Source organism: Camellia sinensis, chromosome 4 (genome assembly GCF_055761805.1).
Source record: "Camellia sinensis isolate YWXY chromosome 4, ASM5576180v1, whole genome shotgun sequence".
In the NCBI taxonomy this organism is placed as follows: domain Eukaryota; kingdom Viridiplantae; phylum Streptophyta; class Magnoliopsida; order Ericales; family Theaceae; genus Camellia; species Camellia sinensis.
In genome coordinates this window covers 154,338,402-154,410,490 of record NC_138964.1, presented here as the reverse complement: position 1 = coordinate 154,410,490, position 72,089 = coordinate 154,338,402, and the positions used below count along the sequence as shown (strand labels likewise).

General features: G+C 36.7%; 4 protein-coding genes and 1 long non-coding RNA gene across 11 annotated transcripts; 3 read left to right on the top strand and 2 right to left on the bottom strand.

The window, feature by feature from the left end:
• Positions 1-17,716: 17,716 nt before the first annotated feature.
• On the top strand, positions 17,717-20,722 carry LOC114315105 (Pyridine nucleotide-disulfide oxidoreductase family protein). The gene is made up of 2 exons (XM_028261672.2): positions 17,717-19,007; positions 20,088-20,722. Exons 1-2 carry the CDS (start codon positions 18,010-18,012, stop codon positions 20,482-20,484), a joined length of 1,395 nt encoding a protein of 464 aa, XP_028117473.2. The 5' UTR covers positions 17,717-18,009; the 3' UTR covers positions 20,485-20,722.
• A 796-nt stretch (positions 20,723-21,518) lies between these two features.
• On the top strand, positions 21,519-25,736 carry LOC145789604 (uncharacterized). 3 transcript variants are annotated; one of them, XM_082866605.1, is made up of 8 exons: positions 21,519-21,984; positions 23,518-24,011; positions 24,094-24,181; positions 24,283-24,394; positions 24,662-24,789; positions 24,871-25,053; positions 25,134-25,360; positions 25,481-25,617. In XM_082866605.1, the coding sequence occupies exons 1-4, from the start codon at positions 21,934-21,936 to the stop codon at positions 24,370-24,372; spliced, it is 723 nt and encodes a 240-aa protein (XP_082722731.1). In that variant the 5' UTR covers positions 21,519-21,933; the 3' UTR covers positions 24,373-24,394; positions 24,662-24,789; positions 24,871-25,053; positions 25,134-25,360; positions 25,481-25,617. The 3 variants fall into 3 exon arrangements, with proteins under 3 accessions (XP_082722731.1, XP_082722729.1, XP_082722730.1); XM_082866603.1 differs by lacking the exons at positions 25,134-25,360; positions 25,481-25,617 and adding an exon at positions 25,644-25,736; XM_082866604.1 differs by having other exon boundaries at positions 25,134-25,615.
• Positions 25,737-27,377: 1,641 nt separating this feature from the next.
• LOC145789602 (uncharacterized) lies at positions 27,378-29,087 on the top strand. Its single transcript, XR_014327698.1, has 2 exons — positions 27,378-28,623; positions 28,709-29,087. It is a non-coding gene; the product is annotated as an uncharacterized LOC145789602 (long non-coding RNA).
• Positions 29,088-29,558: 471 nt separating this feature from the next.
• On the bottom strand, positions 29,559-36,395 carry LOC114309310 (uncharacterized). Of its 5 annotated transcripts, none has more exons than XM_082866598.1 (6): positions 36,256-36,395; positions 35,866-36,068; positions 32,188-32,370; positions 31,621-31,763; positions 30,881-31,251; positions 29,559-30,127 (listed from the first exon to the last, which is right to left on the bottom strand). In XM_082866598.1, the coding sequence occupies exons 3-6, from the start codon at positions 32,304-32,306 to the stop codon at positions 29,783-29,785; spliced, it is 978 nt and encodes a 325-aa protein (XP_082722724.1). In that variant the 5' UTR covers positions 32,307-32,370; positions 35,866-36,068; positions 36,256-36,395; the 3' UTR covers positions 29,559-29,782. The 5 variants fall into 5 exon arrangements, with proteins under 5 accessions (XP_082722724.1, XP_082722725.1, XP_082722727.1 ...); XM_082866599.1 differs by having other exon boundaries at positions 35,866-36,047; positions 36,256-36,393; XM_082866601.1 differs by lacking the exon at positions 36,256-36,395 and having other exon boundaries at positions 30,881-31,248; positions 35,866-36,047.
• Positions 36,161-39,714, bottom strand: LOC114315107 (DCL-like protein). The gene is made up of 2 exons (XM_082866597.1): positions 38,944-39,714; positions 36,161-36,694 (listed from the first exon to the last, which is right to left on the bottom strand). The coding sequence occupies exons 1-2, from the start codon at positions 39,562-39,564 to the stop codon at positions 36,320-36,322; spliced, it is 996 nt and encodes a 331-aa protein (XP_082722723.1). The 5' UTR covers positions 39,565-39,714; the 3' UTR covers positions 36,161-36,319.
• Between the last annotated feature and the right edge of the window lie 32,375 nt (positions 39,715-72,089).

Genomic DNA, 72,089 nt, shown 5'->3' with positions numbered 1-72,089 from the left:
TGCAACTGTGGAATATTGAAATTATGGATCTTGCTGCTTTTCTTTCCTTTCTTTTGCCTTTAAATTCTTTATCATTGTTGTAGAATCTTTTTTCACTGTAGACAGTGAAAATATCAGTAAAAGTTAAATTTCTCTGAAGTAACAGATGACATTTCAATATGTAAATTTATTTGATTCAATATTTTTCAGTTACCACAGACTTTTGTCTTTTGTTTTGGTTGTTGTTTGTGTGCCACTTGTTCTTGCTGGGTCGTTAGTTGTTGTTCCACTTCTATTCCAACTATACATGGTGAAAATCAAACAAGCACCAAAAATCAAATAAGCAAATAGATAGAGAAAATTAAACTGGCCAAACTAATGTGGTCAGAGAAAATTACCATTGACAGAGAAAATTGTAATAAATAAAAATTTCTCTGAGTTATGTTGACACAAGGACATAAGTTTTCAAACTAATGTGGTCAAAGAAATTTAACTTCTAGAGAAAATTACCATTGACAAAGAAAATTATAATAAATAGAAATTTATCTGAGTTATGTTGACATAAGGATATAATTTTTTGTTGCTCAAGATTTTCACTAACCATAGGGTTGAACTTGTGTTGGTGTTCGGTAAGGTTGTGTTGCTAATTGGATGAATAGTTCTTAAATTTATTCATGCAATCTAGCATTTTCAGTTTAAAGCTCTGAAATTGAATACTTCAACTGTTGAATTGTTTTTGTGTCATCTTGTTTTTGAACCTCCAACATCCTTAGTTTCATTTGATTTGTATTGTCTCTTTCTTGAAGTTCTGAGTTATTTGATGTCAAGGTTCTTATTGCAATGTCCTTTTCTGCAAGTAATTCATTCCAATTTTTCTCTTCTTCTATTTTGGATTTAGAAAGTGCCTTTAGTCTTTGATTCCTCATATTGTTGAGGCTGATGCATTGTTAAGCCACAAATGCTATCATGATGTTGGTCCATCGGCTCATTATGTTCTTCTTCATCTCTTTCCTCATTATTTTCTTCTTCCTCTTTAGATTCAGTGCCTTCATCTTTAAATTTAATGCCTTCATCTTCTTCTTAATTGTCTTCTTTTTTCTGTTCATTTTCTTCTTTGTCTTTTACTTTTACTTCTTCACTTTCTTCTCTAGCTTCCGCTTCTGCACTGCTTGCTTGATCTTCTTCTCCATTGCTTGCTTCTTGTTCTTCTGTGTTGCCTTCTCCTTCTCCATTCCCTCCTTCTAATGTCTCCTTGAATTTGCCAATTGCCTTTTTTGATTCTTTCTTCTTCTTTTTACTAAGACAAAACTCTTCTTATGGGTTTTTAACCAGCTCCTTGTTATCTATCTATAACATGAGGCTCTTTTATTAGAGAAATATTAAAAATTTACTGAGAGAAAAAATTCAAATAAGGCAGATAAAATTCATCTAAATCATACCGCTAGGAAATAAACTTCAGAGAAAATTGTATGGGTCAGAGAAAATTGCTGACAATGAGATAAGTTGATGAGTCAAAGAAAATTATGAAACAAGCAACATAATTTAGATATCAGAGAAAATCAATCAGGGCATATAAGTTGATGTTACTATAATTGTGCCAGAGAAATTTGGATTCTAGAGAAAATTCATTACAATGGTAGAAATAAATAGTGGTAATCAAAAAATAACATAAATTGAAATTTTAAAGAAAATTGATCTCAATCAGTCAAGGCACGTAAGTTATGGGCCAGATAAAATTCATCTAAATCATACTAATGAGATACAAATTTCAGAGAAAATTTTATAGGCTAGAGAAAATTACACACAAGGACAAATAATTTTATGGATCGGAGAAAATTATGAAACAAGCAATATAATTTAAATATCAGAGAAAATCAATCAAGGCAGACAAGTTAATGTCACTATAATTGTGGTCAGAGAAATTTAGATTCCAGAGAAAATTCATTACAATGGCAGAAATAAACAGTCTTAATCAAAGAAGCAACATAAATTAAAATTTCAAAGAAAATTGATCTCAATCCGTCAAGACACATATGTTATGGGACAGAGAAAATTACGCACAAAGAGAAATAAATTTATGGGCCAGAAAAAATTATGAAACAACCAACATAATTCAGATATTAGAGAAAATCAATCAGGGCATGTAAGTTAATGTGTTATAATTGTGGTCAGAGAAATTTGAATTCCAGAGAAAATTCATTACAAGGGCAGAAATAAACTAGTGGTAATCAAAGAAGAAACATAAATTGAAAGTTCAATGAAAATTAATCTCAATCAATCAAGGCACAAGAAGGGAAACAAACCAGTGGTCAGAAATTTTTTTGAATTTCACTGAGATTTCAGTGGCGATAGAAATCTAACTTGTCGAGGTGCAAGAGAGTGGACTGGTGTCATCTGTAGTTGTTTGGTCAAGCTTTGCAGGTTTCACTTGGCATATCTTGGGAAGTCAATTGTGTTTGGGAAGTCAGTTGTGTTACTGTCTTATGAGTCAATTACATTTGTATTTTCACATAGTCAATACTATGATAGAAATTGAAGTAATTAAACTTTGCTAAACACACAAATTTGTAAGTATCATAACTGCAAATTTGAATGAAAATTATACTTACCAGTAATGCAATGACACACTCCATAACTTTTTCTGGAGTTTTGTGCAATGCTTTGATAGAATCGATCAATGTTGATGTGATTGCTTCTGACCAATCATACTGTTTCATTGATTCAAAACGTTCCATGTACTTTATAAAAACCCACCCTATTGAATTCCCCTTTGTTGCAAAAAATAGGGTGAGACCCAAGCACAAGGTAACAATGATTGCTACATTTTTGAAGTTAGTCGGTTGCTTGTCTTTCATTGCTTTGACCAAGGCATTTTTAAAAACAAAACCAGTGGGCCTTGAGTCCTTTGGGAATCTTCTTCTTAGGAATGCAGCTTTTGGCTTTTTTGAGTATCTTAGTGACATGGCTCCTTTACCTCATTGCAAACCAAAAATCAAGGTCATGTCATTGGTTGTAAAGGTCAAGTTATTTTTACCAACTGTGAATGCTTTCGTTTTTTCATTGTAACGTTGGATTATTACAACTACATCGTCATCAGATTTCCTAGACTTCCTTGGATCCATCCTTCCAGTGGTTAGAGCTTGGATCAAATACCAGAATGGGGTCTTTTGAAGTTCTTCAAGTTGGTTCGAATTGAATTTAAGTGTTTGAAAAAAAGGAGACAACAGATGAGAGGTTGGATCGGTATTGAATGTTGTAATGAGCTCTCTTTCTTTGGAGTTTAACAGGCTTTTTCTTCCTTGAGCTTGAGTCTTTTGAAGTTAGGGTATTCATCTTGATGCTAGTTGCTTCATCACATTGGACTTGTGTGTTTTGGCGAGGAGTTTGTGGTGTTTTGCTGCTTTTTGATCTAAGATCATAAGAAAACTGAGAGAGTTTCTGTTTCTTGCTCAGTGTTTCTGGTGTTTTGCTGCTTTTACGTTTTTGCCATTTCTAGACAATAATAAAAACATAAAGATGTCAACATTAAATCCCAGAGAAAATTGAACATGTCAGAGAAAGTTACACATAAGGGAGAAAACTAAGGTGGCCAGGGAAAATTATAAATGTCAAAGAAAATTAGACATTGAAAATTAAATGTCAGAGTACTAATTGTTTTCTTGTGGAATACATCTAGCCACAGAAAATTTCTATTCTTAGAGAAAATCGACAAAGCAACATAAACATGCCAGAGAAATTTTTAATAATTGTTAAAATTACATATAGAAGTAAAATATAGTCAGAGAAAATTCAAAAGAGAAACATATATCGAGAAAGCACAAAAAATGAATATGATAGAGAAAAGTAAACATGGCAAGTTATAGAAAATTTTCATTTCACAATTAGCAAAATAAAATAAACAAAGCAACATAAACATGCCACAGAAAATTACACAACATTAAAACCAAGAATTGAACAAAATAAACATATTAGAGAGATTTACAAAAAAGAAACATAAATCTAGCAAGCCACATAATATTAAAATGTCAGATAAATTTACAAACACAACCAGAGAAAATTGAACATGGCAGACAAACACAAGGGAGAAAACTAATGTGGTCAGAAAAAATTATAAATTTTAGAGAAACTTAGATACTGACAAGGGAATACTAGGTGTTTTTGTGTGGAATACATGTGGCCATAGCTAATTTTCATTCCTAGAGAAAATAACCAAAGCAACATAAATATCACAGAGAAATTTTCAAAAATTGTTACAAATTGCATATAGATATAAAATATAACCAGAGAAAATTCCATAAAGAAATATAAACCTAGCAAGCATAGAAAATGAAAATGCCAGAGAAAATTACACATTCCAGAGAAAATTTTCATTCTAGAGAAAATTTCCAGTCCATAATATTAAAATGCTAGAGAAATTTACATACACAACCAGAGAAAATTAAACATGATAGAGACCCACAAGGGAGAAAAGTGATGTGGCTGAAGAAAATTATAAATGTCATAGAAACTTAGACATAGACAAGAGAGTAATATTACATATAGATGTAAAATATAACCAAAGAAAATTTAAAAAGAAGCATAAATTTAGCAAGCACAGAAAATAAAAATGTTTGAGAAAATTACATATTCTAGAGAAAAATAGTCATTCCAGAGAAATTTACAAACAAAATCATACAAACATGCTCAAGAATAAGATCAAAACATAGAGAAATAACTTTTTTGAAAATAAACATGCCAGAGAAAATTCAAAGAAGAAACATACATCAAGCAAATACCAGAGAAATTCAAATGCCAAAAACATTTACAGATGAAATCACACAAACATATTCAAGAATAAGTTCAAAACACAGAAAAATAACTTTTTTCAAATTCATGTAACTTTTTATTACGAAATTAAAACCCTAATTAATTGAAGGTTAATATAAAATGCAGTTAACTGTGTTTCTAGAGAAAAACTCGTTGGATTGTAGAAAAACTTACCAGAGTTAGGATGAAACGCTAATTACAAACTGATATGCCCTAAGATGAAGATGCAATGTGACGAAGATGAACTGAGATAACAATGAACAATGAAAACAGGATCGGAGAAATTTGTGAGGAAGGAATGGGAAAGATTTTTGCAAAAGATAATGAAACTCTAATGTCGATAGTGAAAATGATATTGAAATCCTAATTCTGTTGTTCTCTTGCTTATGAAAATAGTTGGATGTTTGGAATGGAACTCAGTCGTCGGAATCTAGTTTAGTTTCTGTGTTGATTTGTGAAGGGTATTTTGGTCTATGAAATAATTAAAAATGCGCGCAATATAGTTGAGAGACCTAATGCATCACCCCATTTTTTTGATGTCCTTTATCCTCTAAATTACTATTATTAGGGACCTTAAAAAAAATTCTCCTAAAAAAAATATTTAAAAAAAAACATTTTTTTCCTTTGTTTTTTCATTTCTCTATTTTGGTTTATTTTTGTGTTTTATCTTGTTTTTATTTTATTATTTATTAATATTTATCTATAGAAAGGTCTCCACTGAGAAAAATTATGAATTTATTATGGTGTTAATTTATGTTGTTTATAGTTTATGGCAAATTATGAATTGGGAACGTATATTTATTATAGAATTTTTATACATGATTTGACTTCTTATCTCTAATTAATTTTTAATCAAAACATGTATCATTGTCTTTAGGGAAATTTTATTTGCATAGCACCATTCATCTCAGTAGACACCATTTCTTAGTTCACACCCCACACCATTTTAATTTTTGACTATTTTCTAAATTTACACCATCTAATACCCAAAATACCCTAACCGTAACCCTAACCCTAACCCTAACCCTAACCCTACCCTCTCAACCCAGCCAGTGCTAGCTCTGGTCGCACCCTCTTTTGCCATCCTTAGCTCCGGCAACCCACTTCCTGCTATCGTCTGCCATTCACAGCCCGACCTCGCAGCTATCGTCTCTCTAGCCATTTCCTACATCAATCCTGTCCTCTTCCACTACATGCACAGCCCCTCGCTGCCATCATCGCAATCCAGATCTGAAAAGTCTAGATCTCTCCTCTCCATTGCAACATCAACGTTGCATCGACATCACCATTGTTGCATCACCTGGAAAACCCAGATCAATCGATCCCTCTCTTCCTCTCTTCCACTCTTCCACGTGTACTTATTTCTTCTTTTTCTCTCACTGTAAGAAAATGGTGGTTAGAAATGGATGCTGTAGAGGATGAAGGAAAGGAAATGAGGTTGCGATGGTAATTAAGAAGGGAGATGGGTCATTGAAGGATTGTTGCAGAGCGGGTGTGGCATCAAAAATAGAGGTGGCGTGGCGGGAGGAGGGCAGGGTGTCAAAGCTAGTAGGAGAGGGTAAGAAAGTGGCCACTAGCGTTAATAGGGTTAGAAGGAGATGGAAGTTGGCAGCATTGAGTTAAGAGAGAATGAAGAAGGGGTGTGGAGGCAATTTACTTGAGGGACAAAAATTTAATAAAAAAATGTTGGCTACATATTTTGTAAAAGCTAATCGCAGCTTGACACGTGGTACATGAAAGACAATTCAGGGAGTTAATATAAGTCTCCAGTCAAAAACAGACACGTGGCAGGTCATATTGGTTATAATGGGTCTACGTAGCACTAGAATAGCTAGAAGGCGCAAGATGACGTGGCCCAATGGTTACTCACAAATTCAAATTCAAATCTAAGAGAGAAGCCTAACTGCAAGAATGGCATAGTGGAACTAACTGTCAGAAAGAATGATCAGCAATCATAGGAGGACATTTCAACAGTTGGAAGCCCACTTCGACGGTTACCCTTGAAGAGTATAAATAGTAGGGAAGGCCCCAAATTGCAAGACAGAGACGGATATCCAGAAACCAGTCATTTACTTCATGTTTTCTTTCCAATTTTTATATTTCCAGTTCTTTACATTTTCAGCATTTCAATTCCTGTACTGCACTTCATTTCCTAAGAATAGTTCTCAAGTAGTCGTTGCTGTAAATCTTTTCAAAACTAAATCATTTCATTGTAAGTTCTTATTCACTCAATGAAATTCAGTTATTAAATTGTGCTGTACTTGTTATTTCTTATAAATTTTTCCTCAAACAAGCCACAAGTAAAAGTCCTCTTTATTGAGGTTGAAATAATTTCAATACAGTTGTCTAATAATTGGTTGACAATTAAAATTCCGTAAGGACTGATTGATCCTTATTGGCACACTTAAAATTACATAATTACCCTTTGAAAGCCAAAAAAGAAAAAATTGGAGAGATGGTGTAAATTGAGTGAGATAGTGGTGTGTAAATAAAATTACTTTTATCTCTTTAATTCTCTTTTTTTTCTTCTTTTTTTTTGTATAAATTTTCTTGTTCTGATTCAGTTTTCCAAACATGATATATAAATGGCATTATCATAAACATCGTTTTGTATTTGTTTAATTTGACAAAAACAATTTAAAATTCTTAAAACTATAAATAGATGAGGCGTTTAATACATTTCTATTGGCACTTTTACAATAATAATAATAATAATTGAAATTACTCTCAACGAATTTTTATATTTTGAAATTATTCCGTAATCATTTCACTATTAATGCTATCAAACATCTCATTTTCAATGTATGTGATTAAGATATTTAATTATCAACTGGTCTTTCATTCGATATGCAATTAGTTTTTTATGAATTTAATATTTAAAGGACTCTTGTCACATTTTAGTCCATGTTCATAAAAGCAAAAAGATGAATTTTTGTACTCCCTCTCTCTCGTCACTATGGGATTAATTTCTTGGGTTAATTATACTAATAGTCCTTATAGTTTGGGACTTATGTCACTTTAACCTCTGATTTTTTAATTGTAACACATTTGATCCTGAATTTTAAATTTTGTTTCAAATAAAAACAATTGAAAATATTATTAAATTTTTCAAGAGTAAAATCATCAATTTGATAAAATATAAACTAATTTGACAAAAATAAATGTCAAAAAAATATTTTTAATTTTTTTAAAATTATTTTTATCCACCAATGAGAAAATTATGTAAAATTAATAAAAATTACATGATTAATATTTTGAAATTAATTTTACATGATCATCATCCAAACACATAATAAAAATTAATTTGGTAAAAAAAAAAAATAAATGTCTAAAAGATTTATCAATTTTACATAATTTTATTTTTAGTAGGTAGAAATAATTTTTAAAAATTCAAAAATATTTGTTTGACATTTATTTTTGTCAAATTAGTTTATATTTTATCAAATTGACAATTTTACCCTTGAAAAATCTTATTATATATTTAATTGTCCTTATTTGGAACGAGATTCAAAATTCATGGTCAAATGTATCACAATTGAAAAATTAGGGACCAAAGTGACACAAGTCCCAAACTATACGGACTATTTGTGTAATTTGTCCTAATTTCTTCGAATTCTAAGAACTGTTTGTAACTATTTTATTTTCAGTTTTCAGTCTATATTTACAAAAATTTTAAAAACTGCCTTAAAAACTTGTTTACTAATTTTTTTTGATTTATTAATGGTTGTCTCAGTTTATAAATTTGTGGAAAAAAATGTAAACTCATTTAAACAAAAATTTAAAAATTTGACTAACAAAATTTTTTTTTCAAACAAATTTCTTTTCAAATAATTTTTTTTAATTAATTTTTTTCCATTAATTTTTTTTTCAATTATAATGTATATGATCCCATTGTCAAAAATAATAATAATAAATAAATATAAATATTTTAGGTCTGAACAAACATATTTTTTAGTTTATGTTTTTAAAAAAATTCAAATATTTTGTTCAAACCAAACACGTTTGTAGTTTATGTTTTTCTAAAAATAAACAAAAATTAATTTATAAAATTTTTATAAACATAAACCAAAAATATAAACGTTACCTAACACTACCTAATTAACTTCAAAAACATTGAATTGTTTATTTTTTTATGTTTTTCTATTTTTAATGAACTTTTTTATTATAATATTTTAAGTAAAATTTTTATTTTTTAAATATACCTAATCTAAATACTCTTAAAAATATATAATATTTTAAAAAAAAATCTTAAAAAAGTCACCAATTATGAAAAAAAAAATCAATATATTTTTATATTTTGTTGTATTCAATGAATTTTGAAAAAAAAAATTGTACAAATTTTTTACTTTTATAAGTATATTAAAATTTAGTGAATCTAAAAATAAATAAATAAATGATTAAAATCTTTAAAAATTTTATTATAAATATAAAAATATGAATTGAAAACGCAAAAAATTATTTTAAAAACTGAAAACCAAATAGGGTAGTGTCGTGAGAATGAGTTTTGAGATAACAACCCTAAGGTTTTATTTATAAAATTGATTTGGAGGGAGACTTGTGGAGTGAAAATAGATTGAAACATAAGTAATATTTTTTTTCATGAATTATATTAATGTTGTGTTTGGTTGGGGGATTTGGGGAGGATTTAGAAAGAGAAATGGAAAATGTGTGTGAAATTAGGTGAAATATAGGCATATTTTATTCACATTTCACCTATCTTTTCTATTTCCCTTTCCAAATCCCTCCTCAAATGTCCCAACCAAACACAGCATAAAGGTCTGTGTAGTTCGAAACTTATATCATTTTAATTCCTGATCTTTTAATTGTGATATATTTGATTTGAAATTTTAAATCTCGTTCCAAATAAGAACAATTGAAGATATTATTGTTCCATTTCAAGGGTAAAGTCATTAATTTAATCAAATATAAACCAACTTGACAAAAATAAATGTCAAAAATTATTTTTAAATTTTTAAAAATTATTTCTACTCACCACAGATAAAATTATATAAAAATGACAAATCTTTTACTTTTTTATTTTTTATCAAATTAATTTTTAGTATGTGTTTAGATAATGATCATATAATGGGTGGTTATTTTTATTAATATTTTTGAATGGTTATCATGTAATAGATGGTTATATTTGTTGTTAACAAATATATTTAGATGGTTGTCACAATTGATGGTTATTAGGTTTTTAATGTATAAGCGATATATTTAATATATGAAATGCTTTTAATTTTGAATTTTTTGATTTAATAGATTGGATTAATAATGACATCAAAGTTGTCGTCATGTTTGACTTTTAAAAAAATAAAAATTAATTTAACAAAAACAAATATAAAAAAATTATTTCTTCCCTTCCAAAAGGTACAATTATATAAAAATAATGTGTTTTTAATTTTTTTTACTAATTTAATTTTTAGTATCTTAACGAAATTTTTTTGAAAATATATTCTAAAAACCAAATTAAACAAAATTTTATAACAAAATAGTTTCAACATTATTTATTAAAAAAAAAGCCACCAATATATTTTAAATAATATATAAGTTAACTAACACAAAATAAATTATATGATAACTTTGCCTTTCAAATAGAGTAACAATGTTCTCAATTGTCTTTATTTAGAACGAGATTCAAAATTCAGGATCAAATATATCACAATTTAAATGTCAAGGACCAAAATAATACAAATCCCAAAATATAAGGACGGTTAATGTAATTCGCTCTATTTTTATTCTTTCATTTCACAAATTGCTATTCAATTTCAAGATTCAAATAAAGTCTAAAAAATAAAAATAACTTCATAATTAAATATGCTAAAACTTTTAAATTTTCATTTTAACTATTTACGGTGGATTCAAATTTTGTAAATTATATCAATTTTACTTAAAAAGATAAATAATATTTTTTTCAATAATATTTAAAATTGGAACACTTTTTCATAAATCCATTTTCACCTACTTATGTTTCATTTAGTCCACATTATTTTTTTATATTCCAACAAATTCTATGGGTGACATAGTTACCAAATATCCTTAATAATATTTACATTTACAATGCAAATGTTCCGTGATGTGAATGTTCATATTATTAATGTGAATATTCACACCATCAATATGAATGTTCATATTATCAATGTGAACATTCAAACGTCAATATGAATATTCACATTGTAAAATATGAGTGTTCACATCACCAAATTACTAACCGTTCAAAAATTATTTGTAAGAGTAGAAATGTTTATAAAATACCTTAAATATGAGAATTATGATTTGGTAGATTAAATATTTAAATAATAGGACTTATTGAAATATAAGAATATCTTATGAACTAATTGAGATATAAACTTTTGAAAAAAGATTTTCTAATAAACCTCCCTTTAAAATTCAATAAAATTCATTAATAATAAATAAGATCCTGTGCAAATCTTTCCTAGTATTTTTTATAAGAGAATATGGGAGATCAGTAGGCCTCTATTAAGAGTGTAAAATGGCCCGTGGGCGGCCTAAAATCTACCCACGACCCAGGGTGGGCCTAGGCCATCGTTTTGAAGCCTGTCCCGGCCTGTGGCCCGCTCAAGGCCTACTCAGTAGTCTGGCCCAAGGCCTAGTGTTATTTTTAATGAAAAATAATAAAAATTTGGTAGAAAAAATAAAAAAAATTGTTTAGACCTATAGCGACCCCGATCTTTTCCCATTTGATTATTGTATCCGGACTTAGGTTCCGTAGATTCGGTCATTGTATAATTGTTGTTGTCATCCTTTATTTTCTCATTTGGAGTTATAGGATGTGTTGGGCAGGTTTGTTTTAGGTTGGTTGGGTTCGGAAACCAAGTGTTGCTGTCCAATTTTTGGGTTGATCGCTCGAGCGAGGACTTGGTCGCTCAAGCGAGGGTCGTATTTTGTGTCTGGTGGCTCGAGCCAGCTTTTCTTCGCTCGAGCGAGCGATTGCGTCTAGTTTAGACCTGAGAACAGTGTTTCTTCGCTCGAGCGAGATTTTCTTCGCTCGAGCGAGCGAGGTGTATGTTTTCGAGTTCCTCGCTCGAGCGAGCATTCTGTCGCTCGAGCGTGCTTCTGGGTTGCAGACCTGAAGCATTGCATTCTTGGCTCGAGCGAGCTTTTCTTCGCTCGAGCGAGGCTTTATTGTGTTTGGTCGCTCGAGCGACCAAGTCTTCGCTCGAGCGAGCCTGTTCAGTTTAAATAGGCAGCAACGGGTTTTTTATCAGTTTTTCATCCTCTTTTTTATTCCAAAACCCTAGGTCCAATTTTTCTCTCCCTCTACTCACCTTCTCTCTTAGGTTTGATCTATTTAGAGTGTGTTTCTACCCCAGATCCTTTATTAAAAAGATAGAGTGAGTCGAGGGCTTCCATTTAATCTGAACGTTTGGTGGTTTGGAGCACATTGGAATTTGGGTCTTCATCTCCGTCTCCTCCATTCGGGTTATTTTCTTCGAGGTAGGGATTTCCTACTCCACCTTATAAATTTTGTTCTAAGTTTTGGTATTTTGATATGTTGGGGGTACTTTGGTAATTTTGGGAAAAATCCTAGTTGTATTAATAAATTAATTTGTATAATTAATTTAAGGGAATTGGGGAATTTGGTTAAATTCATGAAATTGAGGAATTCATTGATTAAATGGTGTAGTTGGATAATTTAAATCACTCGCCTATTGAATTGTTGATATATTTATTTCCAGCCTAGAAATAACTGTTTTGGGCTATCGGTGGAGGATAGTCGTGTTTGTTGTAGACATTGCATGTGGATTAGGGAAAATTGAAACTAATCAATTTGTTTAAGTCATAAATTTAGACTATTGAATTAATACAGAAAATACATGTATTGATTGAGCATTGCATATGCATATTGTTTGGGAGGAGATAGGGGATGTACTCCACGGTTTAGGGGATGGACCTCTAAACCGAATTTTTGTTTGGGAGGAGATAGGGGATGGACTCCATTAGCATCACTATTATGTGTGCTTATTATATTGAAGTGTTTTTTTTACATGTTATTGATACAGCACTAAAATGTGTATCAAACGGGAAGTATGAAGTGTTTTGATATGAGCCTGAGTCTCATCTGTGTTGTTGATATTGGAAGTAATGTGAATATGTTATATAGTTCACTGTTGTAAGTTTGGCCAGGTTCTGAGCCTTATTGATAATAATGAGAATTGAAACTTGTCATAGACGTTAGTGTTGGGACTGTATTAAGTTATAATTGATTATCTTGGTTAACCATCTATTGAATGCTATAGCTTTATTCAATGCTTATATTTGGTTTAGTATTTTTCTACTGGGCTGTGGCTCACCCTTTATGGGAACATCATTTTCAAGTTCAGGTGATAAGCTACCTCCAAGGACTTAGCTTGGTAGGATTTGGCTTTTGGATTTGAAGAAGACTATCTTTAGTTAATTGTTTCTATTTGTTAGTACATGTAAACATTCAAGCCTAGGGCTTACTTGTATTGAGTTAGAACTCATATTTTTGTGTCCAAGTGTTGGCTTGGAAAGATGTTAGCCCGTAGGGCATTTAATTTGATGTTACATGTAATGCTTTTATTTAGTAATACTCTGATGAATGAATTAATAAATTGTTTTCTTTAAATAATGCATGTCAATGATATATATATAATGGGTTTATTTTGAGGGCGTGACAAGACCCGCCCAAAGCCCGAGCCCAAGCAAAGCCCAACTCACTAGCCCTCCCAAAACCCCGAATACCCTTGGCCCTGGGCCTAGTTTTCTAGCCCGTGGGCCGGCTCGACCCAGCCTAATTTTTGGCAAGAACTCGCAGGACCCGACATGGGCCGAGCCAAGCTAAAATTACATCCCTAGCCTCCGTGAGTCTCATGTTCATTTTATAGAATTTTTCAAGTATATTTACATGAAAAAAGTTAGATTGATTTAATAATTATAATATTGAGGCACCATTTGGCAATGCAAAATTGGGGCTATTTTAGCCACTACGGGACAAAAGAGGCTAAAGTAGCCAAATGGAGACAAAAGCCACTGCAATTGATTGGCAACAACCCACTTCAAGGTAAATTTATCAAATTACCCCCACATACCACAAATAAAAACAAATTAATGTATGCAAATAAAAATAAAAATGACAAAAACATAAATTAAAAAAAAAAACCACAAAAAATACGCCTCATCCACAAAAAAAATTAAAAACAAAAATTAGCATTTGCCATGTAATTTAAATAATAAAAAAAAACACATGAAAACCCATTTTTGAAAAATAAAAACAAATTAATGTATATAAATAAAAAAAATGACAAAAACGTAAATAGAAGAAAAAGAACCACAAAAATATGCCTCATCCAAAAATTAGCATTTTCCACGTCATTTAAAAAAAACATAAAAAATCCTTTTCCAAAAACAAAAAACAAATTAAAACAAAAAAAAAAACCAAAATTATCATTTTTCAGGTCATTTGAAAAAAAAAAAAAAACAACATAATAAAGCCTTTTCCAACAAAAAAAAAAAACAACAACAACAACAACAAAAACACATTAAAATGAAACTGAAATAAACATTATCAACGTCATTTAAAATTAAAAAACAAGAAAAAACCTTTTCAAAAAAAAAAAATTAAACAAAATAAAAAGTCAATAAAATGAATCCGAAATTAACAGTTTCCACGTCATTTCAAAAAAAAATGAAAAAGCCTTTTCCAAAATAAAAAAAAAAACAAATTAATATATATATATATAAGAAGACAACAACATAACACCCAAATTTACATTTTCAACATCATGCTAAAAAAAACAAAACATAAAAAAGCTTTTTCCAAACCCCCCCCCCAAAAAAAAGAAAATTGAAAACAATAAAAAAAAATGACAAAAACGTAAATGAAAAAAAAAGAACCACAAAAATATGCCTCATCCAACCAAAATAAATAAATAAATAAATTTAAAAATAAAAATTAGCAGCTGCCACATAATTTTAAAATAAATAAAACACATAAAAAATCATTTTTAAAAATAAAAACAAATTAATGTATACAAATAAAAATAAAAATGAAAAAAATGTAAATTAAAAAAAAAAGACCATCAAAAATACGCCTCATCCAACCAAAATAAATAAATAAATAAATTTAAAAACAGAAGTTAGCAGTTGCCATGTAATTTTAAAATAAATAAAACATATGAAAAATTATTTTTGAAAAATAAAAACAAATTAATGTATACAAATAAAAATAAAAATGAGAAAAACGTAAATTAAAAAAAAAAAGAACATCAAAAATACGCCTCATCCAAAAAAATAAAAAAAATAAAAACAGAAATTAGCATTTGCCACGTAATTTAAAAATTAATAAAAACTCATGAAAAACTATTTTTGAAAAATAAAAACAAATTAATGTATATAAATAAAATAAAAATGACAAAAACATAAATTAAAAAAAAAAGAACCAGAAAAATACGCCTCATCCAAAAAAAAAATTAAAAACAAAAATTACCATTTGCCATGTAATTTACAAATAAATAAAACACATGAAAATCCATTTTTAAAAAATAAAAACAAATTATTGTATACCAATAAAAATAAATAAGACAAAAACATAAATTAAAGAAAAAGAACAAATTAATGTATACAAAAAGAAAAATGACAAAAATATAAATTAAAAAAAAACATAAAAATACGCCTAATTCCCCCCAAAAAAAAATCCGCACCAATGACACTGACGTGGAGGATGTATGGCAAGGAGTAAAAATATAAAAAATCACTTCATAGGCAGTTTGGTCATTCACCATGAAGACACCTCACCAAAAAGTTAAAAAGTCAAAAAAGTCAAAAAAATCTTTCCCAAATCAAGCTTTTTAGCCCAGACTAAAATAGCCAAAAAATCAAAAGCCAACACACTTTCCAAACGTAAGCTGAGTGAACACTAATAAATTTTAAATAGTAATTTTATAAATTATTTGGTCTTTTTTTTTTTTTTCTTGTAGACCCAAAGGTTCTATTTTAGTGTAAATTACATAAAAAAACAAAGTATAAACGCACATGTGTTATATGTTGAAAGACAAATATGAATTTTCTTATAATGTTAAAATTACTAAACATAACACTTCAAAAAAATTCTTTAATATATTTTTCTCAAACATAACACTCCAAAAATGTAAAACTCTAATATAACACACTCCGTTTGGGAAGTGGGTTGGCTTTTTAGCTTTTTGGCTTTTTTGGCTATTTTAGCCTGGGCTAAAAAGTTTGGTTTGGGAATGGCTTTTTGGCTTTTTTTTGTGAGAGAAAAGTGTAATGATTATGGGTTGGATGTGATGTTTTGTTTTTTGTGGTTAAAATAGCCTATTTTGTCTTTTATGGCTAAAATAGCCAAAAAAGCCCCAAACTCTTCTTGCCAAACGAACCCTAAAATATTTTTTAGTGTACTTTTCTCAAACATAATAATGTAACATTTCAAAAAAAATTCTTAGTGTATTTTTTCTAAACGTAATACTCCAATCAATATAACATACAAAAATTTCTTAGTGTATTTTTTTCTTTCCAAATGTAGCACTCTGATATAACACTAAAAAATCACACTAACATAAATGTAGATTTCCACATTCTATAACCAACACTTTAGCTACCAATTTCCCCAAAAAAATCTTTCACAACTTACGTTTTCATTTTCATCCAAAAAATGAATCAAAAAATTATAAAAATAAATCACAAAAGGATATTCACATAAACTCAAATGACATCAAATCAAATAAATACAAATTTTCAAAATAAAAACAACTAATTGCTTCATAAAAAAACTCTTAAGAGTATATGGATCAACATTCCTCTATGAGATTTATGAATAAATTTTCCTATATTTTCATTTTATCTCATTTATCTTCAAAAAAATTAAATAATATATATATATTTTAAATAAATCATTTTTTTTAAAGACAAATACAATAAAATAAAAATATTATAATTATCAAAGTAAACTAATTTTTTAATAAATAATATATCAAAAGATTGTATAAAATAAACTATTTGAATTACTGTACACCCCATTAGGGATGTGTAAAATACCGCTCAATCTGTTAAAACAGTACCGATCAACACCAATTCACATCATTCTATCCGTTAATTGTGAATTAAACTTTAAAATTTATAATTTGTCTTCAAAATTGCTCCACTTTGCTGTAGTTAATACATATATATTTTTTAACATTTAATGTAATACTAAAGTAAAAACAAATACTCACCAAAAAAAAAAAAAGTGAAAATGAGTTAGAGAGATTTAGGATGTAAAATGTGTTACACATTAATAGTTATATATATATATAAAATGGAAAATATTTGGTGACCACAAATTTTGTGGCTCAAATAGTTCGAAAATGCCAAAACGACGTCGTTTTGACATTTTTAGGGTTGTTTCGTACCCAAAACGACGTCGTTTTAACATTTTCGGGCCATTTGAGTCACAAAATTTGTGACCACCAATCATTGCTCATAAAAAATATTAGTATGTAAAATTAGTTTGTATTATATATATGAAAAATATTATACAAATTAGTATTATATATTTTTCAATCTACTAATTCGTCCCAAACTACCAAAATCACAATTTGATTATTTACCAATCTACCAATCTACTATTTAATTTATAATTTAACTTTTAAATTGTCTAAACCACACTCTACACACACCCACGTATTCCTCAAAACCTCAAGTTGACATTTAAATACTCAAAAAAGGGACTCACCATTAAAACACCCAATAAAATTCAACCACATACCAAAAAAAAAAAAAAATCAAATATCAATTAAAGTGCCATACAAAATCTTCAAAGAAAATTTCCTAAACAAAACAAACATCCTGCACCTCTTAAAATCAAACTTGACACACCCCTGTAGAACTTCTGAGGCCACCACGACGGTGGTGAATAACAAGAACGTGTCAATTCACCAAAAGTACCCCAGCGTGGCACAATTCTAGCCACTCTATAGCACATGCAAAATCAGAGCCATATAATATCACAGTAAATTACACTATCATACCATACATCATCATCCAGACGAAAATCCAAACCACATTATCCACATCAAATCACAACCGTCCATCTCACAAATCCAACGGTCCAAACCTCCAAAATATCCCAAATCATATCCACCAAAAATATTTACAATAAAACAAACAAAACAAAACAAAACAGTATCAATTCAACCACCACCGCCCCTCACTCCCCACTCGACCGTCCTCCAACCCCAAAAAATGGCCTCCCTAGCCCTCAAAACCTTCGTCGGACTCCGCTACTACACGGCGGACCACCACCGCCACCACCCCACCTCTCTCTCCAAACCCACCACGACCCACAAAAGACTCCACATCATTGCCGGAAAATCCAGCCCCAAAATCACCGGCCGGAACCTCCGCGTCGCCGTCGTGGGCGGCGGACCGGCCGGTGGCGCCGCTGCCGAAACCCTAGCAAAGGGCGGCATCGAGACCTACTTAATCGAACGAAAGCTCGATAATTGCAAACCGTGTGGCGGCGCCATACCGTTGTGTATGGTCGGAGAGTTCGACCTACCATTAGACATCATAGACCGCCGAGTCACCAAAATGAAGATGATCTCTCCGTCCAATGTGGCGGTCGACATAGGTCAAACCTTAAAGCCTCACGAGTACATCGGAATGGTCCGCCGCGAAATCCTCGACTCCTATCTCCGTGACCGCGCTGCCTCCTCCGGCGCCGCCGTGATCAACGGTCTCTTCCTCAAAATGGACAAACCCAAAACCTCCGACGAACCCTACGTCCTCCACTACACCGGCTACGACTCCAAAACCGGCGGCGCCGGCGAGCGGCGGAAGTTGGAAGTGGACGTTGTGATCGGCGCCGACGGAGCTAATTCCCGAGTGGCTAAGTCGATCGAAGCAGGGGATTATGAGTACGCGATTGCGTTTCAGGAGAGGATTAAGATTCCGGATGAGAAAATGCAGTATTATGAGAATCTCGCGGAGATGTATGTTGGAGATGATGTTTCGCCGGATTTCTATGGATGGGTTTTTCCGAAATGTGATCATGTTGCTGTTGGTACCGGAACGGTGACTCACAAGGGAGATATCAAGAAGTTTCAGACCGCCACGAGGCACCGTGCCCGGGATAAGATTCTCGGCGGCCGGATCATCCGGGTCGAGGCTCATCCTATACCGGAACACCCTCGTCCTCGCCGGATCGCAGACAGAGTCGCGCTCGTCGGCGACGCAGCTGGGTAAGTTTTTTGGTCTATCTTTTCTTTGAACTAAAAATTGGAACTGAATGTCAAATTGATTTCATGGATGAATGATAGCTAAAACTTTTGATTTTTGGGCAAATTAGATTAGTAATTCGTGCATTGTTATTTTGGTTCTTATAATTTCAGTTATTTTGATTTTTTGTCAATTTAATTCAACTAATAACACTTATCTAAAAGAAAATAACGCTGATTAGAAATTTTAAAGTAAAATGTTCACTGAATTGATTAGGGTTAAGTTACTTGAAAGTTAAAGTTATAATTTTGTTTTTAAGAACATAATATATACAGTTTTACGTGCAAAAATTATTAACAATTATTATAAATTAGATCAAATTGGCATAAAATCATAAATTTGAATCATAATCAAACCAGTTGAAATTACATAGACAAAAATGACATAAAAGTCTATTGAAATTATAGGGATTAAAATGATATTAGAGTCAAAATATAAAAACTATCGGTATAATTTATCTTATTTTTTATGAAATTTGATTTGATTTATTTTATCTAGATGGAAAAATTATCATTCATTGAGAAATAGAGTAAATATTTACAAAATGTGAAAATCTTTATGGGGGTGAGGTGTTGTAACATTTGCTGTGTTTCTTACATAAGAAAAAATTACACTCGTGTATTTGTAATTACTTTTGATCAACCATCTTGATGTGTTATTATCCATATTTAGATCCCTCTTGGACTTGTGGTTGAGTTCGGTCCAAAGGGCGCCCAACATTTTGTTAAGGGTGAGGTCCTTCCCACACAAATTGCCTGGACCAAGTCGGGAAATTTTGAATGAAATCTATATAATTTTTTTAAAAATAAATTAGGGTAAATTAGCCATCAGTGGGAACTTGAAATGTATGAAAAAAATTTAAATTTGATCATTAATGTGTAAATTTTTCCAATAAATTATTAGTGAAGGCATGTTTGGTTTATGGTTTTTTAACATCAGCTCTGTAGTAGCTCTTCATCATTGGAGTGGTGCCTCCAATGTTTGTTTGCTTTCTGTTTTATAGAACATATTGTATTAGCATATATGCATTGTTTTTCCAACAGGTACGTGACGAAATGCTCGGGCGAGGGGATCTATTTTGCTGCAAAGAGTGGGAGGATGTGCGCGGAGGCAATAGTGGAGGGGTCGGAGAATGGGAAGAGGATGGTGGAGGAGGGGGACCTGAGGAAGTACTTGGAGAAGTGGGACAAGATGTATTGGCCGACGTATAAGGTGTTGGATGTGTTGCAGAAGGTGTTTTACAGGTCGAATCCAGCTAGGGAGGCGTTTGTGGAAATGTGTGCCGACGAGTATGTACAAAAGATGACTTTTGATAGTTACTTGTATAAGAAGGTTGCGCCTGGGAATCCATTGGAGGACTTGAAGTTGGCTGTGAATACTATCGGGAGCTTGGTGAGAGCAAATGCTCTGAGGAGGGAGATGGAGAAGATGAGTGTATGAGAAAAAGGGACAAAATTGAAGTATTTTATATATGTAATCTCTGTAATTGTTTAGTGTTTGTTTTTTTTGGTTTTTGGGTTGTGTATGTTTAAATTTGATGAAGAGAGGCGGAAAATTTTATATGAGGTCTATCAAATTACTGATTGAATCTTGTAGCCTATTACAGTAATCAAACATGGCTTAGACTGCTAGACTTTTCAATATAATTGTGTCGCAATCAAATGATTTTATTTTTTTATCCCCTTCCTTTTTCTGTTCTTGCCAACCATCGCCCCTCTATCACCACTACCCTCTCTCTCAACTACCGTTGGCATCGTTATCTCCCCAACCCCAACCGCCTCTACTGCCACACGTTGTGTATGGACTGCAATATGAAAAGGGTTTTTTATTTGCTAATCGATTTGAATGCATTATGTGAGTCCCTTGGTAACTTAAAATGTGAAATTGCCGCACCTTGTTCACGGATTGCAATATGAAGAGGATTTTTTGTTTGCAAACTGATTTGAATCTATTATGTAAGTCCCATTGGTAAACTTAAAAAGGGAAATTATTACACTGGTAGTTTCATAAAATTATTACAAATTTAAGAAAAAATTTATAATTTTAATCATTAATATTTATAAATTTTATCACTGATTTATGATTAACTTCTAAAATAGTCAATGAATTGTTATTTTTCCAACTTAAAAAGGGCAATTAGTTAGTTCTTCCATGACAAACTTCACAAGCACCACTTTACATTACATATAGAAGTGAAGACTTGAACATTACATTAGTGAATAAGTTTGTCATGACCAAGACTTTTGTGGCATGTTTTTGTTTTAGGATTATTAATCCAATGGATAATTAATCCAACAAATTTGTAGGATTATTAGTAATGGAGTAAGGGTGGGATTGTGAATATCCACTACAGGAAAAATGGGATTTAGCGGCGTTTATTTAATGGCGTTTTTATAAACGTCACTTTTTCTAATATTTAGCGACGCTTTATAAACGTCGCATTTTGATTTAATTAAAACGGTACCGTTTATTAATAGAAGTCGTTTTTGAACGCCTTCAAATGTGTCTTACCATGTTATCCCACTCCCACTCTCTCCACAACTCTGAGAATCAGAACCTCTCTTTTTCTTCAAACCTTCATTATTGATCCCTCAAATGTCTCACTCGCTCTCTCTCTCTCTCTCTCTCTCTCTCTCTCTCTCTAAACCCTTCGGTCTCAGAGATTGCGATTCATCCTTCTTCAGCTCGGTGAGCAACACCGTCTGCAATCTCAGTTTCGTATCCTCTCTCTCTCTCTCTCTCTGTTTCAAGCTCTTCCTTCCGTCTATTCTTCTCCTAGGGTTTGGATCAACTCTCCTCTTGCCTGACTATGTTGTGAGATCTGAGTTCGAACAGTAAAGGAAGCCCTAGATTGTTGTGTTTTGGGGTTCTTCTTGTTCCTTGAAGGCAATGCCGCTACAGTTATTGAGACTAGGACATCTCTTTTTCCCCCTCAAGAAGGTAAGATTTGAAGTTTGAAGCACCAATGTCTTCATGTTACGAAATTTCTTATTCAATAACATATGTTTCAGATCTGAGATTTCTCATTCAAAAATATGTTTGAGATTTGAAATTTCTTATTCAAAAACATATGTTTCAGATCTGAGATTTATCATTCAAAAATATATGTTTAAGATTCGAAATTTCTCATTCAAAAATATTTGTTTGAGATTTGAATTTTTTCATTCGAAACAATATCCTGTAGATATGAGATTATCTTTCAAAAATACATGTTTCAGATCTAAGAGTTTTTATTATTCGTTTGAGATATGAAGACTCGCTGGGATTTTTTTTTGGGTATGGCCTTCTTCCTGCTTAGGCTTTTGATTGTTGATTTTTGAGGGAATCTGATTACTCGAGCTTTTGCGTATATGAATGACATCCTTGATGAGGTCTGCTGTTATGTTCTGCATTTTAGTTATTATTATTATTATTATTATTATTATTATTATTATTATTATTATTATTGTTATCAATTCATGCTATATTCTAAAGTTTTCCATTTATATTCTGTTTTACATTTGACGAATTGATTCAGCACTCTTTTGTATCACTGACTGAAGCTTTATTGTTGACAAATATTTCAATTTAGATTGAGAACTAACCCATAATAATGCTTTGTATCAGACAAATGTTGGGGTAAGAGGATAAAAAGAAGCTATAAGCATTCTCTACCCCTGCTCTTTGGGCTAACTGATGTTTCCATAAGCTTGAGATTAATACAACATCAATCACCACCCCGAGGGTGGTGACTTGGTGGCAAGGTGCCTACTCCCAAGTGGTTTGGTGGAGAGGAGGTCATGAGTTTAGTTTAAGTCTCACAGGCGTCAATTGGGGGCACGAGACTCATGCCCATTAATACTGTTGTATGCAGATGGTTGCTTAATAGTTACTGTCAAGATTTAGCTTTGCTATTCTTACTGATTCTTGAGACTTGTTTGGTTTTTTAGCTCCTCTCAAGCGCATAAGCAGTTGGTCTTTTGATGAGAAACTCTTCTTACAGTCACTTTTCAAGGTAGTATAACCATAGCCGAGTTGCTTCTTTCAAAACTCAAAATCTTATACCATTTATGCATGTTGTTTTTTGGATAATTTTGTTAATTTACTCTCCATTTGTTATGACAAAAAATGTTTTCTAGAAAATATTTTTCACATTTTTTGGTGTTTTGAACAACAGAAAATGAAAGTCAATGAAAAATAAATTTATTTGGACAGAATGTTTTCTAATTTTGAAAGGTGAAAGACCTTTTGTGGACTACAATCTTACCAACACCATCCTACTACCCCACTTCCACCATCCCACCACCACCACCAACATTAATACATCACTAGCACATTAGTTTCAAGATCGCAACCAAAACATAAAAAAACGCTTTCTACTTTAAAAAAAAATATTGAAAATATTTTCTGTTAAAACAAACGAAGCATTAGATGATTCCTGAATATGTAGCTTTTAGGTATCTCAGAGATTACTGACCAGAAAGATTCTTGCAGGTTTTGGTCTCAGTTTCCGAAACCAGTTCCATCATTCTCTACATCAGGGATGTCGAGAGGCTCCTCCAATCCCAAAGACTCTACAAATTGTTCGACAGAGTGCTAAAGAAACTATCAGGATCAGTTGTAATACTTGGCTCTCGGATGTTGGACCCAGATGAAGATTGTGAGGAAGTGGATGACAGAATAGCTCTTCTGTTTCCTTATAACATTGAGATCAAGCCACCCGAAGACGAGATTCATCTTGTAAGGTGGAAAGACCAACTGGAAGAGGACACAAAGCTTATCCAGTTTCAGGATAACAAAAATCACATTGCCGAAGTACTTGCTGCAAATGATCTTGAGTGTGATGATCTCGGTTCAATCTGCAATGCAGACGCAATGGTTCTCGGTAATTACATAGAAGAGATTGTGGTATCCGCGATATCTGATCATTTGATGAATAACAATGACCCAATGTACCGAAATGGGAAGCTTGTTATATCGTCTAAGAGGTAGACAACTCGTTCTTTTTTTCTTTTTCTCTTTTGTTTTAATCAAATTTCATGTAGTTATTCTTGCTTGTGATGTGAACAGTTTGTCCCATGGGTTGAGTATCTTCCAGGAGGGAAGAACGGGTAGGAAAGATTCCCTAAAACTAGAGACAAATGCTGAATCTTCCAAGGTTTGTTCTACATCTTAACAATCTGACGAGAGTAGTGGAATTGATTTTTATCATTTTTAATAGGGTTTAACTAACTGTGCTTCATTTGTCTATCGATTTAGGACTCCGAGGGGGGAGAGATAATTGGGTCAAAGCCTGATGCAAACAAAAGCGAGACAGAAATCGGTTCCTTCAGCAAAGAAAGATGGTGAGAATTCACCGCCATCAAAGCCGGTAAGCCCATCTCTGATAAATTTATTTGAAAAGGGAGATGGTGAGAAGTAACAAAAAAATGAACCGACAGATAAATGTTTGTTGCAGTTGGACACTAATGCTCTTCCGCACTATCTTCTGAAAGTTTTAAGTATATTATCAGTTGATAATTGATATAATCTCTCCTAATATTGCACTTTCTTGCACTTTCAAGGATTTGCTAAGTACATGAAGAAAGAATATAACTTCCTAACAACATGTGTGTCTATGCATCATGGTTTCCTATAGGAAGTTCCTCCCGACAACGAATTTGAGAAACGCATAAGGCCAGAGGTTATTCCTGCAAACGAGATTGGAAGATCTTGATAATTCTACTTGATCCAAATACTAGCTCTCACCAAGCTTGTAGTTCTCAGGTAAGCAAATAAATCTGAATACAACTAAATTCCATCTTTTGTCTATGAGATGATTTTATAGACATTGATATCCTTTTGCAGGATGATTTGCTTAAGATTCTTGGCGAGAAACATCGACTTTATGATTTTCTTAGCTCACTCTCTCTGAAATGTTCATATGTACTTTTCAACAAGGAGCATGTGAAAGAAATCCTTTTGGAGGCTGACTTGCGGAAATCGGCTGGAAATACACAACTTACTCTGGCTTGCATGAATATTCTAGTGGTAAAACATTCTGTTCCTCTAGATGCTATTTTGAAGTGGTTGATTGTGTTATATAGACATTATCTTTTGCTGGTTTGTAGGATTTGATCAATTTTGTTGAGCCTATCATGGTGATACACAAGAAATTTTATGAATCAATGCACATGCGCTCATGCCTACAGATACATGCATGAATGGGGTACATGTAATGATGTGTGGATAAGGGTTATTTTCTTGGCAGAATCTGACTGTAAGAAAACTGATTAGATGGCTGACTATGTCCATTTGCAAATTAAAACTAACTGATGCAAGTGTTTGCAGTATAATTGTGAGTCATGCTTCTACAGTGGTACTGGTACTTTGTCAGTTATCATCTCTTCATTCGATTATAATGCTCACTCTAAAAGCCGTGGTCACCTTATAATTCCATTTTTTATCTCAATTTTAGGTATTCTCTTTGGTTGGTATCATAGTTGTCCATCGGCTTTTTGTATCTTGAACATTTTCCATTCTCCAGTCAGAAAACTGCAGAACCGAAAAAAAAGAAAGAAGAAAGAAGAAAGAAACATGTTACAATTTGTTTTTTAATATTTGCTTATGATGAATTACAGATTCTTGCATGCTTCAGCCCTTTGCTGCTTAGTGGGATTGAAAAAGATTTGGTACATTTTCTTAAAGATGATAATGAAGTGATTAAAGAAGGTCATTTGTCCGAATATAATGTTTATGGTTATGTTTGTTTTGGTAGATTGGATTATTATATGAGATTTTTGCTTGAAATTAATAGTTATGAGATTATCAATATCCTAAAATTATATATTTTATTTCACGTTTGAAATGTCCTTGTATTGGGAGCAAGATTTGTAGAATTCAATCCTATCTCATGTTAAGTTAAAATTGCTAGACATGACCATGGTTTGTTTTAGGGTAATTGATCATGGGTACTTTTATTTTATTTCATTATATCTCATTTTTATTGAGGGTTAATGTGTGACATTAGGAATGAGGACATGTTTGGCATATTGAGGGTTAATGTGAATATTGGTGCAATAAGTTAGAGGGTTAATTGAGAATGTGGGTGTAATAAGTCAGACACACACAAGTCTACTGGAGAGTGAATTTGTTTCCTTTGCTAACTTCCCATCTTGCTTTACAGATGTTCAAAAGATCCATTTCAGAGACGGCATTAGAGCGAATGTCTGGTTTGTTTGGATCGTTTTCAATTCTTCAACCAAAGGAGGGAAAAAAAAGGTATAATAGAATAATACTTGCCCTTATTTTTGGTGATGATGAGCATTTTGTAGCATGCGTCCCACATTCTAATGACCACTTTTCACATGACAAGGATGTGAGCATGCAGTATTCATGTTCTTTCTATGCCATTCAGCAAAAAATGATCGGCATTTGTCGCAATTGAATAACACTATAAGCTCATTAGATTTATTCTTGGTACGTGGTATGCTTCGATACTATTTAGAATCGTTTTTTAATATGTGATTAAATTAAGATATTAGAGATGCTGTAATGTTTTCTTGTATTTGAAAGTAATTGATATTCCAAATCTATGACTTTATTCAAAGTAGTTTGTATGTCTGTTAGCAAACCATTTGACATAAGTTTAGTAGTTTTTTTAAAAAGTTATTTGTGCTTTCTTCCTGCCTTACAGGATATGTTCTGGTGACTTTAGATTCTAGGAGGGAGAAGTCTAGTTCTACCCAAAACTGCAATGTATTTTTAAGGAAAATTGATTTTCTTGTTTATTGTGTCAATGGTTTCATATAATGCATTGTTGACATCATTGAAGTGGGCTCTTCTTTAGTTACAGGCACATTGCGTAGGCAAAGCAGTGGGGAAGAAGTTGGATCAAGGTATGGCGTGTATGTAGAAAAAGATGCAAATGTGGTCATTACCTGTTTGGTTGTTTAATATTCCTTCTATTTTGTCTTCTGCTTTCATTTGCAGGGGAACAGAATGTTCTTCCAATCCTTCAAAGCTTCATTGAAATGCTTCTGCCCCAGCTAATATGAATAACCTTAATATGAATAACCTTGTTTCACAATCCTCTTCCGCAAATCCAGGTTCTTTTGGAGTATTTTATTTTCAAAGAGTATATGATTTATAGTAGTCCTATTTACTGTTATGCATGAATAAAACATTTTAGCTACTTATTGGTGTAATAGATCTAATTGAATATTTTTTTAAATATGTTGTAATTGCAATACCCCACATAATTCACATGGGTGGAGGAGAAAAGTAGCATTATTCTTATTCGGCCCTTCTACCTGATTCTAAAAACGTATCAGAGTCATGCCACATTGATCTACACATCTTTGTCTCCAAATTTGAATAAAATGTCAATATATTATTATATTTTTAAATATGATTGATGAAATCTAGGGGATGAAAATTTCAGACCTGTCTATGAGATTGAAGACACTCTTTTAGTGATACAATGGTAGTAGCAAGCTCTCTAAGAACATCTCCAATTTGTAGGTATTTGTCCCAGGGATAAGAGAGCCCAAATTTTCCATGCCATGGTTCCCATCTTGCAAAATTTGCCTGAAACATACATTCTGATCATCGTAAGCTACTAATTTTTCTGTCTTAGCTAATTAGAGAAGATTTAAATGGAAGACAAAAAAAAAAAAAAGTGGTTAATTTTATGGGATTCTTTCATGCATCTAGGTGATACAGTTCAACCAGTAATGTCCAATTCACTGGAATCGCTTGTGCAATAACTCAATGGCTCAGATTCTTTATTAACGAGTTGGAATTTTGCTCATGAGAATCTTTAATTATTTATTTTTTCAAACATTTAGCTCTTCATTCTAACTCTGTGGTATAATAGTTTAATGAAAATATACCAGAGACTCTTCGCTGGACTTTGAGTGTAACATTGATTTGCAACTGGCAAAACTGGTGTTGGAATGGTTTTCCTTCTCATTGACTAGTCTGAAGTACTCCTCCAAGTATCCTACATTGATGACACAAAAGTACTCTCTATTTCAGAGATATATAGTGTTTGATGACTTCCAAGTTGTAAAATGGAGAAATATTACAGATTTCTCAGAACTATTCAAACTCAAGTTAAGAAAAGAAAGAAAAAAAAGAAAAGAAAAGAGAGTTTACTGTAGTACTGATAAGCTTAATTTAATTCCTGTATTTTATGGTTTGGAATTCTTTAAGTGAATGCTGAAGCCAGATCTAATGGCTGATAGTTATTTGTTGCAATTATAAATTAAAACCTTATAAGAAATTTATTTTTGAATCACTCAGTTCTCTGTGTCTGAGATTGTTTTACTTTTACATGGATAATTTTAGTTTGGGCTGCATGTGAGCTTATTTATGATTTTCTCTCTGTTCCAATGAGTTCATAATAATTCTAGATTATGTTTAAATAAGTCCTCAATTTAGTTACCATACTTCGGCACCAATCATGATTGCTCCAACTGCAATGCATAAATTGGCTCATCCTGAAGGTCTAAATTCAGTTACAAGAGCTTTCGAGTGAAATTTTTGTGTAGTTCTGCTATCAGCTTTTGTCTGTACCAGGAGAGATCGCGACAACCCAAGCAGCAGCTTCACATCATGGTATTGATTCTTGAATCTGGAGCTCCTTTGTTTACTTTTTTTCCTTGAATAATGAGTTGTCCCTCATACCTGTACTGTGGTGGAGGTTGCTTCAAGCTGCAACGCTGTTCGCTTTTTTAAATTCAAACACGATCATTCCATACAGAAGGATTGTGCCTCAGTTGAAGAACTTTGAAGGTCTCTGCATTCCTTTGTGTTGACTGGGATTTGGAAATGTATCCTGCTCAAAATTGTCTTTGTTGTACATGAACCTATTATGATTAATTGAATACGAATCCCTATTCTGCAGTGTAATGATGTGTAATATGCTTGACTATTCCATTGCATCTGCATGTGCAAGCAAATGACTTAACCTATTTTTTCTTTTTATTTTTTGATTGTGTTTGTTGTTTGATTTTGGTTCAGACACAATCATGTAATGTTTATTTAGTCAATATATTGAAGTAGCTGTAAAATTTTATTCATATTATTGTTATTTTTCAGCTTTATTACAGGTATGTTTTTTAGTTAAATATAACAGATTCAGAACAATTTTTTTTTTAAAAAAAAGAGCTATAACGGCGTTTTTTCAAAACGCCACTACAGTGCCAACGGAAATTTTTTTTTAAATAAAAAAATCTATCACGGCGTTTTAAAAACGTCGCTAAATATTTGATGACGTCATTTTATCATTATTTATCGCATTTAGCGGCGTTTTTAAAAACGCCGCCTATACTAATTTTACGACGTTTTTAAAGCGTCATAAACTTATAGCGACGGCCGCGTCCTCGACGTTTGGTGATAAGCGTCACTAAAGGAATTAGCGGCGTTTTTCATACATATAGCGGCGTTTTAAAAACGCCGCTAAAAGTCATTTTTCCAGCAGTGATCACACTAATTTGATAGGATTATTAAAACCTCACTATTAGTCTTGTGGAATCAAACATAGCCTTGGGTTACTCTTAAAAAAAAATTATAAAATAAGTTCAAAAGTGTGTCATAATATGTTCAAATTGACATCCACACCCTCCAAATTTAAACCTTAATTTTCCCCTTTACAATAATGTGAATTGATCAAAATCCAACCTTCCATAATGTTTCTTCAACTATTATAGTAGACACAACCAAAGAAAGGCTGCAGATGGAAGAAATAACACTACAGAACATTGAGGTTCAGATTTTAGAGCAATATATTTGAACAAGAAAAGCAGTCAGACAAGAGAGACCTAATCTCCTCTTCTTCTTCTTCGTCTTCCCAAGTCCTATAGAAATCTACAGTTGTTGCATTTGTATTACTTGCGCGGATACTGCTAGAAGAAGAAGAAGAAGAAGAGTGAGGATCCACCGCCCCCATCAGCTTCCTCTTCTTGTAGCTAGCCTTAAAACAAGCTTGCCTTAGCCTCTTTGTTTTGTCTTCAAGTTGCATATCAGGGACCTCTTCCATCAACTTTCTTTCTTGCTCCAATAGATCAATAGCCTCCTTCAACCTTCCCTCAGCACCTTTTGTTTCTCCCTTATCCATTTCCTGCACAAGCACAACCCATTTATATGTGTGCTTTCTCTTTCACATATATATATAGTTATGTAGTATTATAATTTGAACATTGATGTGAACACAAAAGTTTTTTATTCTAAAATGACTATTATAGGATTTTCTCCCGTTCATTATCAAATTGGAGGGATCAGATGGGGGTTGCAAGCCCACATTGTATGCATCTCATGATCTGGAAAATTATCATGCAGAAGTGCAACAAGTAGATTATTTATGTAAAAACTAAGTTTAATTCACAATCTCGATAACTACATAATCGAAACATTTTTTTCTTCAAAAAATGAATGATAAGTATAATTTCAAGAATAGACTATCCAGTTTTTTTTTTTTACAACAAATGTTACTCAATCATGTGACACCAATATACAATAAATCTATTTTTTGCATAAATAATTTACTTGCCAAACTCCACAGGTCTAACCATTTGAATCACTAAAAATGAGCACAAAAGTGAGCCCACATTCCCTCGACAGACCCTCGAATGATAGGATGGAAGCCTCTTCCTTCTACAATATTTTTTTTTTTTTTTTTTAATCCAAATATTCATGTCTCCGCTAAATGTTGAGGATAATTAATGAAACTCAACGATTAACACATCTAACAACTTTTCTTTTTTTTTCTTTTTCTTTTTATAATCTTTGCACCATATCACTCTCTTTTTGCACTTGACATAGGGCTAAAGTTGCATATGCATACACTAAGACCAAGAGAAAGAAAGGAAGGTACCTGAACATTCTTGATTAGGGTTTGGAGGCTCATCAACTTTCTATGAGGCCACCGACGAATACCCAATTCCCTACACTTTTTCTTCAACAATGTCAACCCTATATTCATTTCCTTTGCAGCCTGTGTTATTGGCATATAGAAGTACTCAGATATTGTCTTTCTTGACAATGTCTTTGAACTGTTACTCTTCTCCTCTCTGCATCTTTTATTATTAACCCTCTTTTCTTTAACGTACTCCTCTTGAGTTTCCTCATTATTGTCACACAGTAGCAATGGTTGGTTCTGACTATGAGGCTCTATTTCAAACCCAACAGGACTTTTTTCTTGATTCAAAACTCCATACCCATTTCCATATCCAAACAAGAAATCTTCTGCAGCAAACAACAGTTTGATCAACTCTATACACAATTAAGAAAACTCAATAGATAGTGGAAAAGCTTTTCGACTTACTTTCAATTTTAGTAATCTTTTCTAAAACTATGTCAAAATAGGACACTACACATTTTAAATCATTTCAAAGACAAAAAATTAAAAATTAAAAAAAAAAATCACTAAATAAGAAAATAAGTCAAATTTTGTCCCCAAAAATATACTATAAGTTGCTATTTCTTTTGTATTACTGAATTTTTTTAATTTTTTAGGATCGTGTAATCTTAACAAATCTATTTTAATTCAAAATTAAAAAATACTAAAAATAAAACTTATAAATTGTGGCAAAAGAATTAAGTAAAAGTGATCACCTTGGATTGCACTTGGGCTAGGCACAAGATCCAATGTTGAACACAAAGGATGAGTTGGGTAAATCCCCATCAAAGGCAAAGCATCCACAACACTCTCTTGCATTGAAAGATGATCATACTGACAATCCAATGCAGAGTAACCACTTCAACAGAACAAGAACATAAAAAGGTGATGTCAAACTATAATTTAAAAATATATATTTTTAAAATTAAAGATATAAAAAAAATTATATATAGAAAACATTCATAGAATAATGTCACATAATTATGAGCATACCTTTTTGTAACGGAAAGAGTAATGATAACATATATATATACACAGAATGTTTTTGTGTTGTATTGTATTTTTTCATTTTAAATCAAAACATCAACTATATTTTAGTACCAAATCATACTGAATAAATTTTTTGGTATGAAAAATCTGTTTGTAAATTATTTTTCAAAAATAAAAAATGAAAAACTATGCTTCTTTATATATTTTCCTAATTATGTTACAAAAGAAGAATAAAGGTCAAGGAGAAATTCAAATAGAGATTAAACCCTAAAAGAGTTTCAGCGTAATTTTACCTGAAATCAAGTGGAGGAAGTACTTGGGTTGGAAAGGTGAAAGTGTCTTCATCTCCTTGTTTAGCCATAACTTCATATCTTGACCATTCATCCACCACCCACTGACTTCCCATCTCCATTTTCTTCAGAGAGAGAGAGAGAATCGTTCTAGTTTTTTGTAGTTCACTAATGACCGATTAGCCACTTTGCATGAAATGGAACAAATATAGAGATGATAAGGAAGAGAGGAGAGAGAGAGAGAGAGAGAGAGAGAGAGAGACGAGGCAATGTGTTATATGATTATGAGTATCTGTGAATGTGTAATTTGCAATTAATTACAACTATATTGAAGATTGTGAGCCGTCGGATTGATAATAACTGGCCAACTCATGCATCATATGAATTAACCATTGATCATTGTGTTTTTTTGTGCATGTGTGAATGTTAATAATACACATATAAATAAGATAGTAGAGATGTGGAAATTAATAAGGTAAATTATATTAACAGTTCTTATAATTTGAGACTCGTATCATTTTGATTCTTGACTTTTTAATTGTATATATTTGATCTTAAATTTTGAATTTTATTTCAAATAAAAACAATTGAAGACCATTACTCAATTTGAAAAGCAAAGTCGTCAATTAGGTAATAAACTAATTTGAAAAGAATAAATATCACAAAAAATATTTTTAAATTTTTAAAAACTATTTCTACTCACCAAAGATAAAATTATGTAAAATTGATAAATTTCTTACTCATTTATTTATTTTATCAAATTAATTTTTATTACGTGTTTGGATGATGATCATATATGAGTGGTTGTTAGGCTTTTAATGTGTAAGCGATATATTTAATCGATGAAATATTTTTAGTTTTAGAATTTTTGATTTAGTGGATTAGTTTAATAATGATATCAAAGTTATCGTCATATTTGATTTTTGAAAAAATATAACCAATTTAATGAAAATAAAAATAACTACCTATTACGTAATCATCATCCAAAAACACAATAAAAATTAATTTGGTAAAAAAATAAAAATAAATTAGTTTATATTTTATCAAATTGACGATTTTGCACTTGAAATTGAACAATGGTATCTTCAATTATCCTTATTTAGAACAAGTTTTGAAATTTAGAGTAAAATGTGTTACAATTGAAAAATTAAATATCAAAGTGACACAAATCTCAAACTATAGAGACCATTAATGTAATTTGCTCAAATTAATATAATTTTGTTGGCTTAATCATATTTTGTACCTTGTAATTTAGTTAAAGTTGCATTTTTTTAGCCTTGTAAAATTAAAATTTTTGCACTCTCTCGTTTTGTAAAGGTTATGTTTTGGCTCCTTATAAAAATAAGAGAAAATTACCCGTGGTATTTTTAAAATTTTATTACACAATCATGCAAAAATATTATAATTATAATTACTCATATTTATAAGTATATAATTTTTCTGTAATTATTTTTTAAAATTTTTATGAATTTGAAATTTCCCCTAAAATAAAATGTTGTACTCTGCAACATATAATTTTGTTTATATTGTAGTTTTTTTTTTTTTTTTTTCATCGGAAAAGTATATATTGCATTTTGATAGCCTTCCTTAATAAAAGCAAAATATTTTCAAAACTTGATAGAGAAAAATAAAAATACAAATGGGTTGCGATTACTTTATCACCTCAAATCCTAAATCTTTGTCATTTTCACTCTCTTAAAAGATATTTACATAGACCACTATAGACCATCTCCCCTGTCCAACAATAAAAAATCTCATTCATTCATCTATTTTTTCGTGCCCAACTCTTTATTTAGTTTTTGTGTTCTTCGGTGTATTATTCTCAATTGATCCTCTAATTAGACTCAAATCTTTACATGAAGTGCTTTACTTGATCACTTTCAATTTGTGGCACGGATATGCATAGTGTAACACGCCTATCGTCTACAACTAGAGAAAAATGCATAATATCATTCATTATTGAGAGATAAGTTTTGAAGGGGTAACAGTAAAAACTTATTGATTGTAATTCCTATTTATTATCATTGCCAAAATTTATTCTCTCCCCATTGCAGGGGAGTGGTGGTGAGCTCATGATGTGTATCATTGCTAGTTAAAGATTTAAATGGGGAGGTTACGATACTAGCTTCACAATAGTTCAATTATATAATTTATGAGTCATGGGCCGTTTGTTTGGAGAGTTAGAGGAGAGATTGAAATTGGTAGTGAGGTGGGATTCACTAATATTGTGTTTGTTTTGAGTGATAGGGAGGAGATTAATAGTGAACTCAGGCTTAGGATGGGCCTCCCCAAGGAGATTCGAATGGACCTCCAAGACTTGGTATTAGAAAAATAGTTTGGCGGACTAGAAATTTTTTATTTTATTTTATTTTTTACATATCGGGCATTTTTTTTTAACATTAATGTTTAATTTTTTGTATTTTTTGTTAAGTAAAAATTATTATTTTATTTATTTTTGGAAATTTTTTATTTTATTTTTATTTTTTCAAAATTTTTTACATGTCGGGCATTTTTTTAAAAACATTAATGTTTAATGTTTTTGTATTTTTTTATTTGTTTTATTATTTTATATTTAGTTTACATAAAAATAATTTAACAATACCTATACTAACAACTATTATCAAAACAAACACAATTTTACTTAATCCCTTCACTATTAATCTTCTCACTATCAATCTTCTCCATTCTACCTCTGAAAACAAACGGGGAGTAATGATTATCTTGCAATTTAATTTGGGAATTGGTGTGGCTGCTATGCGGGGGTGCATAGCAGCCACTGTTGTGCGGCCAATTGGGCCATTTTTGGGCCTATTTTGATAATTCGAACTGTTCACATTTTAAAATACATCAAGTAAAATATACCTGTAAAAAATCAAGTTAATCGGATATTGTTTATCCATTCATCCACTCACATTTGTATTCATTTTAATATTTTAAATTACAATTATTATTTATTTTTATAGATATAAATGTGAGTGGATGAATAGGTAAACGATATTCGATTAACTTGATTTTTTACAAGTATGTTTTGATTTTTTACAAGTATGTTTTACTTGATGTATTCTAAAATATGAACGATTCGAATTATCAAAATAAATTTCAAAAAAGGCCCAAATGACTGCACAGCAGTGGCTGCTGTGCACCCCGCACAGCAGCCACCCCAATTCCATTTATTTGTCATGATCAAGGTGAGGAGGTCACAAAATTACTTTCACATGATCATCAATATTTTAAAAGACTAGGATTTAATTATTGCAATAAAATCCTCTTTCCTTTTTTTTTTTTTGATAATTGCTTTCGAATTATCATTGACAACAAAAAAATAAAAATAAATAAATAATAAATAATATACATGTAAGAAGCTCACCAAAAAATTGGAGTCAATAAGATGAAATCTTTAACATTTAAATCATCAATATTTGGGTTAATTCTGTATAGTATGATTCTTTTGAAAAGCCATTTAGTACCAATGCATTAGTTTTGTGAGATGTCCCAAGCCATACATTCAATCGCTGCCCATGCCCAAATTTCCTCATGTGTCTCGTGCCACTTGAATTTTTCTTCTTTTTTTTTTTTTTTTTTTTTTTGATCTATTATTAATTGTGCAGGAAGATGAACAGCATCTAAACTATTAACTTACAACCAAACAAAAAATTTGATAACGTGATGAGCATCCGATACCTGGACTGGACATCCAATTTGGATGTGATTGAACTGGAAGCTCATCCCAAAAAGAAGCATCATGCATACTCACTGTGCATTGATCGCCGGACACACTCAACTACACTACTTTCACGGCTTATGGCACAGCCATCTTTTTACCATCAGAGTGATCTCATTTTCTTGTTTCAGCCTGCTTAAACCTGCACATGAATTAGGACCAACTGTCCCAGGCAGGAAAATCTTAGACTGCTTTCAAGCCCTAATTGTAAACATATCACAAAAATTCCTGTTGCAAACAATAAATCGCTAAATCTTTTTGACACATGGCATCTTCCAAAATTCTATTGAAATTCAAAATTTTGATACCATAGCAGTTTGGCTAAATATTAACTAAAACAAAAACACCACCTGGTAATGTTTCATCATCTACTACATATCCAACCTCTCCATCACAGGTAGAACAGATCACACCTCAGTTTTTCAACTTACCTCCTCTTCCACGGCCGCGTCCATAGCCACGGCCACGCCCGCCTCCTCTTCCGCCACCGCCACCGCCACCGCCACCGCCACCGCCACCACCTCTTTTTCCGTGGCCTCCACCACCACCTCCCAATGCCTTGTTGACATCAGATTTTGCTAGCATGTTTTCTGGCAAGGGAAGTATACGGTCCACACACTTTCTGAAGCTGAAATCATCAACTGATTCATCGTTTCTTATGATGAAGAAGCATCGACTTTTAAACTGGGGATGGAACCGGACTTGGAAGGCAGAGATTCCATTGCCAATCTTTTTCTCTGGTTCTGGATGACCCTTCTTAAGCAATTCCAACAACACCATCTGCTCAAACTGCAATACACAAACAAGGAAACACTAGTTTGAGTAGCATGAAACTCCAAAGTAAAACTAAAACATGCAATCAAGTCCAATTCAAAAACACATGCTATCTAATAAAAATTATTTTGTATGGTATACTTCATATTATCGATCCATTTGTTTGGATGGAAAACATTTTTTACGGAAAACTTTTTCCAACAAATGTTTTTCTGGAGAAAACATTTTTCTATGTTTGGTGGTGGTGGGGGTGGAACGAAGGCGAAGGTGGATGTGGTGGCATGGTGGTGGAGTGGCGGCGGTGGTGATAGCGACTATGATGGTGGCACTAGCAGTGGCCGTGGTGATGGTGCCATGGTGGTGGAGGTGTGAGAGTGGTGGCGATAATGTGGTGACTTTGGTAAAACTTTTAGTCCATAAAATGTTTTTCGACTTTTAAAAGTAGAAAACATTTTATGCCCATATAAGCTTGTTTTCTGTTGACCATGGAAAATATTTTCGGCTGACTTTCATTTGCTATTGTACCAAACACCAGAAAATAAGGAACACATTTTCCAGAAAATGTTTTCTATCCAAACAAACAGAGTGTATGTACAAAAATTATTCTCAATTTACATGAATTTAACAAGCAAGCAACCAAGGACAGTTTCCTCCAACACAAACAAACGTATGCATATTTTATATATACAGCTTATTGCATTGATCTACAACCTTATGCATCCAATTTATTAAAGACTCTACTTTTAGTTTACCCTTCCAAAAAGAGTACAGAAAGCAAAAGGATTACACCAAACTAGTATATACAGAAATCAGCAAAATATATAGAAGAGGAAACCTTAGGAGATTACCAGGGAGATAAATGACAGCACCAGAGACGGAGCCAGGATTTCAAGATAGGGGGGCCAAACAATATGTATATCCAACTCCAGCTACATTTACGTTTTTATAGATTCTAGTTTGAAAATTACAACATATCGAAATATATCAAAGAGTCAATATAAACAGAGATACTTTAATAAAAAGGCAAAAATCGACAAATCAAAACTAAATAGTTTTTTTTCTTCAATTACATCTATCAAAATTGAACTTAGTGTTCTTTTTTATCACGGAATTCATCTATGATTGAATTTGTACTACTTATTTAGCAATTTTCTTTTCAATTTACGGAATTAGTTATTGCCTTCTAGTCTTATCAATTATTTTATATTTATTTGGTCAAAATAAATAATATTTTATTAAACATATATACTATATATGCATAGGTTATGGCAAACACGCATAGTGGGGCTATGTCCCTGGATAGCACTGGAGGCAAAATTAGAGGAAAATTATACAAGCAAATTATAGATAATTACAGGGTTCTCCTCATGCACCACACAAGGGTTAAGGATGTCTTCTTCACAACCAAATTGAGGTGATAAACCACTAAAAATGCGAAAGCTAAATGACCATAGTGCAGGGTATAGCAGCTTCGCAGAATCATGTAATCATACTTTCAGTTATTGATGTAAAGGACACCGTGCGTTGCATCAACAAGATATGTCAAATTGGCTTAATAAGCATGAAAAAAATACAGAAGAAATTTTTTTAAAAAAAAGACACGGGTACACAAAGCCCACATCAGAATGCCAAAGTTACATAATCCCACTGAATCCATAAAAATCCTAGTTAACCGAAAGAATCATTTTCTATATTCTTTTTGTCCATGAAAACCCACCACAGCCTTAGTTAAATACAGACAAGAATATTGCTCTTCCCTAAATTCCAAAATCAGTTTCCCAAAAGGGTTATTCATGTAATTCTACGGCCTCTAATCTCCAACTTGCTTCAAGCAAATCTCATCCTGATCAATTAGATGATTCCAACTCCCATCTTCAATTTCATGAGACACAAAGCCTGAATTGCTAAAGCCCACTGACCAACAGCTTACATAAGAAGCACTCAAGGGACATCACTACACCATCTCTTAGCAGAAGAATATAAGAAAACCTAAATAAATATTCGCCTATCCGTATCGGGATTTTGGAATTCAAATACACATATTCACCAATACATCATATCTATATTGGCTGATATATGACCGCATCAGCGATACTAAAATTCATAAATGAGGTTACACTACACTATCATATCTTCAATTCACCAACACTAATCAATCATATTTACATTACAAAGTAAATAATAATAAAAAATAGCAAATCACAACAAAAAGTACACACATAAGATGAAGAAAAAACAAAATAGGTACATTTGAAGTATATTACCTTGTTGACATTGACATTGGGGGCCCAATAATGAAGGAACTTGTAGAAGTAATCGAACATGTCCACCGAGGATACGAAACTCTTGGGTCCAACGCTGACCCGATCCGACTCCTTATCTCCCTCAGTTCCTTCCAGTTGATCCAATCGGTCTTCCTCGGCGGACTTCTCAACCTTGAGCTTCTTGGCGCCGGCGCTATCGTCGCCGGATACGAAACTCTTAGGTCCAACGCTGACCCGATCCGATTCCTTATCTCCCTCAGTTCCTTCCAGTTGATCCAATCGGTCTTCCTCGGCGGACTTCTCAACCTTGAGCTTCTTGGCGCCGGCGCTATCGTCGCCGGATACGAAACTCTTAGGTCCAACGCTGACCCGATCCGACTCCTTATCTCCCTCAGTTCCTTCTAGTTGATCCAATCGGTCTTCCTCTGGGGACTTCTCAACCTTGAGCTTCTTGGCGCCGGCGCTATCCTCGCCGGAATCTTCCCTGGAACGCTTCGAGTCGGCGACGGGGAGTTGTTCTTCGGTGGCGGCGATTGGGGTTTCAAGGTCCATGTCTTGGGTGGAGGGCTCTGCTTCTATGAGGGTTTCGGAGGCATTAGTTGTTGCTGCAGATTCGGCCATTGCTGAGAGAGATCTTTTGCGAAGAAGAGACGCCACACCAAAAACCCTAGCTTTACTTTAACACTATGTTTGGATAAGGAAGAAGTGGAAGAAAAAAATATTTTCATTATTTTTTAGTTAGATTTCATTGAAAAAAAAAATGTTATATTATCAAAATAGTATTTTTATATTTTCAATTATTTTTTTTTTAATTTTTATAGGGACAAAATTGATATTATTAAAATAGTGATTTCATTTCTCTCTCAATCTCTTCACTTTTGGAAATATTAAAAATGAGACTTATAAGAGAAATGAGTTTCTCTCTATTTCTTCTCATTTCTCTTAACTTAAATTATTCAAACAAATAAAAAATATATATATCTCTTTAATTTTTTTCTTTTTTCTCCAAACCCTAGACAAATACTAATCACCTTGATTGTTTTCACTTTTCAAAAAATTCTACTTTCTCATTTTTTTTATTCTTTTGTTTTTATTGAATTTTTTTTAATATTTTGAGCAATTTTTTTACTTTTTAGACATACCTAACATAAATACATCTAAAAAATAAAAAAATTGTAAAAAAAGCCTTTTTAAAAATTCACTAAATACTAAAAATATAAAAAAAAATACAAGAATTTAGTACATTTTTTATATTTTTATGTATTTATTAATTTTTTAAAATATTTTTTTATAAATTTTTTATTTTTTAGATACATCTAAGTAAGGTGCATCTAAAAAAGTAAAAAAAAATGCTTAAAATTTAAAAAATATTCACTAAAAACAAAAAAATCAAAAAACATAAAAATCAAAAAAATTAATTTTCAAAAAACTTAATTCAGAAAACGCAAATCAAACACACTAAATATTCTTTTTTTTAGATGCTCGGTTTTCTATCGCCTGCGTGAATCAATTGTTGGAAATAATATTCATGGTTTGGTTCCAATTTTTGAACAATTTTTTTTAATATTATTATTATTAGTGAGTTATTTTTAATATTTTAAGTAAAAAAATTTTATTAGATGCACTTAAAAAAGTAAAATATTTTTAAAAATACATAAGAGTAAGAAAATATATTGAATTTTTATATTTTTGATATTTAGTGAATTTTGTAAAGATTTTTTTATAAATATTATATTTTTTAAGTGTGTTTATGTTAGGTGTATCTAAAAATAAATAAATAAAAAATTACTTAAAATATTAAAAAATAGTAGAAACAAAAAAAATATAGAAAATAAAAAATCCAAATTTTTAAAATGGATTCAAAATTCTCAAACCAAATAAGGTGATTAATTTTTTTTAAATCAAATAATTTTTTGGAAAATTTTTTGTAAGGTCCCTAATAATAGTAATTTAGAGTATAAAGGATACCCAAAAATGGGTGATGCATCAGGTCCCCCAAATATATGGCACGTATTTTTAATTATTTCATGGACCAAAATATCCTCAACAAATCAACACAGCAATGAAACTGGATTCCGACAACTGAGTTCCATTCCAAACATCCAACCATCTTTACGAGCAAGAGAACAGCATAATTAGAGTTTCAATATCATCTTCACCATCGACATTAGAGTTTCATTATCGTTTGCCAAAATCCTTCCCATTCATTTCTCACAAATTTCTCTGACCTCATTTTCACTGTTCATTGTCATCTCAATTCATCTCCGTCACATTGCATTTTCATCTTAGGGCATATCAGTTCGTAATTAGCGTTTCATCCTAACTTTGGTAAGTTTTTCTACAATCCAACGAGTTTTTCTCTGAAAACACAGTTAATTGCATTTTATATTAACCTTCCATTAATGAAGGTTTCAATTTCGTAATAAAAAGTTACATGAATTTGAAAAAAGTTATTTTTCTATGTTTTGAATCTTATTCTTGAACATTTGTGTGATTTTATTTGTAAATTTCTCTGGCATTTGAATTTCTCTAGTATTTGCTTGATTTATGTTTCTTCTTTGAATTTTCTCTTGCATGTTTATTTTGAAAAAAGTTATTTCTCTGTGTTTTGATCTTATTTTTGAACATATTTGTGTGATTTTGTCTGTAAATTTCTCTGGAATATCTATTTTTCTCAATAATGTGTAATTTTCTTAGGCATCTTCATTTTCTATGCCTACTAAATTTATGTTTCTTTTTTGAATTTTCTCTTACTATATTTTACATCTATATGTAATATTACTCTCTTATTTGTGTCTAAATTTTTCTGGCATTTATAATTTTCTCTAGTCACATCACTTTTCTCCCTTGTGTGTCTCTATCATATTTGATTTTCTCTTGTTGTGTATGTAAATTTCTCTGGCATTTTAATATTATAGATTGGAAATTTTCTCTGGAATGGAAATTTTCTCTAGAATGTGTAATTTTCTCTGGCATTTTCATTTTCTATGCTTGCTAGGTTTATGTTTCTTTCTTGAATTTTCTCTGGCTATATTTTACATCTATATGTAATTTGTAGCAATTTTTGTAAATTTCTCTGTCATATTTATGTTGCTTTGATTATTTTCTCTGGGAATGAAAATTAGTTGTGGTCACATGTATTCCACACAAAAACACGTAATATTCTCTTGTTAGTGTCTAAGTTTCTCTGAAATTTATAATTTTCTCTAACCACATTAGTTTTCTCCCTTGTGTCTGTTTGTCGTGTTCAATTTTCTCTAGTATGTTTATTTTGTTCAATTCTTAGTTTCAATGTTGTGTAATTTTCCGTGGCATGTTTACGTTGCTTTATTTATTTTATCTTGCTAATTGTGGAATGAAAATTTTCTCTAACTTGCCATGTTTATTTTTCTCTGTCATATTAATTTTGTGTGCTTGCTAAATATATGTTTCTTTTTTGAATTTTCTCTGACTATATTTCACTTCTATATGTAATTTTAACAATTATTGAAATTTTTTCTAGTATGTTTATGTTGCTTTGTTGACTTTCTCTGGGAATGAAAATTTTCTATGGCTAGATGTATTCTACAGGAAAGCAATTAGTACTCTAACATTTAATTTTCAGTGTCTAATTTTCTCTCACATTTATAATTTTCTCTGGCAACCTTAGTTTTCTCCCTTATGTGTAATTTTCTATGACATGTCCAATTTTTCTCTAGCATGTTCAATTTTCTCTGGGATTTAATGTTGACATCTTTATGTTTTTATCATTATCTAAAAATAGAAAAACGTAAAAGTAGCAAAACACCAGAAACACCGAGCAAGAAACAAAAACTCTCTCAGTCTTCTTATGATCTAAGATCAAAAAGCAGCAAAACACCACAAACTCCTTTCCAAAACACACAAGTCCAAGGTGATGAAGCAACTAGCATCAAGATGAATACCCCAACTTCAAAAGACTTAAGCTCAATGGGGGAAAAACCTATTAAACTCCAAAGAAAGAGAGCTCATTACAGCATTCAATACCGATCTAACCTCTCATCTGTTGTCTCCTTTTTTCAAACGCTTAAATTCAATTCAAACCAAATTGTAGAGCTTCAAAAGACCCCATTCTAGTATTTGATCCAAGTTCTAACCACTGGAAGGATGGATCTAAGGAAATCTAGGAAATCTGATGATGATGTAGTTACAATAATCCAACGTTACAATGAAAAAACAAAAGCATTCATAGTTAGTAAAAAGAACTTGACCTTTACAACCAATGACATGACCTTGGTTTTTGATTTGCAATAGGGTTGAGCAAGGAATCCATAAAGTCGTAATCCGATCCAGTCCAATCCAATCCGGTACGTTTGGATTGTTGTTTGAATCTGGGGTTCGGTTTCGGGTTGAAGAATTAAAAATTCGTAGTCTACGGATTGGTTCCGGATTGGAACCGATCCGGACCGTATACAAATAGTCTATATTTTTATTATACATCCTCCCCCATAGTATCTTCTCTTATTCTATACAAAACCTAAACTCAAACCTCAACCTGCATAATATCTTCTTTTATCACTTTTGTTTGTTAGTTTTTAGTTTTAATTTGTAATGGTCTAAATACTTATGGCGAAACCAGTTTTCTTATGGTTGTTTAAATTCTAGAACAGCGTTGCTATTATAGAAAGACATGTAACTATTGTGGAACTAATATAGCGCTATGTTTATATTTTTATGAAATTAAAGTGTTATATACATATATATTTTTGTTATTTAATTATGTGAATCCGTAGTCCTAAATCAATCCAATCCGTATTTAAATGGATTTGTTCGGATTGGTTCCATGATTTAAACGGATTGGATTGGTTCCAATTTTTCAAGAATCGTAGATAACGGATTGGTCTTGGTTTTACCCCAATCCGGTCTAATTCGGACCATGCTCACCCTTAGTTTGCAATGAGGTAAAGGAGCCATGTCATTAAGATACTCTAAAAAGTCAAAATCTGCATTTCTAAGGAGAAGATTCCCAAAGGACACAAGGCTCACTGGTCATGTTCTTAAAAATGCCTTGGTCAAAGCAATAAAAGGCAAATAACCAACTAACTTCAAAAATGTAGCAATCATTGTTATCTTGTACTTGTGTCTCGCCCTATTTTTTGTAACAAGTGAGAATTCAATAGGGTGGGTTTTTATAAAATATGTGGAACCTCTTGAATCAATGAAGCAACATGATTGGCCAGAAGCAATCACATCAACATTAATCGATTCTATCACAGCATTGCACAAAACTCCAGAAAAGTTATGGGGTATGTCATTGCATTGCTAGTAAGTATAATTTCCATTCAAATTTACAGTTATGATACTTACAAATTTGTGTATTTAGCAAAATTTAATTACTTTAATTTCCATCACAATATTGGCTATGTGAACATGCGAATATCATTGACTCGGAAGATAGTAACACAACTGACTTCCCAAGATGTGCCAAGTAGAACCTGCAAAGCTTGACCAAACAGCTACAGAAGACACCAGTCCACTCTCTTGCACCTCGATAGGTTAGATTTCTATCGCCACTGAAATCTCAGTGAAATTTCAAAATTTCTCTGACCATTGGTTTGTTTCCCTCCTTGTGCCTTGATTATTGAGATCAATTTTATCTGAACTTTCAATTTATGTTTTTTCTTTAATTACCACTGGTTTATTTCTGCTCTTGTAATGAATTTTCTCTGCAATTCAAATTTCTCTGACCACAATTGTAACACATTAACTTATATGCCCTGATTGATTTTCTCTGATATCTGAATTATGTTGGTTGTTTCATAGTTTTCTCTGACCCATAAAATTATTTCTCGTTGTGTATAATTTTCTCTAGCCCATAACTTATGTGTCTTGACTGATTGAGATCAATTTTCTCTGCAATTTTAATTTATGTTGCTTTTTTGATTAACACTGTTTATTTCTGCCATTGTAATGAATTTTCTCTAGAATCCAAATTTCTCTGACCACAATTATAGTGACATTATTTTATCTACCTTGATTGATTTTTTCTAATACCTAAATTATGTTGCTTGTTTCATACTTTTCTTTGGCCCATAAAACTATTTGTCCTTATGTGTAATTTTCTCTAGCCTATAAAATTTTCTCTGAAATTTGTATCCCATTAGTACGATTTAGATGAATTTTATTTAGCCCATAACTTATGTGCCTTGAGTGATTGAGATAAATTTTCTTTGAAATTTCAATTTATGTTTCTTTTTGATTACCACTGTTTATTTCTGCCCTTGTAATGAATTTTTTCCGGAATCCAAATCTCTCGAACACAATTATAGTAACATTAACTTATATGCTCTGATTGATTTTCTCTGATATCTAATTTATGTTGCTTGTTTCATAATTTTCTCTGACTCATAAAATTATCTCATTATCTATAATTTTCTCTGGTTCATACAATTTTCTCTGAAGTTTGTTTCCCATTAGTATGATTTAGTTGAATTTTATCTATCTTATTTGAATTTTTTCTCTTAGTGAATTTTGTAACATTTCTCTAATAAAAGAGCTTCATGTTACAAATAGATAACAATGAGCAAGTTAAAAACCCATCAGAGGAGTTTTGTCTTGGTAAAAAGAAGAAGAAAGAATCAAAAAAGGCAATTGTCAAATTCAAGGAGACATTAGGAGATTCATCTAAAGAAGAATGAGGGAATAAAGAAGGAGAAGGCAATACAGAAGAACAAGAAGCCAACAATGGAGAAGAAGATCAAGCAAGCAGTGTAGAAGCGTAAACCAGAGAAGAAAATGAAGAAGTAGAAGTAGAAAACAAAGAAGAAAATGAACAGAAAGAAGAAGACAATGAAGAAAAAGATAAAGACACTCAATCTAAAGTGTAAGAAGAAAACAATGAGGAAAGTGATGAAGAAGAACATGATGAGCCGATGGACCAACATCATGATAGCATTTGCAGCTCAACAATGCATCAGCCTCAAGAATCTAAGGAATCAAAGGATGCTCAAATTGCTGATCTACATCAAAGACTAAAGACACTTTCTAAATCCAAAATAGAAGAAGAGAGAAATTGGAATGAATTACCTGCAGAAAAGGACATTGCATTAAGAACCTTGACATCACATAACTCAGAACTTCAAGAAAGAGGCAACACAAACCAAATGAAACTAAGGATGTTGGAGGTCCAAAAACAAGATGATACAAAAACAATTCAAAAGTTGAGGTATTCAACTTTAGAGCTTGAAACTGAAAATGATAGATTATATGAACAAATTCAAGAACTATCCATCTAACTAGCAACACAACCTTACCGAACACCAACACAAGTTCAACCACAAGGTCGATGAAAAAGTTATGTCCTTGTGTCAACATAATTCAGAGAAATTTCTATTTATTACAAGTTTCTCTGTCAATGGCAATTTTCTCTGAAAGTTAAATTTCTCTGACCACATTAGTTTCTACTGCTTATTTCTATTAATTTATGCTGCTTATTTGATTTTTTATGTCTATTTGCTTATTTGATTTTTTGGAACTTATTTGATTTTCACTGTGTATAGTTGGAATAGAAGTGGAACAACAACCAACAACCCAGTAAGAACAAATGACACACAAAGAACAACCAAAACAAAATACAATAGTCTATGGTAACTAAAAAAGATCCTCCACTAATGATAAAGAATTTAAAGGCAAAAGAAAGGAAAGAAAAGCAGCAAGATCTAGAATTTCAATATCCCAAAGTTGCGAAGGTGATTAGAGCTTCAAAGTAAGTTGCAAAGCAAACATAGCAAACCACCAAAGACAAAGAAGTATTTGATGCCGATGAGTACGTCTTGCCTCAACCAACAAGCATCAGAAAATCTTGGATTTTTTCACAAACTCTACCGATTTCAAAATTGGTAAAAGAACATGTAAAAGATATCTTACAACACATATCAAATGTGTTTGGACTCGACTAAGTACAACAAATAAAATAGAAGATAACAAACAACAATTTACAAACTTATATTGCATTAACAACTATTAAATCCCTTCTTTGTCATCTTGTAGGGCTTTAATCTGGACAAGTGAGTTGAATCTCATTACCTTTGAAGATATTGGAAACCTAATAAAAGAAAAAGAAATTGCCAACAATGTAAGTCTTTCATCAAAATTTCTCTGCAATGTTCCATCAGCCGTTATAAACCAATGTTATACTTATAAATGATATTTTTAAGGTTATTGATGGCTATGGAAAGATCCTATTTGCTGCCCAACGGAGAAAAGAACAAAAACCAACTTCATTTTTTTCACATGCATAAACTTAGTATGTTACTACTCTTTTATTTGATTTTCTCTGAAATTTACTTACTACTTTCTCTTGTTAAGATACTTCTTGAAGCCAATTGTGTCACTAGTCTAATTTTCTCTAGCTAATTGTGTGCATTTAAAATTTCTATATGTGTATATTTTTTAAATTCCTGACATTTCAACTTTCTCATAACCATTTTTTGATTTTCTTTAACCGTAGAACTTCATCAAGATGACCGAAAATCAAACTTTCCGAGTCTCATTATTTGACAAGCATATTGAAACAACATAGAGGAACTACAGGTGTGAAAACCCACATTTAATTATTCTTAAAAGAAAATAAATAAATTAATTAATTAATTAGTTTTATCCAAAGTCTATCTAAAATATATATTAGTGTAAAAGTTAGTTTTAAATTAATCTAATTCAATCACTAACAAAGACATTATTCAGAATAATAATTTTGTGGGTGTTCAATATTTGTTGTTTATAAATTATTTTAATTAGGATTCAATATGATAATTATTCATACTAAATACCTTAGTTAAAAATTTTAGTGTATCAATTTTAAGAAACCCCCACAAATACACACACACACAAAACAAAAATAAAAACAAAAAAGAATCAAACCTTGTAGATTTTTGGTGGCAACAGTCCACATGTTTAATTGCATGTTAGTATAGGAAAGGAGAGCCCACTTATGCCTCTTGGAAATGGGGAGGTTGGATAGAATGAAGAGAAAGAGGCAAAAAAAAGAAAGAAAAAGAGAGAGGGGGAGAGGGAGAGGGAGAGGGAGAGAGAGAGAGAGGGGTGCTCGGCAAAGGAATCCATGCATTGTATATATAATGCATGCTTGCATTTGGTGAATGAGGGAATAAAAGAAAATATGCCAAGTTGAGTAGGAGGATAAGAGAAGGAGGAGATTAAGAAGGATATATATTTCCTACCATTTCAACACTACAATTAAGTAAGAAAACCCTCTCAACCCTCTCATTTTTTTTTAATTGTTGAAATTTTCAGATTATATTCATATGATAAAATGACTAATTTATAGACAGAAATTTTTATATATGTATGTAAATTTTGTGATGTGCATATCAAATATTTGAAAATATTGATAGTCTTAAAGTCATGGTATTATTGTGAAAATACGCTTTCATGTGTAGTTTATACCATTAAAGAGAGGATTGAAGAATTTATTTGGTCCTTGAATCTGCTAGAAAGTTTGTATTAAAGAGAGGATTGAAGAATTTATTTGGTCCTTGAATATGCCAGAAAAATTGTACAAATTTTTAGAAAATTTTATACTCAAAATTTGAAGATTATTTCTTCTACAAAGTTGTTTAGAATGATGTCTACTTTATCCATGAATTTTTGTAACAATTATGGAGTTTTGTACGAATTTATACATATTTTTAACCAAATCTGGAGCTATAGGCAGATTTTACTATGTGTTTGAAAAATCATTAAAAATTTTATATTAAACCAAATCTGGTAATTTCTAAACAAAAAATGAAATTTGAGAAGTCTAGTTTCATAATAAATTTTTAGATTATGGAATCAATTTATAAATTTAAGTATGGAATTAATTTATGAAATGTGATAAATCTGATTAAAATTTTTCATAAATTTTCTTGGAATTTTTAAGAATTATTTTCTCATAAATTTTTAAGAATTAATTCAAGAAAACGTCTCATAAATTTTCTTGGAATTTTTAAGAATTATTTATAATTTATTTTTGGAAAATGCTTTCTGAAAAATGACCATAACATGTTTATTGAGAATTATGTAGATTTATATGAATTTTAGAGTTGTATAAGTAATTTATTCATGAGAGGGTAATTTATACTTATAAATTGGGCCGAGCTGGGTAATGGGCCGTTATGGGCCACGTTGCGAAGGACTGAGTAAAAAGGCCATGAAGTTACTCCGGCCCAAGAGAGGTGTAAAGTTACTCCGGCCCAAGAGAGGTGTAAAGTTACTCCCCTATTTCTGAAGACTCGGACGGCCGAAATATTTTAGCACGACTTTGATTTCCGAAAGAACAACGTCGTCAGTTGAGGTCAGGACTTTCTTCAAATTGTTTCCTGCACAAGCAAAATCATTAGGTCTCAAAAGTGAAGCTTTACAAATATAACAAAAGAAAAATAAACACAAGAAGCTATATGGCCACCTGGTTCGCCCCTCCGCCTAGAAATAGGATCGAGGCGATCCTCGCCTTCGCCGAATTCCCAGTTACCTTAGACAATGACCATAACATCATCGACTCGCTTCCCAAAGCTGGAAAATATAGTCATTAGTTGATGGTCGATGTCCTTGGCCTTGAGGAAATAACGTCTGTGCCGACCAGAAGACTTGGCCAAGGCATTACAATGTCGAATAGCAGGAATGCCGAGGTTAATCCTAAGGCGACGGTTTAGCTCTATATCCCCATTATGATTCTAAAAAAGTTGACATTGGGTTGGGAAGGGATTAGACCCCAATGGCAAAGCACAACCCTAAGGAATGGGTGAAGGGGGAAATAGACTCCACTCTTTGCGATTGATAGGAGAGGGAAGACGATCGTGGTTTCATCAGCCCTCTCCATATCGAGGGTGCCGTCTGTCACAAGCGACAGACGGACGTCATCAGGAATGGAAAAATAGCGTCGGAAGCCAGAAATTCGATCTGAGGAGAGGAGATCTTTCAAATGTTTTGCCATTTTCTTCAGTTTACAGGAATATTCTAAACGAAAAACAAACCAGGAAAAAGGATTTAGAGCAGAGAGGGAGAAAACTTACAAGAGACGAAGAGGATAGTGAAGGAAAGGAAGTTTCAGAGATAATTTGGAAGGTAGTCCAGCGACGAGCATCTAAAAGTGTGTATGTATTTGAAAAGACGTCAAAATCTTAAATCACAATAAATAGAAGTGTACGAAGGGACGGGAAGTTGAAATGATAACCAAGAAGCTTGTGCTCAAACATTTGCATTGGAATGAGGTCAGCCACCGAATTTCGGCTCTAACTTTTCGAGTTCGAAACCAAACACTCCAGCCAACTGTCGTTAGTGGAATGCTTAGGGGGCAATTGTGGGGGCCGAATATTGGGAGTCGTAAAGAGGCCGAATAGTTGAACTTGGAAAGTTAAGATATATATATAGCATTTGGCTCCGTCTCGCGCGATCAAATCCTTCCCTATTTGGTCAAATGGCCGATTGGGCAAGGGGCCGAGTGAAAAGCAGTTCACTACAAAAAGAAACCGAATGGCGAATTGAAGGTGGGCCCAACCCCGAGGCCCAAGAAAGAAAAGATATAAATAGAAGAACATCAGCCAGATAGAGGTATGTGAGAACCATTACACTTAACTTAAAATACAAGTAATTCAGAGAGTAGAGACTGACTTGCCGTCGGAGTGCTAATTCCAGCACCCCCGACCGGAGTGTTTATTCCTTTTCAGGTGACTAGCTGAAGAGCACGAGCGTCCCCCAGGATCAAAAGAGTATTTCCAAACCATTTCTCTATAGTAGACAAAGATCCTGCAAAGTTATTGCACCATACATCAACCATTAATGAGGTTCTCTGTAGCATTTATTGCAATAACTCATTCCCGTCGGGACAGAACGGCCTCACCATGAACAAGGCAAGCTAGAACATAGACTTTCGGCCAACATGACAGGTTAGAGTGGACAAGGAAATGATGAGCAAAGGATATAAGTAGGCTCCCAAGACAAAGAGAAGGTTAAGTTCTTTATCACCATCCTATCTCTACATTCTATTACTTTTTTCTCTAGCTTGCTCGTCGGAGGGTTCGCTGGAGGACTCCCGTTTCCCGTTAAACTCTAGTGTAGGTTTCTCCATGGACCCGACAATCGGACAACGGCTTGGGGAGGCGTGGATCAACCTGACTCGTTTCATCAGAAGAAGGCAGAATCATCAGTTGGCGCCGTCTGTGAGAACCTTTCACTCTGTGTGGCAACTGTGCTCATTGTCGCCGGAGACCCATTCCCGATAATCCCTATCTGCCACCCACCAAGGTGGATGGTCACAACTAGATCCATGGCTTCTCAACACAACGTTGCCGACCCCTAAGCCGACCCTCTTAACCCAAACAACCCACCGTGGTATTTCACAGAACTCACCAACAACATTAACCACCTAGTCGAGCAAAATCAAGCCTTGATTAATGCTTTGCTTCAACGAGACCTCCCTGTGCCTCCCCCACTACCTCAAGACATACCACGCAACCGAGAACCAACCCTGAGCCATCCCTTCCAACACTCCCAACCCTCAAACTTGGAGGGTTTGCGACCCCCGCCCCAAGATATGAACCTGCTACCCTGGGCTCCACATCCACCAGTCCAAGCACCTGCTCCTGAGAGAGAAACTAGTAGCGTCTAGCCTCCATTCCATTCTAGTGTTGACAACGTTCCTATTTGGGATGCCGAACTCCGAGCCATGAAACTCCAGCTTCAAGGAGTCATGCAGAACATGCAGAATAAACCCTCTACCACAGCCAACTCACCATTCGTCGCCTCCATCAAGGACAAACCCCTACCTCATAAGTTCAAAATGCCCTCGATCGACTTTTTTGACGGTACAACGGACCTAGTCGACCACTTGGAGACTTACCGGACCTTGATGGTCCTCTATGCATTCCTTGACGAGATCATGTATCGGCTTTTCCCGTAACACTTAAGGGGTCGGCCCTACTGTGGTTCAGTCAGTTTCCGACCGACTTTGTCTCTACTTTCCAGCACTTTAGTGACTCATTTCTTAGCCACTTCATTGGTGCCCAGCTCCAGCTGCATCCGGCAACCCAACTCCTCAACATCTGTCAGACAGAGGGGGAGTCGTTGCGTAACTTTGTTACATGCTTCAACATCAAAGCCTTGCAGCTGGCAGAAAACGATGACAAGGTCATTCTCACAGCTTTCATGGCTGCTTACGATCATCCAATTTCCTTTTTTCTCTATCCAAAAACCCTCCAACCTCCACGGTAACCCTCCTTTCCAAAGCCCAAAAATATATGAACGCCGAAGATTCTCTAGCCGCCCGACAAGATTTCACAACCAAAAACCCAACCCTCAGAGAAAAAAGAAAGGAATCTGAAACCAGAACCACCAAATACACGCAATAAACACCTCAGTACACCGATCGGCCTGCTTGAGCTGACCGGTCGACGCCTACCCGACCCCCTGGCCGGTTCGAATGATACACTCCCCTCAATTCCCCTATGGAACAAGTCTTGAACCAGATCCAACGAGATTATCTCCTGAAATGGCCATAACCATCGCGGTCTCCTTCCAACCGGTGAGATCAGTCGAAGTACTGTCGTTTCCATCAAGATCACAGCCACAATACCGAGGAGTGTGTTAACCTTAAAGACCAAGTTAAGAGATTGATACGTCAGGGGCGTCTCAATCGGTTCACGACAGGCCGCCCCCAGCAACGGCCAAGGACCGAACCTACCAAAGGCAACCACCGACACACCCCTCCCCAACAACCTGCATAACCTAACTGTAGACACCCCATTTTTGACCGTCCTCAAGACTTGGACGTCACCGTTTGAACACTCGGTGATTATCCATGTTTGTGTTTGTTTGGAGTTCCCGGAGGTCCCAGCTCGCGCGTCCTGCCTCAGGATCTCCGAACTCGACCGTTTAGTGTCTGGTTTCATACCGAACACTTGTGCTTTGCCTTGGAAGGGCAGGGAATGCCTTGTGAGGCATCCCCACACACCACCGGCAGTGGCCAGAGGCCACCGGCTGGTCTTTTTCTGCCACCGACACTATTTGTTGCCGGTCGGCACATTTTATTGCCGGCCGGCATAGTTTGTTGCCGGTCGGCACTCTTTTTTGTCGAAATAACTTTTTTGGGCAGTCGACCACTATTCATCCACTTTATGGAGATATTTTGTGCCAGCTGTGATAGCTGGCACCAACTCTGCCTCCCTCCATACACGTGTATGGAGGGATCTCCCTCTAAGCAAGCTTGTTGTATAAGCTTTGCAAGAGGGAGTCTTATAAGAGGAAAGGCCTTCCTCTTTGATCTAGGTTAGGAAGTTAGGAGTAAAAACCAGAGCTTAGAGATATAGATATATCCTATCTCTATATCTCCCTCTCTCTCCTCCTTTGTGTGTGATTCTTGGCCCAAAAGTGTGTTTTTACCTTACTTTTGCACCATTACACACACTATTACACCTTGCTCCGAGATTGAGGGACTTGGAGGGTTGATTCTTGAGTTTTTGGACTGGTTTTGATCAAAAGAAGAGGGCTAGACCATTTGTTCTTCAAGGGTTCTTCAAGGGTGAGCATCTTGCTTTATATTCCCCAAACTTGCAATAGTTTTTTACCTATCCTGCTTGCTGTTTTAGCTTTTGTGTATAACATAAAAAGGGCTTGTATTTTCATGCTTTAGAACTTTCATTAAGGTCGTTTTGTGGTTTGAGTGCAAACTCACCCTTCTAGGCCTTGTTTGGTCCATTTTGGTGCCTCTTTGGTAAGGCTTTGTTCACTTCAGTGTTTTGGTCCTTTCGCCACTAAAAACCAGTTGATTTTCAGTGTTAAAAAAGGTGGTTTTAAGTCTTGCATAGGGGAGGGACACCCCTCTCCCTTCATTGTTTTGTTTCCTTGCTTTTTGGCTTAAAAGGGTAGCATGTGTGCTTGATCATTCTTGGCCTCATTTCAGAAGTTTTTTAGGTGTTTTAGGTCATATGTAACCTCTGTTTTTGGCCGGATTTGTGCCTCCTTGTATGCTTGTAGTACTTGCTTTGTATTGCTCCATTTTGCTTAGAAGTGCATCTCATGATTAGGCCATGATTCTTACGTGTGTTGGCTTAGTTCCATGAAGCTTTTAGTATTGTTTTTCCATGCTTAAAGTCTGTTGGTTATCCATTTGATCATGCTTGACATGTTTGTTATGGGTGCTATGTATTTTGGCTTGAAAGCTTTGAGCATGTTGACCTCTAGCATGCATGGTTGTGATCACCCTCATGATTTAGCATCATTTAGGACCACATTTTAGTCCAAGAATCATGTTTGTATGTGTGCATGCATGACCTCTTTTATGCCTTGGGGGTGTACCCTCTTATGCCTAGGAATGAGCCTTGGTGCATATGCCTCTTGGGAGTCACCTTAGCTGCCATATTAGGAGGGTTTGGAGTCCTATCTTGGTCTGTAAAATTCTGTTTTTACTTGTTTTAATCATGCCATGAGAGGTCATGTTGGTGAGGGTAAAATGTCTCCTTTTTGTGCCTTAACCTTGGGACCATTAGTTTGCTTGTTAGCATGAGTATTGGTCCACCTTTTAGACATCTTTTGGCCACGGTTTTGGGGCGGATCAAGGTCTGTCCCTTTATGGCTTAAGGCCCCAATTGCATGCTTGTTCCATGTTTGTTGAATGGTTGCTTCATTAAGCCTCGTAGCATGTTAATCCCATTCCCAAATTGGTCCATGTTTGCATCACATTTGCACCTTGTATGCTTGGCATTGCACATTTGTCATGTTGGTTGCATAGTACTTGTTGTGCCTTGCATCTTGGTATCATGTTGCATTTTGAGCCATGTTTGCATAACATGCATTGCATTTACTTGGTTTGGGGTGTCAAACCAAGTGTGGGAATCAAGGAACATTCATACTTCAAGTGATGTAATGTGCCTCGATTCCCGGTCACCAGGGCCTTTGACTCCAACTTGATAAGGCTTCGGTTCTCATTTTGTTTGTTGCATGCATCTTTATATCAAATGGCAAATTTGATTCTTTGAGCCACCATGCACCATTGATGGTTCAGGGATCGAGGGACATGCTTCCTTGAGTTCAAAGCATGATAGGAAATATGACCATGCTTACATGTGTCTGAAAACCCCATGCCATGCGCTGTCTATTCTCTGTTTGCTGTCAAAACTGTCTCTGCAGGAAGTTTCTGCCGACCGGCAGAATTCAGCGCCGGCCGGCAATATTTTAAGTGCCGATTATCAATTCAACAGCCGATGGAAATTCTGGAGTGCCGGTGGGAATTCTGTCTGGCCGGTGGTGCTCTGCAATGTGTGAGGAACCTGCTCTAGGACTTTGGCAATTTTCAAAGAGACAGGGCAGTGTAAACAGAGGCAGCAATGCTATGGCAGCGAGTTTCCGGGCAAGGCGACCGAGCATGCATCATCTGCGCATCCCGAGGCAAAGGCTGTGGCCACCCTCTTCTTTCTTTTGCATCCTTTTTTTAATTAATTAGAAATTCTGTAATAATTTTATTTATTTATTATTTGGGACTGTAATATTTATTTAGGCCCTTCGAGTGAGGGCAAATCTGTAATAAGTGTGCGTGAGTGTGTGTATGTCTTCCAACCTCACGTCTTTCTTCCCTTTTATTTACCTGCTTACGATGGTAGATTAGGGCATGTTTAATTTAGCATACCTTATGTTATGCATGCGTGCATTCATGCATTTGTACTGCATGCATTAGGCTCGGTACATCACGCTAACTGCATTTGTACTTCAATTTAAAAATCAAATATGTGATAATTGATCGCATTACATATGCCATGCTTAGGTTAACAGAGCCTATCTAAATTGCATCTTGTATGTGTTGCATTAGGCAATTTAACATGAACTAGGACACGCACGTTTTGCTAACTAGTTTACTGTTTTGGCACGGAGTACGATGTAAGTATTTATGCTTTAGCAGCTCGCATATGTGTGAATGTTAACATGACAGTATGCTTGCCATGCGGCTAAATGCTTATGTGTTAAACTGTTTGGATGCCTGTGGGTGGAGGTTGGATTGTTTGAGTTGGAAAAACTCATTGAAATCCGTGTTTTAGCCTACTTACGAGTAGCAAAATCTAAAGTATTTCCAAAGCAAACGGATATGCAATGTTTATTCCCAAGTTAGGCAATCTAGTCTATACTTGTTTGCTGTGCGTATAACATAGTAATTCTAGGCTAATAAATGGAGTAAGAACACATAAACATTTTCAAAACAGAATATCACGGTTAGTAGAGGCCGGTCTTTTGACCGGGCGAGAGGGGGTGCTCATAGCTGACCTTCCCCGATCGTACCCAAGCTCCCGAGCCGAGACAACTCCGGTGATGACGGACATGTGGCCTTCGGCACCGAGTCAGGGTTTCCTAAATTTTCCCATTTTAAAAATATTTAGGTGGCGACTCTGTATCTGGCAAAGCAGTCCATATTTGGCACTTCTTTCAAAAAATCTGTTTTCTCAAAACGATTTGCCGGATTTGGACTCTTTGGTTCAGATTAAGAACCGCGACAACACAAATCGAGTCCGAGCTGTAGCGAGGTCCGCGGGCTTGTTACACTAACCAAGGCAATGATCGACCCCCACAACAACCCCGAGCACAAGGCAACCATGCCCCTTTGGTTGGAGAGATCAGAGTCATTGCCGGTGGGCTTGCGTGTGGGGGACCATCCCGTTCAGCCCAACGAGCAGAACTCAGAAAAATCAAGCAGGGCTCCGATAAAGAAGTCGTGACATTAGACCGCCCCCTTAAACACCCCAAGCAGTGGATGAAACCCATCACCTTTACGGAGGCCGATTGCACAGGCATCCGCTACCCCCATGACGACCCCCTCATCATCTCTGCTCTCCTGTCCAATTACAAAGTCAGACGGGCGCTTGTCGACAACGGTAGCTCTTCCGACATCATCTTCCTAAACGCCTATCGCCAACTCAAAGTTGGGGAAGAAAGTTTGTCCCCTCTCTAAACCCCACTGGTGGGCTTCACTGGGGATCGGGTGACCTCCATAGGCTTCATCGATCTTCCCATCACCATCGGAGAGTATCCGCAGTAGACCACCAAGTTGCTCACTTTCCTCGTCGTCGACTGTCCCTCTGTTTACAACATCATCCTCCGTTGCACCGCTCTTAACGTTTTTCAAGCTGTCACATCCACCTACCATCTGGCCATGAAATTCTCTATCGACCTCGGGGTTGGCACCGTGAGAAGGGAGCAGACCGTGGCCAGAGAATGCTACGTCGCTTCTCTCAAAGAGGTCAAGCTGAAGAAGGCTATGATCATCGAAGGCCTCGACGTCAGAGACGAAAACGAGTTAATCAGAAGGAAACCAGTGGAAGAACTTGTTGAGGTCCCCATCGACCCCTCCAACCCAATAAAAATAGCTAAGATCGGTAGCCAATTATCCAACCAAGCCAAGGCCGACCTCACAGCTCTTCTAATCGAGCACAGTGATGTGTTTGCCTAGACCCATTCCGACATACCGGGTATTGATCCATCATTCATCACTCATCGTCTTAGCATCGAGCCCCATTTACGACCTTTCCGCCAGAAACAGCGTGTCTTTGATCCGGAACGCAATGTTCTTATCGCTTCCGAGGTAGACAAACTACTGGAGGCACGGTTTGTCAAGAACGTGGACTATCACAGATGGCTTTCAAATGTGGTCCTGGTGTAACAAGCCCGCGGGGGACCTCGCTACAGCTCGGACTCGACTTTTTCAGTCACGGTTCTAAGTCTGAACCAAAGAGTCCAAATCCGGCAAATCGTTTTGAGAAAACAGATTTTTGAAAGAAGTGCCAAACATGGACTGCTTTGCCAAATACAGAGTCGCCACCTAAATATTTTATTTTGGGAAATTTAGGAAACCCTGACTCGGTGCCAAAAGGCCACGCGTCCGTCATCACCAAAGTTGCCTCGGCTCGGGAACTTGGGTACGATTGGGGAAGGTCACTTCGTGAGCACCCCCGCTCGCCCGGTCATAGACCGGCCTCTACTAACCATGATATCAATTTTTGAAAACTTTATGAGTTCTTATTCCGGTTATTAGCCTAGGTTACTATGTGATGCTCACAGCATATAAGTATAGACCGGGTCGCCTAGATTGGAACAAAACATTTCATGTTTATTTTTGAAAATGGTTTGCTACCCGCAGGTAGGCTTGAAACATTTGATGATTTGTTCCAATTCAGATAACTCAACCTTCACCCACAGGCATTCAGGCAGATATATCAGATAAGCACATAGCCTCATGGTAAACATGCTATCATGGCATTCACTCACACGCATGCAAGGATGCTAAAGCATAAAGCTTACCGAGTACTCCAAGCCAAAATAGAAACTTCATTAGAAATCATGCATGATCCTAAGTATACAAAAATGCCTAATGCAACACATGCAAAATGCAACTATAGTAGGCTCGGCTATTCTAAGATGGCATATGGAATGTTACAACTATCATGTATTCAACTTTGAAATTGAAAGTACAATGCAGTTAGTATGATGCGCCAAGCCCGGTGCATGCAATACGGATGAATGATGCAAACATGCTGTCATACTGTATGCTAATTTAAACATGCCCTAATCTAACCATCAAAAGCGGATAAATAAAAGGGAGAAAGACGTGGGGTTGGAAGACATACAACACACTCACGCACACTTATTACAGTTGTGCCCTCGCTCGGAGGGTCCGAATAAATATACAGTCCAAATATTACAGTCCCAAATAAAAGAATATTACAGTCCAAAATATTACAGAATCCTAATTAATTAATGAATTAACTAAGAAAGCAAATAAAACTGGCGTGCAAGCCAGGGACTGCCTTGCTTCTGATGGATGATGCATGTCCGGGTCGTCTTGCGCGGAAATCCACCGGAATGCCCCAATTAGCCTCTGTTTACACCTGTCTTGAAATGCGTGCCAAGCCCCAAAAGGTTGCTGATTCTTCGTTTTGCTGCAACAGAGAGCAGGAAAGGGGCATAGCAATGTATTTGCACAGATATATGCATGTCTCGATCCTCGTACCACCAATCACGCATACCGAGGCATGATGGCCGAGGAATCGAAATGCACAACTCAATATGGGATGAATGCACATGAAACTACAACTAAAACCTAACTCCATCATGGATAATCCGGAGTGTCGGTGACTGGGGGGAAATTGAGACGCATTCCGTCACTCGGAGTACGAAATGTACCTCGTTTCCCGTGCCCGGGCTAACTCCTATTCCGGACATGATGCAATATGCATGATATGCGTGAAATGCAACTAAGATACAATCCTAACATGTACAATGCTATGGAAATGAAATGCCTCGAAATGCGTGCACACGGGCACGCAAATCGAGAAAATACATGAATGCAATGAAAATGAGATGCCTCGAAATGCGTGCACACGGGTACGCAAACTGAGAAAATGGCAGAATACGATGAAAATGAGGTGTCTCGAAATACGTGCACACGGGCACGCAAACCGAGGCAATGGCGGAATGTGATGAAATGAGGTGCCTCGAAATGCGTGCACACAGGCACGCAAACCGAGGCAATGGTAAAATGCTATGAAAATGAGGTGCCTCGAAATGCGTGCACACGGGCACGCAAACCGAGGCAATGGTAAAATGCTATGAAAATGACGTGCCTCGAAATGCGTGCACACGGGCACGCAAACTGAGAAAATGGCAGAATACGATGAAAATGAGGTGCCTCGAAATACGTGCACACGGGCACGCAAACCGAGACAATGGCAGAATGTGATGAAATGAGGTGCCTCGAAATGCGTGCATACGGGCACGCAAACCGAGGCAATGGTAAAATGCTATGAAAATGAGGTGCCTCGAAATGCGTGCACACGGGCACGCAAACCGAGGCAATGGTAAAATGCTATGAAAATGAGGTGCCTCAAAATGCGTGCACACGAGCACGCAAACCGAGGAAATGGCAGAATATAATGAAAATGAGGTGCCTCGAAATGCGTGCACACGGGCACACAAACCGAGACAATGGCGGAATGTGATAAAATGACATGAAAATGACAAATGGGCTTATACCAACATGAGTGAGCCTCAGCCACACTCACATAGGATGCCGGCGGGTAAAAATGGAGTGCCTCGAAATGCGTGCACACAGGCACGCAAACCGAGGCGATGACAAAATATGATGAAATGACATGGAAATGACAAATGGGCTTATACCAACATGAGTGAGCCTCAGCCGCACTCACATAAGATGTCGATGGCAGAAAATGAGGTGCCTCGAAATGCGTGCACACGGGCATGCAAACCGAGGCGGTGAATACGCAATGCAAATGACATGGAAAATGACAAATGGACTTATACTAACATGAGAGAGCCTCAGCCGCACTCACATGAGATGCCGATGGCCGAAAATGAAGTGCCTCAAAATGCGTGCACACGGGCACGCAAACCGAGACGGTGAATACGCAATGCAAACGACATGAAAAATGACAAATGGACTTATACTAACATGAGAGAGCCTCAGCCGCACTCACATGAGATGCCGATGGCAGAAAATGAAGTGCCTCGAAATGCGTGCACACAGGCACGCAAACCGAGGCGGTGAATACGCAATGCAAATGACATAGAAAATGACAAATGGACTTATACTAACATGAGAGAGCCTCAGCCGCACTCACATGAGATGCCAATGGCAGAAAATGAAGTGCCTCGAAATGCGTGCACACGGGCACGCAAACCGAGGCGATGAATACGCAATGCAAATGACATGGAAAATGACAAATGGACTTATAATAACATTAGAGAGCCTCAGCCGCACTCACATGAGATGCCGATGGCAGAAAATGAAGTGCCTCGAAATGCGTGCACACGGGCACGCAAACCGAGGCGATGCTAAAATGTGATGAAATATGGCAAAAATGATATGCAAGCATACTAATGGAATTTCAGCACTAAAATATGGGGGAAAACAGTCCCGAAATGAAGCGAAATGACATGAAATGCAAGGAAATGTCCCGAAATGCAACATTAGGCACCCGAAATGGCCTATAGCTATGCCAAACATGCACAATATGGACATGCAATGCAAAGACAGAAGCTAGACAGTCCCAAAAGATGCACTTTCACAGTTATAAACATGGCCAAACAGCAAGTATAGGTAGGGGAAAAACAGCATGCAAGAATAGGGGCCAAAAGAGGGGTAATGAAGCAAGTGGTATAAGCAAAACCCAAACTGAAAAATTTCCTTCTACAACACTGAAGATGGACCAAAAATATGAACATTTACAGTATATGGCAGACCTCAAATCAGTATACAAGTATGCCAAAAATGTGATGCAAGACAAGGCTCAAAATGTGCTATAACATGAAGTATATAAAATAATCACCAAACAGAAAAAAAGTGTGAATGAAACATGAAGTATAGGCCAAAATAAGGCCACTTTTAGTTCGGACCAAGGGCCAAAAACAGAAGCAAAGGGGGCTGCCAATTTATGCAAAAATGGGGCCAAATAGGGGATATAACTACAAGTGACACATGGAAGCACCAAACAATGTTGAGCCCTTCTCCAATGTTGAAGAGGGACTCAAAATAAGCCTTATATCAGTTTATAACATGCTCAAAAACAGATTTCTCATGGGCCAAAAATAGCATGCAAAATCATGACATACAAGATGATCAATGAAGCAAGTATATTATGGAGGGCTCAAACAGGGTTGAGCCCTTAATGAAAAGTGAAGATGAGCTCAAAAGATGACCCTTTTCAGTTAGGGCCGGAGCTTGAAACCCAAAAGAAGTGGGGCTTAGAAATAGATCAAGAAAAATGGTCAAAAGGGTAAAAGTGTTACTTACCCTTGAAGATTCAAACTTTTGTTGCTTCTTGGATGGATTTGCAGCTTCTTTAGCCTTCAAGAATCCTTCCTTGTTGCTGGAAATGAGATGGTGGTGGTAGAGCTTGGTGGTGTAGAAGGAATGATGGTTAGGGGCTTAGGGTTTTTTGAAGAATTGAGAAGGAAGAAGATGGAGTTGGCTATGGAAGCTTGAAGGAGAGTTTCTTCTAACCCTTACAAGTGAGGCCACCAACTGGTTAAAAGGGTTCAAAAGGGGGTGTAAAGGTGGGGAAGAAGGAGAGCAAAACTCCCCCACAAAATATCCCCCGGATGCAGATAATATCTGGGGGATATTGCCCCACAGCTGTAAAGTGCACAGTGCAAGGAAGCAGGCCGACCCATTACTTTTGTTGGAGGTGGCCGGCCGGCCACACCCCCTAGCCGGCCGGCTAGGGGTCAAAAGGGTCAATGTGATTTTCTGGCCGGCCAGCTACTGGGGAGGTACTCCTATGTGTGTACAACACAACCATGTGGTTAAAATTCCAAGAAAGTGGGTCTAAGGGGTTCAACATTGGCCCGGAAGAAAGGGGTCAAAAGGGTCAGGTGACCTTAATGGCCGGCCAGCAACTTTTAGGGGCCTCTCATGTGTGTAGATCACAGATATGTGGTTCAAAGTTCAAGAAAAAGGGTCCAAGGGGTTCAACATTAGCCCGGAAGAAAGGGGTCAAAAGGGTCAGGTGACCTTAATGGCCGGCCACCAACTTTTATTGGCCTCTCAAGTGTGTAGATCACAGATATGTGGTTGAAAGTTGACAACGCTAACTCCAAGGTGTTCAACATTAGCCCGGAAGTTGGAAAAACGGGCGCCAGGAGGCCCCGGAGGAGAGATAACTGGTTGCTGCAACAATTGCTGGCCTCCCACCCTTCAGTGACCTCTCCAGTGATAAAACAGAGGTACCTGCCAAAAATGAACGAAAACCGATGCAAAACGGATGTTCGGGGGCCAAAACACGCAGTTCGGGATCCCAAAAATGGGCTGTTAAGCACCGAAAGTGGCGTTCGGCCACGAAGTGGGTTTCTCAGACCCCAGTGTCCCTCAAAAGGGAGCAAATAGGAAGTATGCCAAAAACCGGAGCAAAATGAGATGGTTAAGCGGTCCCGAACCGAGGCACACGGCCTGACGGCTCCGAAAACCGGAAACCGGACTCCGAAATGGGCAAAATGGCCTACGGCCACCAAACGTAGCCTACGGACATTGAGAGATGGTCTACGGGACCTCTCCCTCCCCTCAGGAAAAGAAATAGAGAAAACCGAGTCTGGTTTGCAAACCGAGACAAGGCACAGAAGAGGGTTCGGAAGTCCGGAAGCAGGGCTCACGGCCGCGACTCTGGAACTTCTGAACGAGCACACTATGCAATATCACCAAGCGCTCAATCGGTGACATCTGAGTCTTAAGGTCGGTCAAAAATGGGGTGTCTACACCTGGTCCGTAAAAACAACGAAAAATGGCGACTCTGCGTCGACTATTCCGACCTTAACTGGGCTTGCCCCAAAGATAGTTATCCCCTTCACTGCATAGATCTGTTTGTCGATGTCACAGCCGAACATCAGATGCTCAGTTTCATGGACGCCTTCTCTCGCTACAATCAAATTCTGATGCACCCAGCTGACCAGGAACACACCTCCTTCATCACAGACAGAGGAACTTACCACTATCGTGTTATGCCTTTCGGATTAAAAAATGCCAGAGCCACTTACCAACGGTTAGTCAATGCCGTCTTTCACCATCAGATAGGTCAGAACATGGAAGTCTACATCGATAACATGCTCGTCAAAAGCAAACTCTCCTCTAATCATTTGGCAGACCTGCGAGAGACTTTCGAAACCCTACGTAGGTATCAAATGAAGCTGAATCCGGAAAAATACGCCTTCGGCGTAGGATCTGGGAAGTTCTTAGGTTTTATGGTCAGCTAGCGAGGTATCAAGGCCAACCCCGAAAAGATCAAGGCCCTGATAGAAATGCAGTCACCCAGGACGGTTAAAAAGGTTCAAAGGCTTACTGGTAGAGTCGCCGCCCTCAACCGTTTTATTTCCCGCGTAACAAACAAGTGCCTCCCCTTTTTCAAAGTCCTTCGGCGGGCTTTTAAATGGACCACCTAATCTGAAGAGGCCTTTCAATAACTGAAGCGGTGCATGGCCAACCCCCCTACTCTCTCAGGCGTTCTCAGGCGAGACCCTTTTTCTCTACTTAGCCGTATCAAACACCGCAGTCAGTGCGGCCCTCATCAGAAAGGACGGTTTAGTACAACGTCCGGTTTATTACATTAGCCGAGCTCTTAGGGGGGGCAGAGCAAAACTACCATCTGCTAGAAAAAATGGCCCTTGCCTTGGTCATAGCCTCGTGACGACTCTGACCTTATTTCCAAGCTCACTCCATAGTGGTCCTCACTGACCAACCTTTAAAGAAGGTAATGCAATAACCAGAGTCATTCGGCAAACTTATGCAATGGTCCATCGAGCTCAGCCAATTTTAAATCTCTTACCGACCTCGAACAGCAATCAAGGGACAGGATGTCGTTGATTTTATCTTGGAATTCACCAATCCCACTCCAACCATACCCCCGCCTAGCCAATCCAACACCGAGGCAGAAGATCCCCACTCCTGGACCCTTAATGTCGATGAATCATCTCGCAAAGAAGGCAATGGGGCTGGTCTCATCCTCACCACCCCCGAGGGTGGTTATTTCAAGTGTGCTCTTCGTTTCCTGTTTGACGCAAGCAATAATGAGGCCGAATATGAGGCCTTGATAACAGGTTTTCGCCTTGTCAGAGACATTGGTGTAAGCCATATCCAGGTGTTTTATGACTCCCAACTGATTATCGGACAGATTACGAGGGAATTCTACACAAAGGACGACACAATGCGAGCGTACAGGGATATTGCACTCCCCTTTGCTCGCCTTTTCAACACTTTCCACATCAAACACATCCCTCGGTCGGAAAACTCCAAGGCAGATGAAATGGCTCAATTAACTTCGGCCGACCAGTCAGACCTTAACCATGGCGTCCGCCTTGAATACCTGGCCCACTCGGCCACTTCGTCAATCCAGCAGGAGGTCCACTTCCTCGAAAACAAACCTATCCTATGGGCAGCGGATATCTTTCTGTTTTTGACAAGTGGGGAGTTACCAGACGACAAACAGCAGGCCGCCAAAGTCAGAGCCCAGTCGTCCAATTACATCCTCATCAGCGGCCTCCTGTACAAACGTGGGTTTTCACGACCATACCTCAGATGCCTCAATTCTGCTCAAGCGACCTATGTGATGAGGGAAGTCCACGATGGTGTATGTGGTAATCATTCAGGTGCCAGGTCAATGGCCCATAAAATCCTTCGCACCGGTTACTTTTGGCCAACTCTCAACCAAGATGCCACTGAATCCATGCTTGAGTGTGATAAATGCCAGCGTTTTGCCAACATCCCTCATGCTCCTACAGAACTGATTACACTTTGCAATCCCTACCCATTCGCCAAGTGGGGGATCGACTTAGTCGGCCCATTGCCCATCGGTAGGGGCCAAACCAAGTTTGCTATCGTCGCAATTGATTACTTCACTAAATGGGTGGAAGCAGAACCTCTCGCCACAATCACCGAATGGAACACAACCCGATTTATCTGGTAGTCGATCCTATGCCGCTTTGGAATCTCTCAAGCCATTATCTCAGACAACGGCAAGTAATTCGACAATGCCGAGTTCAGGAAATTCTACGCAGAGCTTCACATTCAGCCATGTTTCTCTTCCCTGGGTCATCCCCGAGCCAATAGGCAAGTCGAGGTTACCAACCACTCTCTCCTGAAGATTATCAAAACTAAGTTAAAAACCGCTAAGGGACTCTGGGCTGAGGAATTACCAAACGTACTTTGGGCCTACCGCATTACCGCCCGAACCCCTACTGGGGAGACCTCCTTTCACTTAACATACGGCGCTGAAGCGGTCATCCCAGTGGAAATCGGCTTGCCAACCCCGAGGGTTTTGCACCTGAATCCAGAACTAACCGAAGCATTGTGTTGGGCTGACTTAGACCTGATCGAAGAGCTTCGAGAGACTGCTGTTGTCAGACGGGTCCCATATCAATAGAAAATGAGAACACACTATAACCGTAAAGTCCGACTGACGGAGTTCGCCGTGGGGGACCCTGTCTTGCGCGAAGCGACTCTTGCCACCAAAAATCCCGTCGAGGGAAAGCTAGCAGCCAAATGGGAAGGACCTTACGTCGTTAAAGCCAGACCTCGACCAGGCACTTACCGACTCCAAGACATGGAAGGCAAAGACCTCCCCCATCTGTGGAATGCTGAGCACTTGAAGCGTTATTTCCAGTAAAATGGTGTTTCATGTTTTTGTACCATTCCGTTGTTGCATTTTCTTTTTTGTGCTACTCCATTGGTGTAAACTTATGATCAACAGGCTGTGCCTTCAATGCCAATGACTTTATATCTCCATTACTTGCATCGTGATTCAATAACACCTTGTTAGCCAAAGCCTCAGCTAGATTGAGCACGAAGAGCTCAGCCAGACTGAGTTAATTAAAGCGTCAGCCAGACTGAGTTAATTGAAGCCTTAGCAAGACTGAGCACGAAGAGCTCAACCATGCTGAGTTAGCTAAAGTATTAGCCAGATTGAGCACGAAGAGCTCAGCCAGACTGAGTTAATTAAAGCCTCGGCCAGACTGAGTTAATTGAAGCCTCAGCAAGACTGAGCACGAAGAGCTCAGCCATGCTGAGTTAGCTAAAGTCTCAGTCAAACTGAACACACGGAGCCCAGCCAGACCGACTCAGTGCGACAGAGCTCTTCGAGTCTTAGTCAGAACTCGAACGAAAAATTTGGCCGATCCATTTTTACAGTTTAATATCACGTCATGGTTGCCATACTTAGTTAAAGTCCAAGTTCATGACCATCCCTTTTCACTAATCATACAAGTTAGCCTGTCTGCCCATTTTTAAAATTTTTCCCATCATGGTTTACTTACGAAATTTCATATCAAACTTTTGTGGTTCGCCCATTTTTAACGTTTCATATCCATTTTCCCTAATCAAGTTTCACTGATCATTCATTTTTAACATTCTTCCCATCATAGTTTGCCCATTTTCAACATTTTTCATGTTTTACACGGTTTCACATTTTCACTTCTCACTGATTGCCCATTTTGACCATTTCACATCACAATTCGCGCACAAATTTACAAGTCTAAAACATAAAAACAACAACAGTACATAAGACAACTCTTTGTTTTATTAACCAACTTAGACTTTCATAAAAGTTGTTGCAGAAGTTACATCTATTAAAAAAAAAACAACAACAACAACAACAAAACACATAAACAGGAAACTTTTACACAAGTCACTCATCCTCAGTCGAGGCAAGATCTTTCTCTTCAATCCCCTCGTCCAGGGGGGTCTGGGCGACGTCGTCTTCCCTTACCTTCACGAGGTTGAAGTCCAAGTCAAGGAATAGCTCTTGCGCCTTATGTTTGAAGGTCATCCAGCCACTGTCCCAGAACTCGCTGATCTTGTGCTTATAGAAGTCAGACTACTGGAAGCTTTAGATCACTTCCTCCTCACTCATACCTCCAGCGGCCGCTTCCGACGGCCCAGCCCCTCATCTCCCTCCTTCGCCAGGCTCCTGGCGACAGTGGCATCAATGGCCATCAGGAAGTCAGCGGACCCCACAAGTCGGGGTACGCCGCCCTCTCAGATGCCAATTTCACCCTCTCCTCTGCCAGGGCCTTCTCCAGCTCCGTGATCTGACCATTTGCCTTTTCTTTGTCCTTGATCGCCTGGTCACGCAGCTTTTCATTGTTGCCCATGGCTTCTTCCCACCTCTCATTGGCGATAGTGCAGGCTTGACGGACCTGCTCTAGTTCCCTTTTCTTGCCCGCCAACTTGAACTCTAGCGAGACTGCCTTGCGGCGCTACGCGTCCAGCTTTAACTTGGTTGCGAGAAGCTCGGCACCAGCTCGGTCTGCTGAGTAGCCCTGCACCAATGCCAATACTTCCATGTTTTTCGCCCTCCGCCCATACTCCAGCCCCTTGGCGCATACACTCCAAGCGGCTTTCTTCTAGCCTGCTGTCTCCTTCGTTAGTTTCTGCAGCTGCCCCTTTACCCCCTCCAGCTGAGCCTTCAACGGCTCTACCTCCATTTTAGCACACACTGCTTTATTTAACAGGGCAGTCGCCAAGGTCGTTACCTCTATCTGGGCCGAACACAACCCTCTCAGGAGGTCGGCCTCTCCTAACTGCGCCATCGACCGTACGACAGCGTCCTCCAGCACTCCCACTAGACGGTCGGCTACCACCCTGGCCCTTCCCCCTTTGTCTGCCGAACGACCTATCCATGCGCGCGCGTAGTACAACACGGTCGTCAGCGTGACACTCTTCCCTGGCGTGCTGGTCCCAGTCTTCCTTTCACTAGGACTGGGGGTTACTTCTGGTGCAGGTGCCACAGTCGGTACCATAGGGGCACTCAGGCCCAAGGTCTCTTTCAGTATTTGGGCACTTAGGCCCAGGTCTTCCTTAGCCACTTGGGCGGTCTCTTTTTCTGAAGCCTCCTCCAACTTCTCCTTTTCTGGAGCCTCCTCCGTCCTCCTCTCCTTCAACTTCTTCAAACTGCGGCATCCTTACTTCCCTCAGTTGCTGCTCTCTTTTTCTTTGTTTTCTTCAGCACTGTCTCCACCTCTTATTTGCCACTTTCCTTCAACGGGTCTACGGGTGGTGGCAACGGGGCAAAGTTAGTCAGATTTCTGTCCCCCAACGACTTGGGGCGCGGTCGGACCCGCTCTCTCTTCACCAGTTTTGGGGCAGGCCCTAACTTTGTCTCCTTATATTTGTCCGTTTTGGCGAGCACTCTCATCTTTTCCACCTCCTCCGCCTTTCTCCACGCCTCTAGCTCTTCCCTCACCGGATCTGCCTCCGTCAGCTGCGGTCTCAATCTCAAGGCAAACACGGTTGAAGGGAGGATCAGCTCATCCCACTTCACCTCCTTCTTTTCTCTCTACTCCTTTACCTTCTTCACCATGTTTTCAGTCCCCATGTCTAACTTTGGCTCTACCAATTTTGTGGGGACCTTCCATGTTGTGCGAACTCTTGCCCCACTGTTCGCTGACACATAGAACCATCTCGGCCTCCACCCTTTCACCAAAGACGACAAGCTCGCCACCAGACCCCGACCCGCCACTGCCTACAAGGTCACCCACGTCTCCTGTTGACTGGAGGCCTTGTAGTAGGAGAAGAACTCCTCCACCGTCATTGCCGCCCTCCGGTCACTCGCGCTCATGAAACTACGCACGCCATCAGTATTTTCCAGGCGTTTGGCATCAACTACCCTGGCGCCACCTCCATCTTGTTCAGCACATCCACCACTATTTGGGGGAGAGGTAACCTCAGGCCCCCCCGCAGTGCTTCCTCATATAAGGTGAATTCTTCCACCCGTACATCCGACGCCCTCTCCTTTGAGATGGGCAGCCTCAACTCTATTTCCTCAGGAATTTGGTACTTCCTCCGTACCTCCTCCAACTCCCCCGCTGTAAATGTAGATCTGTCTGCCTTCGTGTGCCAGTGGTTTGGCTCCACTTGGCTAATTAGCCTAGCAACCGCAATCATCGTAGTCGGACGAGCCCGCGCCCCTTGTGCAGTTCCCCTCTTCTCCCTCCGCTCTGCTCGATACTGTTCTGCCAACTCCACTACGTCATCGTCCCCCAAAGAGTCCAATCTCATGGTTGGCACTTCGTTTAAAGCCATCTCTCCTATGTGTCTGCGTATAGCTTCAGACGCTGGCACAAGGAAGTTCGCAAAGTGTTGCAAAAGTGTATCGCATGAAACAAATGAGTTTACTTCTGGGACGTGTTGGTTTTTTGCAAAAAGATAGGTAAAGCGAATAACTCCAAACGCCCACGGCTTGCTTATATTCTAAGGGTCAAGATTAAATTGCGCCAGTTTGAAAATTTTCGAAAATTTTCGCCTCCGCCGCTTCAACGCCCTATATTAGCCTATCCCTTCATTTCCTGCTAATGCGTCACCTCCCCCATTAAAGGATTATGCCACGTGTACGATCACGATCCACTACTCTCTTCCCCTTCCCTGTCTATTCCACTTTATATCACCATGTGCCCCGTCATTCCTCGAGCCCTGCGCGCCACCATTTTCCCTTCTCACTCGGTCACCCTTCGCAGTTGGCTTCCTCACTCGGTCACCCTTCGCGGTCGGCCCTCCTCACTCGGTCACCCTTCACAGTCGGCTTCATCACTCGATCACCTTTCGCAGTCGGCCTCCTCACTCGATCACCTTTCGTGGTCGGCCCTCCTCACTCGGTCTCCCTTCACAGTCGGCCTCTTCACTTGGTCACTCTTCGCGGTCGACCTCCTTACTTGGTCACCCTTCGCGGTTGGCCCTCCTCGCAGTCGGCCTTCTTCCTCGATCACCCTTCGCGACTGGCCTATCTCCCAGTCAGTCTTCTCTCTGTCGAACTCCCTGTCTTCTTCCTTATTCCCTTCGTTGGACTAAAGTTGCACTTGGGAATGGGGGACTACTGACGTAGGTGGGCCTATAGGAGCTTTTGGCCCACCACTTAGAGCCCAATACATAATTCAAACACTAAAGCCCAACATTACTGGAGCCCAACATTGCACCAAGGACTAATGACATCTAAACACGTGTCAAGAGAAGAACCACCCACATAAGCAGACAAAGATCCTGCAAAGTTGCACCACACATCAGCCATTAATGAGATTCCCCGCAGCATTTATTGCGATAACTCCTTCCCGTCGGGATAGAACGACCTCACCATGAACAAGGCAAGCTAGAACATAGACTTTCGGCCAACATGACAGGTTAGAGTGGACAAGGAAATGATGAGCAAAGGATATAAGCAGGCTCCCAAAATAAAGAGAAGGTTAAGTTCTTTATCATCATCCTATCTCTACATTCTATCGCTCTCTTCTCTAACTTGCTCGTCGAAGGGTTCGTTGGGAGACTCCCGTTCCCCGTTGAACTCTTGTGTAGGTTTCTCCGTAGACCAGGCAATCGGACAACAGCTTGGGGAGGCGTGGATCAACCTGAGCCGTTCCATCAGAAAAAGACAGAATCATCATATGTTAATTTCTCATAGAATATTCTCTATTTCTCGCACAGTTTCTTGAGGACTTGTCAAAATGGAATTAAAAAGTTCTATCAATACGTCACATAATGAATATATCATCAACAAAAATTAGTTAAAACTATGGTTTTAAATAAAATATTATGATACATATTAGCATTGGTAATAAGGTTATATATCGATTGCCCAACAATGTTAATTGATATATCATTGAATATCAATAGTGAAAGTTGAAAAAATTTCGATGCATATTGAGACTGCTGTAAGGCTTGGCATCAATTTAATTTTCTTGTGAAACAAGAGAAACCCTCCATACAATTTTTGTTTTTTATTTTATTAGCAAATTAAAAAAAAAACAAAATAAAGAATTACTCAGGTGTCGTTTGGTAACACTTACGTTTTCAGTTTTCTGTTTATATTTATAAAAATTTAAAAAACTCAAATAAAAACTTGTTTGGTAAAATTTTTGATTTATAAATTTTTGAGTTTTTTTTTTTTTTTACCACCCAACACTAGCCACCACCGGCCACCGTTTTCCACCACCGTCTTCTGCCACCACCACCCACCCCCCACCACTACCTGTCACCACCACTCACCACCCACCTGCTACCACCACCCGCTACCAAATGCCACCCACCCGCCACCACCACCCACTACCCACTATTACCACCACCACCACCATCACCCACCACCCACCCGCCACTTCCACCTACCACTACCATCACCACCATCACCCACCACCCACCCGCCACCCACCTGCCACCACCACCTACCACAACTACCCACTAGCTACCACCTACCACCCGCCACCGTCACCCACCCAACCACCACCACCACCACCCGCCACCTACCCGCTACCACCCACCATCCGCCACCCACCTGCCACTACCACTCACCACCCGTCACCACCACCACCACCTACTCGCTACCACTTACTACTCGCCACCGTCACCCACCCACCCACCATCACCACCCACCACCCACCTGCCGCCGCCACCCACCACCCACGACCACCACCACCACTCACTCGCTACCACCCACCACCCGCCACCGCCACTGTCACCCACCCACCCACCCACCACCACCACCCGCTACCTACCCGCCACCACTCGCTATTCGCCACCCACCTGCCACCGCCACCCGCCACCACTACCACCACCACCACCCGCCACCGTCACCCACCCACCCGCCACCACCACCACCCACCCACCACCACCAGCTACC

Bases quoted from the DNA above. Each gene is read 5' to 3' on its own strand.
- LOC114309310 (XM_082866598.1), bottom strand. From the start codon at position 32,306: ATGGAGATGGGAAGTCAGTGGGTGGTGGATGAATGGTCAAGATATGAA. The intron at 31,252-31,620 runs GTGATCACTTTT...TGTTTGCTGCAG, and splicing joins TAGCCCAAGTGCAATCCAAG to AAGATTTCTTGTTTGGATAT. The intron at 30,128-30,880 runs GTACCTTCCTTT...GTGCTTGTGCAG, and splicing joins CCCTAATCAAGAATGTTCAG to GAAATGGATAAGGGAGAAAC.
- LOC145789604 (XM_082866603.1), top strand. From the start codon at position 21,934: ATGCCGCTACAGTTATTGAGACTAGGACATCTCTTTTTCCCCCTCAAG. The intron at 21,985-23,517 runs GTAAGATTTGAA...AGATTCTTGCAG, and splicing joins TCTTTTTCCCCCTCAAGAAG to GTTTTGGTCTCAGTTTCCGA. The intron at 24,182-24,282 runs GTTTGTTCTACA...CTATCGATTTAG, and splicing joins CAAATGCTGAATCTTCCAAG to GACTCCGAGGGGGGAGAGAT.
- LOC114315107 (XM_082866597.1), bottom strand. From the start codon at position 39,564: ATGGCCGAATCTGCAGCAACAACTAATGCCTCCGAAACCCTCATAGAA. The intron at 36,695-38,943 runs GTAATATACTTC...TGTGTATTGCAG, and splicing joins CCAATGTCAATGTCAACAAG to TTTGAGCAGATGGTGTTGTT.
- LOC114315105 (XM_028261672.2), top strand. From the start codon at position 18,010: ATGGCCTCCCTAGCCCTCAAAACCTTCGTCGGACTCCGCTACTACACG. The intron at 19,008-20,087 runs GTAAGTTTTTTG...TTTTTCCAACAG, and splicing joins CTCGTCGGCGACGCAGCTGG to GTACGTGACGAAATGCTCGG.